At 43.2% G+C, this 61,942-nt stretch overlaps 1 protein-coding gene across 1 annotated transcript; it reads right to left on the bottom strand.

Annotated features, from left to right (window-relative positions):
- Window positions 1-2,289: 2,289 nt before the first annotated feature.
- Window positions 2,290-35,403, bottom strand: VPS29 (VPS29 retromer complex component). Its single transcript, XM_069214872.1, has 4 exons — window positions 35,254-35,403; window positions 22,639-22,830; window positions 19,747-19,982; window positions 2,290-2,797 (listed from the first exon to the last, which is right to left on the bottom strand). Exons 1-4 carry the CDS (start codon window positions 35,254-35,256, stop codon window positions 2,680-2,682), a joined length of 549 nt encoding a protein of 182 aa, XP_069070973.1. The 5' UTR covers window positions 35,257-35,403; the 3' UTR covers window positions 2,290-2,679.
- Window positions 35,404-61,942: the final 26,539 nt, after the last annotated feature.

Genomic DNA, 61,942 nt, shown 5'->3' with positions numbered 1-61,942 from the left:
GTCTGGCAGGCAAAAACATGCATTAAGTGAATGTTTCAATTCGCTTTGACTATCAGGGGGATTTGTTGGGAAGGCATTAGGGTTCAGCTGGCTGGTGGATGCCTGTACCACTAACCTCGCTGTGATGGGATGGTTAGGTTAAAAAAAATTAAAAAATCTGGGCTCCGGGAGCAGGTCTATGCTGCATTGCTACTTGCCTACTGACTGGTGAACAAGATCCTTGCTTTGCCCAGTTATCTACCAGCACATCAGTCAATGCCTCATTGAAGGACAGAACAGGTTCCAGACTTCTTTGTGCCATGTTCCGGACTTCTGGGATCACATTAGTTTTGACCTCATAAGATGAGGTCTAAGACTTCTGACCTCCTCTTAATCACTGTTGAGAATGAGGCAGAGCTTCTGTTGCCCTAGGCTGGTTAGGTGAAGACAGGCCAAAGTCTGGGTGGTATCTAGACCACTGGTGCCTTGTAGGTCTTCAAAAACGGTCACATCATCATGATAAGCATCACCCTGATCATCATTATTATCAGCATATGTTCAGGATCATAATGGGGTCCAGGGAAAGGATTAATTTCGGAGTCTAATGAAATGATTGGAACCCTGGCCAGTGTCAGTGAAGTCAGACCTGGCAGCATCTGTCTCAGCCTCAGCCTCTCATCTAGTGGTGTCAAAGGTAATATCACAGCTAGATCTGAAAGAGGGATCAGTGTCTGGTCGAGGTTGGATGGAGAGGTTAGAGGCAGGGACGGATCTGCCAGAGGGAACCCAACTGGCATCCATCTCGAATCCAAGGGCTTAAAGGCACCCCAGAGGGACCCGGTAAGGCACCAAAAATTGTCATGGCCAAGTGAACCTCGTAGACCTGTTGTGGTGTTGCTGACCATTGTGGATTGGACTGGGTCTGGACCAGCGTCATGTCAGTTCTGAACATGATACACTTGTTGGCCTGGAGGTGTATGGAGTGTTGCACACCTCCAAGTGGTGGGAGCAGTGAGATGAAGGGGACCCATGCTTGGATTTTTATTTATTTTTTCTTGTGGGATTTCCTGGCCTTACCAGAACCCCGCAGTCTTGACGATGACCACTCATGGGAAGATTGCATCTTTTACTTTTTGAGTTCAGTTTACCGACCTCCAAATGGCCTTCTTATTCATTTTAACACAGCGCGACTTCTAGTCCTGTTTGGTGCTAAGGAACATAAGATAGTCTTCGTGGGTGTCAGTGACTGACATCTGTAATTTACAGGCACAACACAATCTGAATCCTGCTGTTTTAAGGGGTGTCATGCTACACACTGTAAAGTTTTTGAGGGAAAAGATCAGTGGGGTATGGCAAGATGCTGAAGCTCTTTATACACGTCGGCAGCCATGGAAAGAAAGGGAACTGGTATAAGTGCACAGAGCTGGGGCATATTTAGGGGCTACAATGCCATATCCAGGGTGGGCCAGATCTGTCATGGAGCCACAAGATGCCACATACGGACACGCGAGAGATCTGCTACTAAAGATTCAGGATCCAATCTGACGTCTGAGCATATTCACAAGGTGAAGGATCTGCAGTCTGAAGACTTTATCAGAAATAAATGTGCTTGTTTCTTCATACTTTCAGTTGTGTACATTTTAATCTATCACTAAAGGGAGTGTCTTACCTTGTGTAAGAGCAAAACCTGAATTCAGGTGCAGTTTTAATTTATTCGATAGGAAAGGAGAGGGGTGTAATTCTCAGATTCAATCCATAATCTATAATATCTCTCTTATTAGTATCAAATCCCTGGCCAACGCATGTTGTGGGAATTATTTGCTTCTTCAAGGCCATACATTATTGCAAATCAACCACTTGTAAATCCAGTTACAACCCTGTGTGTATCAACTAACGTGGAGGCACTAAGCCTGATAACAGTAGTGCGAAACTACTAGCTAAAGAAGAGTCAACTAATTACCTGAGTAAAATGAATATTTCCACCTTAACGTATAAGTGACGAGTCTAGTGGCATTCAAAGATTTTTGCTCAACCTCGGAATCAGAAGAAATGGAGACCTGGAGCTGCAGAAAGCATGGCAGGCACAGTAGCGGGTATTCTGCCCTCTATCAGAAATACAAGGTAGTCTAGAAACATGTCTGAAAAATAAATTGCATTACTGCCGTAATGTTCCGAACTATCTTGACAAAAAAATGCATGTTGATTCTCTGAAGTTGAGTCTGGAATGTAGCTGAATTCATACCTTTTAACAGGTCTTCCTACCTGGATCTATGAAGAGTAGCTTGAAAGAAAATAACACGATAAACTAAGTGAGAAATTATGTATTTTATTGTGGCATGGAGGGTGTACTGGCGTATGCAGAAACAAGATAAGAGCCATCTGTTCATGCACACCTATTTCATTTTGTTAGTTACAAATGACAGAGGTAATATTTAAGATATTTACAGGACAGACATTTTATACATAGCCATCTTCGCTCTGTGGCACACCTTTTGGAAAGTTATTGTAAACTAATAAAACACTGCTATGTAGTTTACAGAAACATACATAATTATGTTTGCAAATGAGTTAGTTTACAATGGAATATGCTACCAGAAATGTTACAATTGTTCACAAACAATAAAAAGGTGAGTTTCCTTGATTTGAGTGGTAAAAGAAACGAGAAATAAAAACAGAAAAAAAAACACCAATAGGCTTGCTTTAGGACTTCTTATATTCGATTCTTTCTACTTTCACGTCATCTCCAATAAGTTGGTACACGTAAGTGACAACTGTGGATGCCTGGATGTCCATCAAAACGAAGGACGGTATAATGTTGCTAGAAAAGAAATAAAATGTGATCACTATAATACACATACATAATTAGGTAATCATATTAACTTGTATGCTCCACTAAATATTTCAATGAATATTATTTTTTCATACTTTCAGTATTTGCGGTGAACACACAAAACAAATCTTCAGCATTACGGAGCACTTAAGAGAAGAATGTTAACTGCTGCCCAAACATCCTAAACATGAAATTCTTTACATAGCACAATAAGGTAGTAGTACCGAGATTAACTATTGCAGCTGGAGATAATAGCATGCAAATAAGATGGTATTTTACATTACACAGGTTTCCAATTTGGAGGCACGTAGCAATGATGTCATATGCACAAAATGTGTTAAGTATCAAAGCTAGGATTAGAACCAGATTTCCACATTCTAAGGTCATCAACCTAGTTCCATGCAATATCTCCTCTCAATGGCAGTGGGTCAGTGAATCTGAAATTTTGATGTGAATTAAAGGGAAATAATTCACAAGAGAACTATCACATTTGTATCACGATTTGCAGAAATGTAAAATAAACAAGTTTCTGCCATTTGTGCATGGGCAGCATTATTCTATTTTTGACGAACATTTCAGATACCGAGCATGAAACACAGCTGCATGCTAGTGAACAAGACCTGTCCAAAAAAACGTGGGTCGAATTGAGGCACATACTGCCTGTATTTCCAGCCCCAGTGTTAAATCTTTTTAGGCAGCACCCACTAGCCCCAGCCAAGGATTATTAAAAATACAATAACCCATGTAATTCCTCGGGTCCCCTCTTAGCTTTAACGTTGTGTTGTCATAAGTAGGAATGTGCCATTAAACTTAAGAGTTCAACTTCAAAGTTAGACAGCGACGGCCTCCTACATGAGTTGGCTTCACAGGAGTGGGCATGCATTTCGGCAGCATATACTCTTTTAATGGAGAGCCAGGTAGGGAAGAGAAGGGAATGAATCGCCTTATGTTCTTGAATCCAGTGAATTAAAACGACAGGAATTTGACTTAAGCGAAACCGCAGGGCTATAAAATCCTACCATGCATCTAAAGCCCCAGGCCCAGATATGATCCCAAATGATCTGTATATGGCCCACTTGGAGGTTTGAGGTCTATATAGAAATGTAATCTCTAACGCAATCCTACAGGGAATGGAGCTTCCTCCTTCTTGGAAGTTGGCCGACATTATTCCAATATATAAAAAGGGGCAATGCAACGTTCCAGCCCATTACAGATCATTTAGTCCGACTGACGCATTGCAAAAAATCATTTGCAAGCAGGTACTGGTCCAGTTACACGACTGGATGCAAACTAATAGTGTCTTATCAGATCTGAAGGTCGGTTTTTGGAGTAATATTAGCACATCTGATCAAGTGTTTCGGTTCAATAGTATTTACTCAAACATATCAGTGATTGGCAGAGGCAAACTTTATGTTCCCTTTGTCGACTTCCGTGCTGCTTTTGACCTAGTACCAAGGGGTAAGCTGTGGAGGGTGCTCGAAGGGATGGGCATACGTGCAATCCTGTTGGATATTTTAATATAGCTGCACTCAGAAAACTGTGCCAGAGTCAGACTGGGGAAGCAAAGCTAGTTAACGGAACCCTTCAGGATAGACCATGGAGTCAGCCAGGGCTGTGCCTTTGCTCCAACTCTGTTCTCCTTGTACATTAAATGGGTAGACATGGGTGTGATTCACCAAAAGTGGATGGTTGCTGGGTGCCCGCCTTACTTTTAAGGACGACACACTTTTGTTATCAAAATCTCCCTGGGGGTTGCAGCAGCTGTGACTTTAATGCCTTCGGTGAAGAGCGAGGTGCTTGAAGTAAACAGTTTGAAGACTGAATTTATGGGAGTCAGACACACAGCACATAAGAAAATGAAGAAGGTACAAATGTCTGTAGAAAATAATGTAATTGAACAGGTGTCTAGTTTCGACTACTTGAGGAAAAGACTAATGCCTAATTTGAACTTGAATTTGCAACTTCAAAAAACACACTCACTATTAACTTACGAGACGGCAAACAGTCAATTTTTTTTTTTTAAAGGACCACTTTAATGAGGGATGCACCAGCCCTAGAAATATATATAATGTGAAGGCCTCAGGAGCTGCTATGTATGGCTCAGAAATCCGGGGAAGTGGGAACATTCAAATACTGTCAAAAGTCGAAAATAAGTTCTTAAGATCACTTTTGGGACTCCCTGAGAGTACTCTAATAGGGACGTTTTTTTGGACCTGGCCCAAAGGAGAATATTAGAGAAGGTAGAATGTAGAACTGTGACTTATTGGCATGGGCTATGGTCTTCTCCAGCCCATGAACCCTACAGAGTAGGATTAAGAGAAGGTTTTCTCTAGACGACCTATGCTCAGTCTCAAAAGCTGGTCTGAAGAGTGTCTACTGGGGATACTGTGGCAGTTCAACAATGTAACCAGATGCCATGGTACACTAACCAGTGAGGTTTTAGATTGTAAACCATTCCCCAGGAATGAGTCTACAATTGATGAAATAGTGCCCTCCCTTGCATGCAAATTGTACATCCAGTTTAGGTATAAATCATTACCGACAAAGGCTATTTGTAGTAAATGATCAGATTCAGCAGTAAGGGACGACTTATGCCCAGCTTGTGTGGGAGCACCAAAGTTGCTTACTCACATATTATTTGTTTGCCCTTCGTACGTTTCTCAAAGAGCTAAATGGATAGCTCCTCTTTGCAAGAATCTGGCAACTGTAAAGTAGTTGGAGGCATTTCGAATTCTTAGTACAGATACCAGCAGCGTGATGGTTTTTGCCATTTCGAAATATCTTATGTCTGTATGAATTTGGCGCTCCAAGTGCCTTCAAGACAAGGGATAGTTAAAGCATTTTTTACTATAAGGGAAGCGGTTCTGCCCCTCCTTTAGTTCCGTGGAAAATACTGGGGAACCAACCCCATAAATCATAAAGAATCTTTGTATTCTTACAAATGTAGGTTTGGTTTAACTTCTTAACTGATTTTTGCGAGTGTTATCACATGCTTTTTATTTGATTTGATATTTATATAGTAGTTTTATAACGTGCCTAATGGTACCGCGATCTGTGTCAGAGATGTTTTTTTAAGATGGATTTATTGAATAATCCAATTAGAAGTTTATAAAGTGATTTGAAGTGGTGAAACACTGACCGCTGCACCACATGTACAGTGCAAATGAATGTGTTGTCTAATACATTCTATTATGCTCTTTTATTACTTTGTTGTTGCATCCATGCCTTTTTAAAATGATGTTTTTATGATCCTGGAGATCGAAATCAAACTTTTACAAAGAAACAAACAAGTTGGCCTTGTCTCCTATAGTACTTCACCTACTGCTGGCAGCATTGATCCACTTCCGTACTTTCATTCTGCCAACACATAATAAATACACAGTTTTTTGGGGGAAATTAATTGGTGATAAAGTACGTTCAGCAGGTCACTCAGTTTTGCAATCTCTGTAAGCTGGGCATCTGAGCAACTCTGATGGACTCTGGGCTTTTCTTAGAAATCCAAACTGGGAGTTTTGGGACTAGCATCTTTCTCAAGTTGTGTTTGCTCAGAAACTTTCTACACCTGTCTTCTACCAAATGGTTGTAGCAATGAGTGTTTTAGTGACACTCCACATCTGATGGAAGCCATGGCTAGGAGGGTCCCAAAGAGACAGTCTATATTTGAGCAACAAGTGTCTGGGTGCCCTTTGAGTCCCCTCCATTGTCTACACCACCATATCGACGATTGTCTACCTGTAAAAAGGTGGTGTGGGGGGTCGGAGGTACAAGTAGACTGTGGAATCTCAGCTCTGCTTTGCAGTCCTTCAGTTTTTTTTTTCTCATAACATTTTATTGCATGTCCAACACCTTCCAGCCGAAGCCAGACAATAATAGCGCAGATTTACATTACCATGCAAAGGATTAACATTTCTAAACTTCCCCTGCCGACCCCATTCCCCCCCCCCACTTCTCCAGCGCATCTTGTACAGAAAAGTTTTTTTTTTATTTTTTTTTTTAACACATACATATGGTATATTTACTGCACAGCAACAGTCAGTAAGTACATCAGTGTCTGATAGAGGAGACCGTACGGGGGGTAAGAGAATGCCCTTATAGTCCACCCAATTTTGCCAAATCTTAGAATGATTGTATGGGCAGCCCATGCTGGATATATAGGTATCACTAGACCCATACAGTGGTCCAAGCCATGTTTCCAAACACTCAATACAGGGGGCAACACTGCTTTCCCTGCTCTTGCGATGTCCCTCTTTGCTGTGGTGAGGCCCAGCAGCAATAATGCATGCTGATATCTATTTCCCCAAACTCCCTCAGCCACGTGTAGAAGTACTAATTTGGGGTCAAGTGTAAGACTGTTCTAAGACATTCCATAACCCCTTCCCAGAATGATTTCAGTGTGGAGTACTCTCTCACGGAGTGTATAAATGTGCCTTCTGACCCTTGACACCGAAGGCATTGCGGTGAGGCTATCACACCCACGTGCCAAAGGCGCGGCCTTATTGAATATGCCCTATGGAGATATTTCAATTGTATCATGCCTAAGCATGCTGAAATAGCCATCTCACGGGCGACCGCACTGCCTCTGCCCAGTCATCATCATCCAAGATTATATTATCCTTTTACCAGGACTGTTTCTGAGCATCCACTGTGTGGGCTATTAATCAAAGAGTGATAAATCCTGGATGTATTGTGAGCTCCCATATCTCCCTGCAAGAGCTTGCGCTCCAAGGGTGGGAATTCAGGTAGCGTTGTCAAGGACCGGACATAAGGCAGTAGAGCATGTCTTAACTGCAGGTATTTATAAAACTGGGTGTGATGCAATTCTTGAAAGGATTTTAAATGGGTTCCATTTATTACGTCTCCTAATAATGTAACCCCCATCAGGTCCCATCTCCCGAAGCCTTCCAATTGGGCCACCTTCCAGAGAATTGTCCCATGCCAGAAAGGTGTAATTTCCGTAAGAGTACCCCACAGTCCCATACGCTGGTGGGCCTTACGCCAAAGTTTGATCCCTACCTGTGTCACCTTGGTTAGGTAATTGGGCCTCTGGTCAAGTATAACAAGCCAAGTAGGGAGGGTGGTCCTTCCATTTTTGATTTCCCACAACCTCGGTTTAGTGCTTACCAAGGGGAAGAATAAACATCAGGCTTCATCTTCACAAAAGAAGATTTACAAATTCATTAAGCCAACCCCAGCCCCGGATAGGCATTCTCAGGGATGAGGGTCACAGCCAAAAGACCCTGATACATTTCATACATCGATTCTGAAAGTCATCCAAGACTCAAGATTTACCTTGGAGGAAAACATTAGCAAACGCAGCGTTCTCTGCTTGACCAAGAACTGTGGAAAACTACGGATAAAGGTCAAGGAGGCCAAGAGAAGGACCATGGATATTGCAGACTCGTTGCACACTTGCCAAACCAAAATCACGTCTCATCAGAGGACTGCCGATCAACTTGAGGTTCATGCAGATGACGCTGCAGGGAGCTGAGGCAAAACAATCTCCGTTTTGTTGAGATTCTAAAGGGCTAGGAGGACTACAACCCAACTCTGTTCATCACAAATAAGCTAAAATCCTGGGTACCAGCAAAGGACATCTCTGCATGCTTTCTAATGGAAAGAGCCCATAGATTCTTAGTTTCCAGGCTACCGCCTGGGGGGCCCCACCCAGACAATTCACTGCTTACATATTCAATTCTGCTGACAGAGCATTCCTTAGAGCACCTGCATACTGGACACCTGGATGTACAGTCCTTTCGGAGTCATGGTGTTCCCCAACTTCTGGCTTGAAAAGGGAGGTGGGGGGGGGGGGGGGGGTAGGCATTTGGGATGACTTTTGCATGCTCATTCGGGGACTTTCATATCAATTGCCAATGGAGATGCAGTTCATGACTGCTATGGGTGTCGGCAGGAGAGGCTGGTGTTTCAGAGTCTGGATGCCAGCGGCTCCAGAATTCAGAGATTTTCTCCAGGAAGCCATAGATGCTTACTTCACCCCAAATGTAGATTTGGTCACCTCCCCAGGGACACTGTGGGAAGCTTTCAATACCACCCTTTAAGGTGGGATCATCAGTTGCTGTACAGGCTGAAACTGTAGATGCCAACAGGGGTCAAAGACTTAGAGGTGCGCATTTTGAATATAGTGGCAGTACCTCACATCTCACGATCCATCTCTTCTCTGTGACTTAATACAGTCACAATTGTTTTTTCAACAGGTCCCGCTGCATGAGGCATGAACCATGTGGCTCGCTAGTCAGAGACACGTTTACCAACGGGGGGGTGGTGGGGGGGGGGGGGGAACAAGGCTATCCTGGCTTTGCTCAACTCATGCAGCAATGGGCCAAGTCACTTATATTATAGGTGAAAACAGTGGTGCGGTTTGCAGGGATCTCCCTTTCGTTCATAGATTTGTGACATATTACACCAAACTGTGCACCCACTCCAATATCCTGAACTGGCTGACTTGATCTCCTTTTTGAACAACCTCGCTACCCATAATCTGAATGCTGAAGAGAAAGCTTTGCTTGAGGCTGAAGTCACGGTGGAGGAACTGGGTTAGGCTCTGGATCAATTTTAAATCTGTTGAACTCCCGGAACGAAACGGTTTTGCTGTGGAATTATTTTTTTTAAGGCCTCATGGTCACACCTTGGCGCATGAACTGCCCGTTTCCAAGGAGCCTGGGAGGTGGGACTATTCCCACCAGTTGTTCTCCCGAAGTCAGACCTTGGTGCGATTCCTACCAACCTATATCTCTTCTCAATGCAAATGTAAAGCTCTGGTTAAGGTCCTCGAGAACCGGCTGACGACAGTGGTAGGCTCTTTAGTTGACTGTGATCAATCAGGCTTTATGTCCCTGTGAGCCAACAGGCACAACATTCCGAAAGTACAAAATGCAAAAACTTTGGTGGACAGAATGCTTGGGGACCAGGTGCTGCTACTTGTTGACATAGGCAAACCTTATGACTTGGCAGGGGGGGGGCTAGTAGGGTGTTAGGAATGTCTGTTTGCCTTGCTGACTGGGATGAATCTGGGACCCTGGTACATTGTTTGTGTGCAACTGCTATACAAGACCTTATCTGCTCGGGTCCAGATAGGTGGAGCAGTATCTATGCACTTCCTGACAGAGAGGGTAACAGAGTAGAGATGCCTGCTAGCACCCCTGCTCTTCGCCCTAGCCAATGACCTGCTCGTGAAATGTTTGTGACCTGCTGCCTGTGTGAGAGGTCCCGGGGACGCAAAACAGTATTGTTCTGTATGCAGACGAGATCCTTATCTTCCTGGATGAACTACTGTGGTCTGGCCAGCGAGTCCTACAAACCCGGATTGTGTTTGGAAGTTTCTCTGCACTCTAGGTCAAAATATTAAAACCACTGATATACCAGTGGGAGGTGCCCCCCAGTACACCCTAGGCCAAAGACCTGCACATTGTCACCTATGGGTTTCGATACCTGGGTATATAGGTGATAGCACACTGAGAAAGAATACAGGACCGGAACCTGCTGCCACAACTCAACAGATTAATGAAAGACTTCAAGTTCTGTGCTTCTCTTCCTTTATTCTGTTTGAGCCGATTGGCTATCTTTAAGATGATGTCCCTCCCATGCCTGCTTTACCAACTTTAACCCTTTCAGTATCCAATCTCCAGAGCTTTCTTTGGCTGCTTCGATGCACTACTGTGGGCCTTTATCTAGAACAGTCTGCCCCCCCCCAGATTCCCGCTAGCTCAGGGGCCGATTAGGAGTTTGGCGGATGGGAACACCGGACTGCCAAACTCCCGACACAGTGGCCGCCTCCATACTGGCGACCTCCCCGTTAGCCCTATAACAACTTTCCCACTGGGCTGACGGGTGGGAACAAAAGTTCCCACCCATCAGCCCAGTGGGAAAGGTGCTGCAACATTGTCCCCGGCTCATAATAGAGCTGGCGGCAATGCTGTTGCACACAGGGGGCACCAGTGCCTGAAATGCACATGGTCTGCACAGCAGACAGCGTGCATTTTGAGGCTGCTGGGCAGGGGGGATGCCAGCACTTGTTCTCCGCCAGCCTTTTCATATCGGTAGAACAGCCTTTGAACAAGGTTGTAATCAGCAGGGTGGTGTGGATATCAGCGCCGCCCTGGCTGATTACAACCTGCACCACTGTCAGCCCATCAGGATCTGAGATCCTGGCAGAGATGGCGATATGTTGGTGGGGGTCTGCCCACCAACCTCATGATGTGGCAGTTAGACCGCCACAGTCACAGTTGTCCGACAGCCACTGCAAGTCTGGCAGTCCTAGGACCTCCATACTCTTAATTAGGCCCTAGATGTTTTAAATCTATGTTTGATGGGGTTTTGGCAACACCAGATATTAGGTCTTATTACAGTACGTCACACCTTTTAATCTTGAACAAGTGGTGGTGTGGTGACCTGTCATACACATCTGAGGGATGAGCGATGCATGAAGCTCAACTCTCCCACTTCATGTATAGGGGTACAATTTCACAGGAGCTCCCTCTGGCCACGAAAGTGGTCCTTAAGATTTGGGGCGACACACTTGGAACCTGGCCCCATCGTTTGACAAGGTACACCCCTCCTGTGTGCAGACACCTGGCTTCGGCAGTTGATCGATCTGCCTGGTTTTAGATGAACGGATTTATTGGTATTCTTTTTTATTGGTTTTAGACACAAAACAGAAACCAAAAGATAACAGCATGCATAATAAAAGCATGATGTCACAGTGTTCATAAAGTTGTGTTAATTAGACTAATAAACTAGGTGACCTCCCTCTTACGGCCGCTATGAATTTCTTCTCTAAATTAAACAGGGAATTTGATCTCCACTACAGTCAATGTAATCAATAATTGCAGTTTAGGCATGAGCTAACCCAAACATATCTGAACTGGAAGTACTCCCAAAATATAGTCCACTAGAGGCCAAGGTGTTAGTGAATAATCTTACAGATCATAAAATAGCTCTCACCTGTAAGTCACTGGTTATTCACACGCCGGATACATTTGACCACCTGAAGGAGACATGGGTTAGGGATCTAGGTTTACTCAATTAATATTATTGGCATTAGGCTCTGTGATCTGCCAGGGTGGCTGCCATGGGATCTCAATTTCAAGCTATTCAACTGAAATTTCTCCATCGAAATATCACAAGGATGAAGCTGTGTAAAACAATGGATATTCATGCCTTTGGTGCAACACCAATGAGGGAGATTTTTCACATATGCTCTGGAGCTACGCTGTACTTGGGCCCTTCTAGGCGGGGGTGGTGGAGATCCTGGGCTAGAGTCTCCCCAGAAATCCCAGGATTGCTCCATTACACACATAAGAGGATACAATTAGCAATAGGTATAAAAGAGCACTCTTGTGATTGGGAATCACTAAACGTAAAATGGAGGGGTGGGCCATACACAGGGAATTTAACTCAAACCCTGTAGAAGAGGAATCTGGCTGTTTGGCATGGATCTGTGCTCATTTGAGCCTAATGCTGCCTAGACAAAGAAAGAAGGGATTAGAAGGGGTGACCACAGCTGGGACTTGAGCACCATGTAAATATCTGTTTCACAAAAACTCGATCATTTCCATGACAAGTAGGCTGTGAACCGCTTTATAAAAAAAGTAAATTAAAAAATGTTTAAAAAAAGAATCTGCTGAAGTGGTGTGCAGAGCTCTTCCTACAGCCCATATGTTCAAAGTATATAATGCTTCTTGTCAAGGCCGTGCTGTCTCTGGCTAGGCAACGCATTTCTAGAACTATGATATCTGTAGAAAGATGTCTTCTGCTAAGAAGATTATCCAGGTTGACTGACCATCTTAGCAGCACCCTATCTCAGATGAGAAGTGGCTGCTCCAACTAAAATCATTCTTTATGAGCTGAAAACCAATAGCATCCTTAACTTTAACATACAAGATTAACTCTTTTTTTAATCCACTTCACTTCCCATTTCAAGATAGTGAACTTCAGACAGTATTCCGAAGTCATCAATGGTCAGTACAGAAGTCTGCATTGTTTGGAGGGATGAGTGGGAAAATGTATGCTCCCTTGTCTTTCCCACAAAAGCAGAAGTACAGTGATACATTTCTGATACACAATGTTCTCGTCTCTACATCTTCAAAACGGATGTGCAAGAACCAAAGGCTCTTCTCTGTTCAGGCTCCCCGTTAGCTGGAAGGCACTATCTATTGGGCTTCAGCAGTGACAATCCAAGTAATCTTTCCATAAACAATTCATGACAGTCAAGCAGTTTAGTGAGCTATTCAAATGCATTCATTTACAAGAAATATACCAAGCAAGGAAATGCGCTGAGATAAAACAACCAGCTGGTTGCTCATTTTTTTCATGGAAGTCCTTGGAGCGAAATTTGCAAGATGTTTCTTCCTTCATGATGCTTAACACCAGAAGGTGCCTACAACCATGCTCAAGGAGTATGAACTGCTAAAATTTCAGAAAGGAATTAAGGCCTGTATTTTTCCTGCAGCTGTTGCATATGGTAATGCAAAGCATGTTTATATCTTGGATTAATTATTCACTGAATGAAAACATATATGAATAAAAAAAAAAAGACCTATAATGAGATGCTCAGTAAAAACAAGGACACAAGGTATTCACTATATTGTGCCATCCTTCTTGCTGTAAATTTAAATTTTCATTAAGCCAAGTTCAATCCACCCTCTACACTGCAAATCAATAAGTAGAAAGCCAGCATGGGACACATGGATAATTATGAAGTCAAACAAACTTAACTGATAACATCAAATTATTATAAAAGGGTCTTTAAATTCCTCATAAGGCTAGTGAACATAGATTTTGACTTTCCACTTTGGAATTGTGGCCAACAGTCTGAACACTGCATCTCCTTATTTATGATACTTGATTTGCTTGGGAGTAATATTCTACAGCCCCACATAAATATAGTGAGGGCAAGACTATTCAAAGAGGGATGGGCAACATATCTTGCTAGAACTCCCTCTGAGCTAGGATCTAAGCCACAACCTAAAAATTTAGAGATAAAGTACCTCAAGAAGCGCTCTAATTACCTATGCTTGAGTGAATTTTATTTTTCCATAGCTCTACAGAAAGGAAAACCCTGTGAATCAGATCGCTTCAGCTTAAAACATATTTTGCAGTGATAGGGAATTAGAATAGCTACAATGAGTGAAGGACAGTTAAAAAAGAGCGCCTCTGATGTACTGAGTTTTTCATTCAAAACAGAAGCAACAGCACAGGATCAAGGTGTTCCAGAGCTTAGCAATATCCGAGGCTGGGACATGAATTAGCTTTGCAACTTTATGGAAGAGAGGAGTTCGTGCACGTAGGAATGCAGCAGAAGAGGCATGCAAGGATATATCGATATCCATCTCTTTAAGAGAATTACAGGGCTGGAATACGAGATAGTGTTGTAAAGCTAGCAATGAGATTTTAAGTCTATGTGATCTGGATGTAAATAAGTGCAGCCGCTATGCTGGAGCTGATCAATTTCAAGGGCCAGAAATATTACTACAGAAAAAAAACAAAAGAAAAAACGACAAAAAAAACAACAATTACTTCATTATCCTTAAATACTGAATATTTGCATGTTCTGCAGAACGAAGGTTATCACAGCAATCTGGACCAAGATATTATTTGAGAGAATCGACAAAACTTCTAAAATCAGAAGGCTGGGATATAAAATGGCCTAGTTCAACAAGAATAAGTACCAGCTTTATTACCAAAATTGTAACTAAGAACGAAAATGGGCAGCCTTTCCCATTTCACCAAGAGCCTCTGCCGGTCACAGGATAAACATGACATTGATATTTCTTAGTGGTTATAGATGGGCCAATCCAATGGGAAGTGCAAGGGGAAGGCAAAGTGTATTTGTAAGTGCTAGTCAAGAAGTAAGATATCCTCTTTGATAAGTCAATTTTTCCATCACATCTATGAACTGGGTGACTGAGATGCAACTTTTACCCTCCACCCAAGTCTCCCTGTCTTCCATTTCACAGCCCCCAACAGAAAGAAACAGTGCCATCTAAGATAACCTTGCTTGAAGTTCAGAACTCTGAAAACGGCAACGGAAATAGAACCAAATAACTGATGCCAGACAAATGCATTTTGAAATGAGAATTATCTGCAAACCATGGTAGGAAAGTCCAAGTACAGGAAACCACTCAATAGGTGTGTGTACTCAACTATATCTATGTGTGGGTGTTCTCATCCATGTGTAAGGCAACAGTGATTTACTTACCCACTCTACCTGTGAACCCCTGTCACGTACTGTAATATACTGTAGCAGTAACTTAGGGAGGGCACAAGTGTTCATGTTGCCAAAGGTTTAGAAACTACTAAGGGGAAGATCGATGGAGTAAGATCTCAAACACATGCTTGCTTCATCCAATATGCACTACCAGAAATGACCATTCCTCTGGAAACTGATTTTATTTTTCAAAGGATCGCTAGAAATTCACTTCCGTACTTAAAACACAAGTAAGTAACTTAGTAAAGCAGCTGCATGAGCACCAATCCAAAGCTGCTATTTTGGGACTAGTTTATAGAATTATGCTGCCATTTTTGTGGCTAGTTTGTATACTTATGCTGGCAAATGCCAGCCATGAAGTATGAAAGCAAAGTAATACAAATGAGTCCTGCTGGACCACTGTCTTGAATGATGAACTAAACTGAGGTGGACTAAAGACTTTCTAGGTCATTTCTCATTATTCCCCATCTCTAAACAGCAAACTGTTAGGCAATCAAGGGAACAAGTACAAGCACGGACCAAACCCAATGTTGTGCTTTTGGTAAGTAAAAAGATTCTCTTGCGCTTTATTAACCACCTGTGCAAAAGACGGCTCGTCTTCAGCCATGTGCCGACAGCTACAAGTCTTCCTCGCACATAGTCAGCAGAGGAATTTCCTTTTTTTTGGGCCTCGGGAGCTGAGGCTTTTTTTCCCCATTTTAATGACGATCAGTGCGTTTGGCGTGCTGACATCATTACATTGATAGTGAAATCAGTGGATCGGCTTCTTTCACTTTCACTGCTTTGGTGCTCTGTGGCACATCTCAGCCCCCGAGCTTCGAAGCACACGGGAAAAGTACAGTTGGAAAGGGAAGAAACTCCCAAGTACACTTTTTCTTGGGGATCGCCGAAGTGGGTGATCTCCAAGCAGGTATCCACTACACTATACACAAGGGATTTTTAAAAATATATGATGGGGGAGCGGCCCCTTCAGCAAGGGTTGCTCTCCATTATGGGGGCTTTATTATGGTAATTTTCTGCCCCCGGTTTAGATCAGCCATATTTTGAGGCCAATGTGACCCAAAGTGGGGGCAGAAAACCACTAAACACCATGCCCCCAAACCCATAAAAATAAGGAAACAGTCTTTTTGCGTCCTCCCCAGGGGCAGATGGGGGCAATTACCCATTTTGCCTCAGGATTGGGACGGGACAGAAAGCCCATTAGACACCAGGGATTACCTTTTGTTTTTTATTTGTAAGGGTAGGGGCTGTCTGGCATGGACCTACCCTCATCACCCAAAAAAGGGAAACAGTTCCCATCACTGGCAATAGGCCCATCCACACACGTTTGTGGATTCCTGCGGATTCTGGAAGTTTCCATCACAGAAATATAAGGAAAATGTTTGATTTCAGGCAAAGTTTGCAAGGGATTCTGGGTAACATGAACTGGTAAGAGCCACGCAGGTCACGCCATCCTGAAATCACCTAGGTGTTTTTCAAAAATGTACACAGGTGCCAAGTTTCCCAAGGTGCCGGCTGAGCTAGGGCCCAAAAACCACAGCTACCCACTTTCCAAAATACAGGTCACTTTTGCGTGGAAATATTTGATATATTAATTTTGCGTTTTGAGAATTTCCTGTTGCAGGCACTAGGCCTGGCCGATGTAATGGTATATAGCTTTTGTAAAACTGCCATTGTGATGAGAAGTTACAAAATAAAACATTGTCACATATGCTCATTTTTCCCTTCTAATTTAACATATTTTTAATTTCAACACTTAGGAGCCCGATTACGACTTTGGCGATGCCACCACGTGACCGCCAAAGTTACAGGAAGGATGCCACCACCATGGCAGTGAAACCCCCTCCCCCCTTCGAGCATATTACAATGTTCCCGCCCGACTGACCATCGGGAACATTGCAATACGCATTCCCGCCGGGCTGACCAATGGGAACAGTGCTAGGATATTGGCCTCAGTTCCTTTAAGGGAGGCGAGGCCAATATCCTAGCGCTACAGCCTCCTTAGAATGCACACTAGCTGCAAAGCAGACAGTGCTCATGCTGAAGGTGCTTGGTAGGGGGGCCCCTGCACTGCCCATGCCATGGGGCTGGGAAGTCGAGGACCCCCCACAGTCCCCGGCACGGGTCCTGGCCATGAAAAGGCTGGCCGAAAGTGGGGTTGTAATCAGCCAGGTGGGTCGGAGTTCAGCGCAGCCATTGCTGGATGCAAGCCCGACAGCTTTCACCCCGTTGGGATCTTGATCCTGCAGGGACGGCGATCTTTATGTGGGTCCACCTCGCCTAAGTTGTAATTGGGTGGTCAGGCTGACCTGAGTGAGGCAGTCCAACTATCAACGTGAATGTGGCAGTCCTTGGACCGCCACACTCATAATGAGACCCTTAGTTTGTTTGAGAAAACCTTAAAGGATCTACACAAATGACCCCTTGCTGAATTCAGAATTGTGTCTAGTTTTCAGATATGTATAGGTTTCTGGGATTCACCATTGGTTTCACACCTGTTTCCACAACAAACTGGAAGGAGGTTGAAAGCACCAAAACAATTTTAAAATGGGCTTTTCTGAATCACTTATGCCTGTTCCTGAAATCTGGAAAATTGTGATTTTAGCACTGCAAACATTTTGTTGATGACATTAGCCAGAAAAAAAAAAGACACTTTCTTCTGCAGTAATTTTGTCCCCCTCTCCAAAAAAAAAGGAAAAGAACACAAGCAAAATGTATCTATATTTTAGCTAATGTCTCAGTCTTCTTCAGGGGTAATCACAAACACTGGCTATCTTTAGAATCACCAGGATGTTGGGAAAAGAAGGATGCAGATTTGGTGTGTATAGCTAATGTGGACAAAGTTATGGAGGCCTAAGCCCGAACTACCCCCAAATAGCCAAAAAAAGGCATATTATTGGCAGGGGTGCGGATGGGGTGAGGGGCAGAATCGAAAGGGTTAAGCATGAGAACAGGCACAATATGGTCAAAAGCAGAGACAGACATACTCCCAAACACAAACACACACACACACCTAGTACAGTCAGAACCAGTGTAATTACTCTCAAACAAAATGTATCGGACAGCAGCAGCGCAAGCTTCATCAGTGCTTAATTTGTGCTGGTTGTTTCCAGTGCGGAGCACCAGCACTTATTTTTGAGGGCCAGCACTTATTTTTCTGCCTCAAGCATTTACTGCGAGCAAAAGAGACATAAAGGAAAGATGGAGGAAGAGAAAAGCGGAAAAGCGTCACAATGGTAGAAAGCAAAAAGCTGCAAAAGTGAGCTGAAGTGGCTTTCAATGGATTAAAGAGGCCCGAGATGGCTTCAGCATTACGCTGCCTTAGTATTCCATGTTCGCACATTTAATTGCAGCAGCCGCGTGTTTCCGAGGGGAGCTCTGGGCACTGGCACGTTTTTATTTACAAATTAAACACTGAGCTTCATACACCCATGTGTACGTGACAGATGCATCAAAGTAATAAAAGTGGAAGCCTGCATCACAGCGCTGGTAGAGAAGCTGAAAAGGGCATAAGAGGAGAATAAAAGCATGGGATCAAGAGGGTGAGACTAACAGACCTCGAGGGAAAGGGAAAGGATGAAACTAACGGTGGTAATAAAAGTTTGCTTAGGTTATAATTATTGTGGGGCAGAACGTCAGAGTCAAGACTTAAGAAGGAGTCATTGGAGTGTGTGTTGACGACCTGAAAATACAAACTTTGACTGATTAGGTGTGTGGGGTTAATGCCCATCAGGCTTGCTCAATATCCTTTCCTATAATACCCGTTATACACAAGGCATGGCCCAAACCTAAACTCATAGTCCCTGCTCTGCATGGTCGTGCTCAGCAATTACCAGTCACAAGGCCTAGGCAATACCCTTACCAAGTGTTATAAAAGGCGCCTGCTTGGAGGCAGGGATATTTTAAAGTGAAATAATATGCATGACTAATATAGTATCAATCAGACCCAATGTTACCAAAGGTGCAAACTTTCTCTTCTTAGACAAGTTCAAAATTGGGCTTATTTTGTCAGTTTCTGAAACATCAAAAGTCATAGGGATTCGTATTCACACGGATACAAATTGATACCGGGAGAGTAAAAACAATAACACCCCTGGACTCCACTAATATTTACCATGACATGTTCTGTAACGTTTCTATCTCAGGATTGCTACTGAAGGACTGAAAAGCAAATATATTTAAGCTGTGGGCTCCAGGGTGTCAGAGCACTCCTGTGCCAGATATTTTCATCATTTTTTTCACATACCTTCTACACACACTTTGAACAAACATTGGAGAGGCATTTGCCTTAACATTTGATCCTCGTTTCAAGAGCTCTATGTTATTGGGCGACTGGGTTAATTTTATAACAACATAGCTCCATCAATAGCAGTGGAAGTACTTTTAAAAAAATAAAAAAATAAAAGAGTATTATTTTATTTTGTTTTACACACTTCTAGGCAGTGTGAGAAACTTGCACTACTGCCTTCAGTCTTAAATCCAGCGCTCTTAATCGTGGCCCGTTATGAACACTGTTTATGACTGACCCAGAGTTCTGGGGTTGGGCCTAAGTGCATTCCTGATCGCCCCACCACTTCAAACAGGAACCAGCGGCCACTGGTCAATAGGTAGTTGAAGTTTAATCTAAAGCAAGTTTTAGTCACGGTGGTGCTGTAAAAGGACATGGTGAACATTTCCTCAACGTCTTTACGCACTGGACACACTGACAACTCACCTCTCCAACGCATTATAAGCACCTGTCGCTGATCCTGGGTTGATGTAAAACTTATTTTCATGCTCAAATGCTTCAAATTTCTGTGTATGGCCTGAAATAAGAATGTCCACATCCAGCTGTCTTTGTAACAATGCCAGGCTGGCCATATCGCCCCATGGAATAACTTGATGCCCATGAATCAAACCAATTTTAAACTGCCCGACAGTCACAACTTTCTGCTCTGGGTAATTCAGGTTCTAAAATAAAACGAAATGCACAGTAGGTTATTGTAGTTAAAGAAAAATAATAAAACATGCCTTTGCAGGAAAGCAAAAGAAGTGGGAAAAGAACATCAAACATGAGCTCAACAAAAATCCAAAATGTGTTATTTTCTTAGGGCCAGAAAACTGCACTTCTCCTGAAGAGTAATACATGCATGTGGACTTGCTTCTACATAAATCTGGAATAGAAACGAACATAATCACACAAAATGATCAGCGGTCTCTTTTTAACTATGTAAGCAGCACATCAAACTAATGTAATGTTATCATTTATAAATAGAAAGTGTATTTTAAAAAATGTTTAAGCTTTTAAACTTGTTGTACTATTTGGACAGATACAAAATCTACTGCACAGGCTATATAGCTGAAAGCAGTAAATGTTTGAGCCAGCACACATAATGCTACTACACATTTTTTTAAAGTTGTGTGCTTGCCAATTTACGCCTAAAGGACACAGGCATACTTTAGGTTTACTTCTGTAAAGAAGCCATGGTACACAAACTCCTTGTATGTTCAAACTACTTGCTAACATATATATTATATCTATAGCAGAAACAGCTATAAAGATTGACTAATCGATTTCTGTCATAAGGAAGGCAATGTACTCTACAAAAGCCGCAGCATGAAAGGTCGCCTTCTTATTCCTTGTGCGTTACTCTCCTTTTTTTTTTTTTTTTTTACATGTGCTCAGACAAAGGGTGAGGAGACTGTAGTAAAGCATTGCCCTCTGCATCCAATATAGTCAATAATAATTTATCACACCAGAACAATGAAAGAGCAATGACCAAGGATATGCCATGAGTCCCCGAACATTGTGGTCTTGAATAGGATGGAGATTTTGAAAGGAATGGCAAACGAGTATAATACATCTCAATTACATGTGGCTCTCATTTTATAATGATCTGTTCTAAAAATGAAATCTAGTACGAAAGACCAATTATGTATATCTGAATAATTTTGATGAGACAACATCTCAACAAGCAGTGGTGCACTTAAAACAAACTTACTCGCATACTATGTGTTCCCATGTTTAAGACACTCTAGGTGGGAGGTCCCTCAGCAGCCTTTTAGTTTTACTGTGCAGTTTTGCAGGATTTCTGAACCTTTTATTTTTGGTTTCATTGTTCAGTGGATATTCTTTTAGCCTTTTGGCATCCTGCAATTTGCACCCGATGTTGGCTTCCTGGTGCAAAGTGCTTTACAAGTGGTTCATCGTCATTAACATTATAGGATGTTCTTGTATACTTTCCATTCAGGACATGCTGTACAGATGTGGCACAAACATTAGGCAAATACATTTAAAAACAAAACAAAAAAAACACTACAGCCACAACTTTGCACCCCAACTAGTTTCTTCACAATTTACATTCGCGAATCAGGTTTCTTATAGACTGTATGAAAGCCACTGTTTGGTATATATGTTCCTAGAACACAGGCATTGCTCCACAATAGAGATTATTAGAGTTACGATTAAACTTGACCTGCCTAAATTTGAAGCAAGTGTGAATTTTTAGTTTATTGGGATATGCCTAACACAATAGATAGCTGTTTCTTCTTAAATGGAAAGGCTGGACTAGTTTCCCATGCACTTTGTGCCTTATTTTGCACTGCAAGGCTTAAACTACTTGACTGTGAATAATTAAACTATATGTCAACTACCTAAACTTGTGTGCACATAAGCCAACTATTGTTTACATTTTGAGGCTAATCCTTCTGATAAGGCACATGCCTGTATAAAATGGCGGTTTAGGTTATAGAAATTGAATCACATCCCTACTGTAGGACGTTGGTTTGACGTGGCAGAAGACAAACATACATCAAGCAAATACAAAGACTCTTAGGCAAATCATGTTTCCTTGTCAGATGTCATAATCTTCAATCACTGTAAGTGTTGGAATTATTTTGTTAAATTTAAAAAGATTACTACCTTAGGGTATTTGTACATTCAAGGGACCACTTACCTCAGTTAATTTTTTCTATTTAAAGCTTTCAATAACCAACCCAAACATTTTTTAAAGTTAGTTTATATTAGTTCATATGCTTTTGCATATGATTTTAAATAATGAATTATAATGCCCACACAAAAATGTACATCTGCGTAGTCAGTATGTCATACTGTCCCTAGGAAACTACACCTACATAACAGATCAACATATAGTATGGATATTAGTTGGCAGCAACACTTTGGCCCATGGAGCTATAACAAAAATAACGTTTCTTTGTATTTTGTCTGAAGAGCTTTGATTATAAAAAAAAAACGTCTGTTATTATCAAAAGGGGGTGCAGCAGATAAACTGATGGAATTGGTTGGTAAAAACAAAGGCATCTGGAGTAAGGAGAGGGAAAGTGATAAATGATGAAATAAAAGTAGTGTTAATTAAAACGGATATACGCCTACTGCAACAAGTCAACTAAGTAGAGGAAAAGGAGCAGTATGGATTATGTTCATTGACTGCATATACACAGGTAAATAAATAATTTAAAAATCACTGAATCTTTTACACAGACCTACTCATTGTTGGGTTACAATATATCGCATGGACTGAAAATAATCCAGAAGTTTCAAAATAAAATCAATGAATATGGTTTACTATTTAAATGAAAACAATTAATTTACAGTGAAAATAATCACCTCATCGAAATCCCCTCGAACGATATGAACATCGCCAGCCAGTGTTTTGAGGTAGTCATAGCTCTCCTTTGTGCAGAGATTGCCGGTGCACAGGATGTGCTGAATCTTGCCAGGTACCAGCAGTTTCTTAAACTTTGCTGGCAGGCTGTTGCATCGATGTGGGATGTGAAGGTCTCCTAGTACTAGCACCAACTTAGACACAGAAAAAGTATATTAGACAAATTAATCATGGGACAGCAACAAAAAACAAAAAAAAAAAAAAAAAGGCATACAGTATCCTAAAAACAGAGAACACACATACTGCCCAGAAGGATCATCTCAAGCTGCGCCGTTTAGAAACACAAATATTACTGGGTGAGTTTTAACACTGTTGAAAAGGTATAAGTTTACATTCAGTATAACAAAAAGTATACAAGTAAAATTATGAAAAAATATTGGATTGTATTAGCTAGTTTTTTTATACTACTTAATAATCATCTTAAAGAAAGTAATTGCATATTCTCAGTTTGGCAATTATCACAAAGAAATAGATAAAATGAATCAAAGATAACCAATTATGCACCCAAAATAAATTATTAGATTAATCACATAAATCCAGTCCCTTCATTCTTTTAGCTCCATTACTACTAAAAGAGAAAGCTTTCCTTTTCCAAGGAAGGCAAAATCTTACTTCTATAAAAAGAACATCCTACTTTGTACCTTGCTGTGATTATGAATGAGAAGTCTCACGTGAAGAAAAAAAAAAAAAAATTCGCCCTACCCACCCAATTACACTCAGACATTTGTCAAATGGCTTTACAGTTCGATGATGGAAAGATTAATTTCTGGAGTTAGTGGTGTAGTTGAGACAAATACCACACAACCACCGCGACTGGTCTCCTGAAGCATGTGGGCCAGTTAAGGTACTGCGCATGGGCGTGCAAGAAGAGAATGGCAACAAAAGTCGATGGTTAACTCAAGTAATTGGTGCTCAATGCACACAGACTGGAAAAAGAGAGAAAGAATAATTCCTGATCTGAAGGAAATCATTAGCCAATATCTTGAGCTCACCCAACAAAGGACTCCAACAAGGACAGCACTACTTGCACTAAGGCTGCAAAGGTCGAAACACTACCATCTTCAACAAAATCGGATTGTTCTATGTGATAAGAGTCCATGCTTTCAAGCATCCAATCTAGATTCCCCTCCACAAACTTCTAACATGTGATCTAGTGTTGCTTTCATAACTGAGATTTCTTCATGGTAAGTTAGATGAGGGGAACACTGGGCTTCTGCAAACATGAAAGGGAGATAGCAAATGCTCCTCTAAACAGGTAGGGAATATCACAGAGGTTTCAGTAACATCTACACTGGTATTGTTATCTTGACTTGGTCAAATTAACCAAAGTACTCCAAGCAAGGCTGCATCACCAAAGAAAGGGTTACAAGCACATCTGACCAAATCTCTGAATATCCGGGAGCCTGAAAATCAGGTGATATCCAATTAAGTTTCAAAAACAATATGAGAGTTTACTGAAAATAAAAGGTTGATGACAAGTTTTGAAATATATGGATCTATCTTCGTCAGTGATTTCAAATACCCTAGCTCAACAGCTAAGCCACACCCAGCTCAAAAACCCATTTAGAGGGGCCCTTATGATTACACTGGCTGACATTCGAAATGGACTTTCCCTGCACTCCGGCATCTCCTCATTCTCAAGTACAGCTCGGCAAAAGCCTTCCTCCATGGATCAGCAAATCCCTGGAAAAATTACTATACTCCATGGAAGCAGTAATTTGAGGCACTCATGATGTGTGGCAAGGGTGGAAATATTTTGCTTCCACTTCCCTTGTGAGCAGTTCAATATATGCCCTTCGCTCTTCTAACTCCCTTCCCATCCTTCAACTTTAAGGCTCGCCTTATAGCTTTCAAGAAAGAAGCAGCCTAATCTTAGATGTTACTTCATACATCCAAGTCTCCAAAGGTGCGAAGTGGAGATATAGTAGATAGATACGATCACCTAATCGGGAACCTGTGGAGGAGTACAAGACTAAAAAATGACATACATATTTCATGCTCTTCACAATAAAATAACTACAGCAACAAAACTCCACGTCTGGAAAGACCACAAAAAAAACTCTGTTCTGCACCACAGAAGAAACTTGCAGTACGTCCGATCCAGTCATCGGAGTTTCTTTAAGTTAGTGCAGATTGTCTTTACCAGCAAAGTGCAGTCCAGGGCAATCATACATAGAACTGAAACACTTTTTATTGGTTAAAAACAAAGAAATAACGCTTCACACTTCAGTGGATAGAAAGGAAAACTGTCTTGCTTTCTTGGAAGGCATGCAAGAGTGTTGGTGTGATTGCTGTTCCCTTACAAATGATCCAATAACTTTCTACAGATAACTCACACCATTGAAAAAAAACTGGAAACCTTTTTTTTTTTTTTAAGAGCCTTTTGGTTTGCAATCATGATTAGCAGCAATGTTGTTGAACACTGCAAAGTTGGAGATACACAACAATGTGGTGTCTTAGACAAACATTTAAATACTTAAATCTATTGTCCTCTCTCTGTAATTCCAGGAATACCAAAGGGGTTTGGGAGGTTGGTTACAACAAACGATCAGGGTAGACACTTGTAGGATACTGCTCATTGAAGCAGACATTCCATTGGGCCCATCAGGAATCTTGGGAGGTTCTATCATTAAAAATGTTTAAAGATGTTGGGCAAGTACTCTGTAGGAGAACACCTGGACGTGTATCAACATTATATTCAAAAGAGTCAGAACAAGAATCACTAATACGGATGCAGGATTTTCCTTGTTTCTTTTGTGGGTCCATTCCAGATCAAGCAGATCTACCTTTCCTAATTAAACCACTGGCCAGGTCTCGGAGGTTCTTGTCTACTGGACATAAACCTGGAATGGCGGGACTGCTTTCTGTGCTTCAATATCAATGAAGATCCCTGCGTTCTGCATCCTTGCTTTCCTATGCTACCCAAACCCTAAGAAGTGCAATTGTAAGGAGAAAATGGGTTTTAATTTTCTCGACTACTCCACCTCCGTTTTTTTAAAGCAGGAACTTCCCAGTTCCCAGGTTTCTAACTTTCTGCAGAGACATTATTAAACGCAATGCTCATTCACCTGACATTTGCCTACGTTTGGATTAAACTATACTCCAAGGGCTCAACACCCTTACATCCAGTTCCTTTTCAAACTTAGCCAGCATATCAACTGGGGCTTAGTGATGCTTTATATCACTTTGGCCTAGTACTTCTTGCACTCTCTGATCAGATTATCATCAAGTTACAAATGTGTAAGTATTAAGCTAATAAGGGCTTCTGGGTGGCACGTAAAGGTTGGCGCTGATTTACGCAATCCAAAGCGTACCCCTTTTCCCCCAGAGAATTTTAGCTGCTGCTCCTGTGGGATGTGCCTGTCGTGGGTCTGTACCGGCCACAAGCTTCTGCAGGCAGTAGGACTCTCGTCATGAGCCTTGGAAAGGTCAAGAAAAAAGAAAAACCTGATTTTGCAAGCTCTCTCAGGTCCCTCCTGGATAGCAAAGAATGCATTATCGTGTGCTAACTGGAATGGATGACTATGCCCAGGCCCATGATATATTAAGCTTCTCAAAGAGTAGCTACTTTCAGATTTGGAATCTGTAAAGAGCAAATCATTCAAAGAAAAGACTGAATTAAAAAGTAGCTCAAGAGAATTAGTAACCTTGCTTGAGCTCCTTTGTGACCGTAAAAAGCACCTCTGAAGGACAGAGGCAACAACTGAGAGTCGTCCTAATGGGGTTAATATTAGTAGAATAACAACAATAACAATAATGAGGTGGATTTGAGCCACAGAAAGTGCCAAACTTTAGTAAGAAAAAACACTGTCTACTCAGAAGCCTTTAGGCCACCAAATCAGCCATAGAAGCAGTCATGTAAAAAATACCAAGGTAATAAAGAGAATTTGATTGTAAAACACAGTTAGAATGGCAAAGGATGCAAACGAAACCATGCAAAAATAACTGCAAACATGTTGATACAGATTTTTGTTCTCATTCCAGAAACTCAAAGGACCACATGCAATATCAGAAAATGTTGAAAAAGAGGAGTAGCGACATGAGAAATTGAGTCTGTCTTCTTGTGTTGTGATTTTCACTTGGGCTGAGAGAAACTGGAACCATGGACAAGTATTAAGCTTAAGGACATCCAGAAAATCTAAAACAAAATGTCAATTGGTTACACACAGGATAGTCTGTTCACCGTTTAACTTATTTGCATGTAAATCTCTTACCCTGTTGAGATTCCTTACTTAGTGAATTTGTATAACAATTTAGAGTTTGGCGGATGGATTATTCCATCACAAAGTAACAGATATTCCATCGGCCTTATTACAAGTGTCATGGGAAATAATGCACTCATATCGGTCACGTTTCTGACACAGTAACTCGTCTGCACAACTCTAAATCTGGTGCTTTAAATTTTTAAATAGAAATGAGATTGAAGTTACCAGTTTAAAAATGATTTTTACTGTTCGAAATCCTAAACTGAAAAGGCTACCAATTGTTTAACGGATGAGTCTGAACACAATGCAGATGGTGAGGAAGCAGCTACATTTTTTTTTTAGTGTCCAGTATTTGTAATAACTAGCTGCCAGCGTATAGGTTCAGGTACAGATTCACTGTGTGCAGCATTCAACTGCAATTTTTTAAAATCAGACGGAGAAGCCCCTTAAAACACATAAACTGAGTTACTGTAGAGACTGTCATATTAACCATTTGTTCCTGCTAATTTCGACATTGGAAGTACTATGGTGTGATAATGCTTAAATTTAATGGCAATGGAGATTTTTTTCTGGATTGTAGTAGACCACAGTGCTTCATCTTGCTCTCTATACTTCTCAGCTACTCATCAGTGACACGGGAACAGCTGCTAAAACATCATTCCTATGAAACCAAAGCAATGTGACAGCGTCAAACTGCAAAACATGTGACCAGTGTACACCAATGGAGCTCTGTAGTGAAAAAAGGTCTGCGGTTGATGTAGAAAAGATGACAGCTGATATCTTAAGACAGTTTACAACATACATACATCCCACCTGGTGCCGCCTTCCGTAGCTAGCTTCAGACATCCACAAACAGCTCCAGAAGGGCACACACAACCAGTTCGCTTTCCACAGTCAGACAGAAGCATCACTCTTTCACTCAGGGATACTGTGGAAAATTGCTGTGGAATCAGCGGGAACACTAGATACATGACACAAAACAGAATATACAAACTATATGTAAAAGTTATCATAACAGCTAGATACTGCTCTGTTCCTTAACCACTTCAGCAGGGTGTCATCTCATGCACTCACTCCGTGGCAGTGTGGCATCAATTCAGGCTCAGGTGAGTGACTGTTATAGTCAATTCTCGTAGCACAACAGTGAATTCAGCATTATATGCACAAGCACCTCATACACTCCCGTCCTAAATAGGTCTCGCATCACTGGAGAACTCAGAGGTTTCTTTATGAGCACTGATGAGGCACAGACACTTTCCACGCAAGACTGCATTAAACATTTTAGCAAGTATTAACACTAAGTGGAAAAGATCTTACTTGTTTTCCTATACTGCAGGCTGATTGCTAAATTATCAATGGCAGATAACGCAAAATGCTTAAGACAAAGTTTATTGGATAGCAGGAAAGCTCTCTGCTTAGGTGACAGTTCACAATTTGCTCTATGGTAGCTTGTCAATTATCTTGCAAAGTTGCTTTATTTAATTGGCAGCGAATGAATTCGGCCAAAAGGCAGAATTTGGGGGTAGGTGGATTTTTTGTTTGCAACAAGCAGGAAGTTTGTCTCGAGAGTAGACAGGAAATCTCTCACTTTCTGGTAGCTAATCAAAACTGTATGGGACTGGCTTTCTCAGTCACTCTTTTGGCACCTTAAGTTTTGGCAACTATAAATCAGCACCCTGAATATATGGGGGGTCGGGGAGGCAAAAATCACATATGAAATGCCTTGTTAATACTCTACTAAAAAATAGATCTCAGGCTGAGGCAGTAAAGATGGTAAGCTGCCCTTGCTTGTAGATTGCTTTAAAAGGATTTGGTGATGCATCCACCCCACTAAGGGCTGGCTTCCATTCACATCCAGCTTCAGCCACAAAACAGCAGCACCTTCACGGACCACAGAGACTTCTCATTCCCCCGCATCATTCACTTCACTATCTCAGACATAAAACAGATCACACCTGGATTTAATAAATCTTTTGTTCAGGTAATTCTTATACATTTTATATCTAAAGTGGGAATTTCAATTGCTTGGACGGGATCTTGGAGTGTCAATGAGAACTCTGCAGAGCAACAGAAGTATGTCACCTGCAGACATGGTTACATGGTGCAGGCGGAGACATTCACAAAGCCAAGAAGAAGGCAGTACCAGCATATGGTTGGAGGGGGTGAGCGGAGGGTAGACAGGAGGACGATGGATCCTAAGTGACAAGTACGTCCTGTTTTGTATATCACAACTCAGCCTATAACTACTATTGAACGCAGTGGTGCAGAAGATGAAATAGGTCTATAAAGACCATGCAATTTCTCCTCTGGCAGCATTCTGAGTACTTTATTACTGGTATAATTAGAGCCCCGTTTTTGTCAGAAACCATTCTCAGGGACACCGGAATCCTGACAGCAATTCCCAATTCCACCTTCAGCTTGACAGGATTCCCATTGAATCTAGTTTTGCATTGAAAAATATATATCTGCAAGGCTAGCAGGTAGAGTTTAAAAAACTGCTAGTAGCTATGTCCTTCAGAACATGTTCTCTATCTTTATCTACTGAGGTTCGCCTTTTCTCATAACCCACACCTCATTCTCCTGTTGTTGGAGTTTTTAGTGGATGGATGGGCTGTAGGAAGGAACCTCACAGCTGTGCATGTTGGTTAACAGGTGTAGGGTGAACATACAGCCCAATTTCTGACACCTTTTGTAGGATTTAGAGCAGATAGCTGGGCTGCATTGTCATGACTCGTGGCAAGAGAATGTGGTCATGTTTAATTGTAGGGCTACACTCTAAAGAAGGAGAAGACCTGGAATGGCCTGGTATGGCCATTTTGTAAAAGGAGCATATGCTCAATAGCTTTCTAGGCAGCAGTAGAGGGCACAGTTATTGAATGGCCAGAGTGGAGATAAGATGTTTGGGCAATACATGAATCTAGTTGACAATCTCAGCATTAAATCAAGGCGGTAATAAAATGCTCCTTCAGAGAGACAGCAACTATGACCATGAAGATCATCTACATTCAACTTCAGTCTTAGTGCTCACAACTGAAGTGCTCATTCACTCAATACAGTTGAGATGCAGGAGCTCGAGTATACTTCAACACCCTTTTGGGCAGCAGAAGTTAGGCAAACAAAGCTAAACAGACAGGGAGCAGTGGAGAAGAGGTACCTGGAACAATGGGCCTCAGTGTGGACTGAAACCCAAGACCCCTTTGATAAACAAAGAGAGGCCTCTGTCAGAGATCGTCTTCCAAATTGCAAACCCACCCCCAACCTTGCAGATGACATGCAAGAGATCAGAGCACTGTTGCAGGATATAAACGATTTAAAGAGGAAGATTATGGCCCATTTGCTGTCTGAAAGGAAACGACCCTAAGAATAGGACATATCATGCTTATACAGCATGCCAGAGGAAATGCACGAATTTCACAGGACCGCTAACAAAAACGTTTGAGATTCTAAGACCTTACCAGACACAATCAACTACGAAATTCTAAGAAGTTGGGCATAGACAGCCTATTAACTGCTCTATCTGTGCCAACTGTCCATCTACAGCAATGGAAAGGGGAGCGAGTTATCAAGGTTGGTCCGATTTCGTAGAAATGACCTTATCCCTGCTTTCTCCAGTGGCACATTAGAGACCATTTGTGAAGGAAAAATGGAGGACATAAATGTGTTTACCACTCTGGGCATGCCTCGGGCTGTGATCAGGAAAGATGTTCCCCATGAAAAGATCTGGGAACTCTTCATGTGGTAGAGGTCACTCACATGTCATGCATACTTTTAAGGCTCTCAAAAGGTCTACACTGACAAAGACTAGCATCAAGATGCATATAAAGGTGCTCAATCACTGCTCTTCTCATTCTGGGAATGGGATGAGAGTCAAATACGAAGTAAAGCCTTAAAGGTACCAGCATTTTGAATTTGAGATGTAGTGGTAAACAAGTTCAACTGTCACAGTTTGTGCCAAGTAGCCAGTGACTGCCATGGAACCCCAGGAACCAAGTCTCACGAGTATTTTTATGCTTCAAAATCAGCACATCTTCCTATCTGCAGTCATAAGTCTTTGTTCCAAGACACTAGGGGCGACCTCCGACCACATTAACTCAAGATTTTCCAAATCTAGTGACACGATTCAAAACTTCAATACCTGCTATCAAACAGCCAGAAGTAAATGGAGTTTCGGTTGAGGAGTGTTCAGAACATTAACAAACTAGTTGGGGTCCTTTTCTAGTGTTTTTTGAACATCCAGACTCAACGTGTAACTTTCTGCATTCTTCAGTTAGATTCCAAAACCTCAACTCACGTGACAGATACTTTTGTGCACTATTTAATTTGCTAAATAAATAAAATGCGAGATCCAAATGTTTCTCTTAGGAGCCTTCTGCTGCTGCTACTGCTGTTAATTTCACCTCATGGGTCTTCCACCACCCCAAGCTTCCTTTTACTTCCACCCGGAAAGATTTTTTTTTTTCCAAGCCTGCTTTCTCACTTGGTCACTGTTTTCCTATAGTTCTCTTCATCCTCCTTTTTCCCCTTTCTGTTCAGGATCAAAGTCTGAAGATAAAAACTATGTCCTGTCCTCAAACCTGCAACCACTGGCACAAATGAAACTAGGAAACAGTTTTGCATGTTGCCGATTTGCAGTGGCACTGAGAGTCATCATTACGGTCTCGAGGCTGTCCAGGTGTTTGGTAAAGATAGCTATTTTTTGTTTGATGAGAGAGTCCATGAGTACGTTTCTCTATCATCCAAAGGTGGAGCTACAAATAAGTGCAGCTGGGAAGAGCCTGTAATCTAGTGATAGGGCTCTGTTAGTCGCCATCTCTACTCTACGCTAGGACTGAGCCTGGGTAAAGATCCTAAAGAACTAGCTGCAGTGACAGACCTGTGAGAAGGATTATCCTGAGAGCCTTGTATTAAACGGAAATACCACTTTGCTCAGGCTCATTTGTGTCAAAGTGTTGAAATCCAATTCCAGGGGTCATTGTAGCGAATATAACTTTAAATTCACAGTTGGTAGAGGAAGGAAAGTCACACAGATCTGTGTCTGTGCTCAGATCTGCTATTTTCCCCAAAGCATGAAGTAAACGCAGAAGTCGTAGCTAGTGAGCATCTTTTTGTTTCCGGGCTCTAATATGAATTAGACAAGTACTTGCCTAACTATTAACAAACTTGGGTTGTCCTTGTTTTGTCAGCTTATCTAAGAAAGCATGCTTGGGTAAGTTCTATGTTGCTCTGCTTAATTCAATGTACAAGTGTCTCTAACATTAAAGCTGTAGCATATCGTGAGTAGCCAAACATGTTACATCCATATTTTAGGGATGCGTCTTTAATAATGTTCCAAACCAAATACTATTTTTCTGTTATTTTGGACAACATGTAACTAAGCCCCCTCATAAACAGATCTTACCAAACCTCTCTTCTCCCCATCCATCTAAAATAATGTTTGGTCCAACTGTGCAGAGGACACAAATTGTAGGACTAAATTAGATACAAAGCTTATGTTTGGCTGTGCAGACAGGAAAATATCAAACCCATAAACTACGAGAGTGACATACACGTGGATTAGTTAACATAATTCACATATACAAATATATGGCTGCCACCTCCTGACCATCAGTCTCGTTTTTTTTTTTTTTTTAATCTAACTCCACTATTGGTGATGAAAGAAAAAATGTGCCCGGGTGATTTATTTTCTTTCTGAACTAATTTGGAATAAAACATGTTGTTGCATCAGAAATGTGATCGATTTACAATTAATTCAGGCTCCTGGGTTATAAAGCTTCTCTAAGCCTGAAAAACTGTTGCCCCTTGAAACAAATACAGTTACACTATTAAACATAAAACGTTCTTTGGATTGGTGCTGTACGGTTTGAGTATGTGTTTGTCAGTATTTTGAGAAGTGACAAATAACTAGGACAAGACTCGACAAATTATGCCGAAAATCAGCTTTCCAATCACCCGTGCTAACAGAAGCCAAGAGAAGCAACTTACTCTGTGCCCAGCCTTAGTGGAATGAAGGTGTTGATTGAAGACAGGGAAGGAAGGGGGTTGAAAACAGCGTGAAATGACCAGGGTTAAATAAAGAAAGCAACAGAAAAAAATTATACTTGAGCAAATGATTCTGAAAAAAATTAGTTAATGAATCCTAATGTTACAGACGGAAGTGTTAGGAAGTCATATACAAAAGTTTTAGGACGACAATGGGATAATATATTTGAAAAACAAATTAACAAGAATTCTAGAGTTTGTTATTACTCGGCAAAATCAGTTTGTGTTTTCTATGCATTACTACTTTCGACTGAATTATCAGTTTCAATGCATTTTCACATACATGAATGTCGCGTTTGGAAAAGCATATTAGAAGTCCTCTAAGATAACAAAACTATTTTATAGTACGATGCCATTGTTTCAAATGGTCGCCTCTCCATGAAAGATACAACTTGTCCTCTCTGACGAAAATTAATTAAATATCACTCATCAAAACCAAACAGGTTTAACGTTTGCCGTGAATGGCATGGCAAATCCTATATCAATTAACCTTGCACAATTTAATTTTGCATAGATAAAAAGCCACACACAGAAACTAAATTATTATTTTATGTGATATCAGAGGGCATTAAATGGCTTTGACAGATATTATAAAAGCAAACGTTTTAATCAGACTTGAGTTTATAGTTAGATATGAAAATTGCAACAACAAAAAAAAAAAAAAAAGATACTGTAAAGGTCTCAGCCACTGGCAATCACTAGGCCGCATTCCAGTACATTTTCATTTTGCCCACTGAGCCACTCCAGACATGAAGCAACCATTTAAAATCAACCTTTGCCCTTCTCCCATATGAAAAGTCCAGTTCGAATTGAGAGTTATTATCCTCGCTGGATGGGAACACAAAAAATCAAGGCCAGATACAGACTTGTTTATCCTCATCAGTCACTGCCTGAAATGGAAATATAAATATGCAGGTACTCGCTATAACAGAGTAACTGTTTAATGCTGAAAAACGCCAGAAACATTCCATTAAAAAGTACTGCACCCATGTTGAGAAGCAACAGTATTTTCCATTCTATACTGAAGTAGTTGGTGAACGTAACTGACAGGACCTGAATATTGAAAGCAGTGAGATGCAGCTTGGACCCTAAGGGACGCAAGCATAGTATCTACTTCACAGCGTACCCACTACACTTAGGAGCCCACTTAAATACATCAAAAAATGATGGGTCGCGTGGAATGCTTGCATAAAGTCTCAGCCAGTGGCAATCTTTTTAGTTCAGTGAGCTAATGTGGAAAATATCTCTTTGTCCGATTTGTGTTCCCCTCAAGAGGAGACAAGACCAGACAGTTTAGCTTGATTACTGCTATCACAGCAAGACCAACAACTTTGGGAGGGACTGTAAGAGCAAGGCTCATTTGTACATGGTCTGCTCCTATCCGCAGTGGTAGAGGGAGCGAAAATACCATGGACAGGAATGAGGAATATAGTAATCAGTAGTTGCTAAGATTAATTCAGCAATTCTGTCCAACACTTTTTTGTTCTTGTAGTTAGGTCTTAGTATTCTTACATGTAACTTAAATTTCATGTACGGCTAACATTCTACAATTGAATTTGAACAAACACGTTATTTAGTAAGAACATTCCTGGGCAGAACATTTACAAGTACTAGCTGGCAACAAATACACTATTCTTCTTTTGGCTCACTGCAGATATGTAAATGCTGATAATTAAGATGCCCTGCCACTGTTTAGAATTTCGTGACAAGGCCTCCCTGGTGCAACTATCCTGAAGGAGAAAAATGGCCTCTGTACTTTTGGAGCGGATCAGCATTGTTTGTGATTACATTGCAGTCAGTGTATGATGGATTGACAGCCAGTGATTCCTTGTATCCACCACATGCTCTACCACAAGCCAGTCAGTGGAATCTTGCACGCCGGTTACTGATCGTGTTTGCAGAGTAGAGCGTCTCATATGACAGTTAGTGCCTCTCTATACCTACTGCATTCTTTCCGATATGCCTGGAATTTGGAACACCTGCAGCAAACATACTACAGTTTGCGGGGAGGGTCAAAGTCAGACAATATAGGGAACAGACAGCGCCCTTTGGCACACACCTATCCTATGCTTCTCAGCAGGTCGAGCCCTTGCACAACTGGAATTTATTAAACTGTGATGCGATGACATGCATGCTCAGATCATGTGACAGACACTACATCTCCGCGCCCATGCTAGCCTTGCAGGCCAAGGCCTGACCAGTGAATCTCTGATGTATCTTTCGCTCTCCCAAGTCTCCCGGAAAGTCCACCAGGAGAAGGGGAGAAACTCTCCCTGGAGAAATCGCCTCCCTAGTGCACGGAACGGCTCCTACCATTCTGCCGCTGCTGCTCAGCTGATCTGTCTCTGCTGGGCTCACACAGGAAGCAGCAGCGCCCTCAGGAAGACCAGCACAGACGTCCAACAGCACCAATCAGAAGCAAGTGTCAGCGGAATAATACGTACGGCTCACGAGAAGGACAAAATACCTCAAACGAACAGCGTGGCTAAAGCTAGAAGACAGACGATTCAAGGCGGAAAAGAACGACTGCTAACACAAGTCAGCCATGTTGAAATGTACTACTTCAATCTACAAACAAGCGCTCAAGGATTATTTTATCGTTTGTGCAAACAGTTCGCTCTCCCACCATGAAGCAATCGTTAGCATTCATTATGAAGGGCCCGGATCATGCGGCTAGATTGCGATATAAATGACAGTCACGAACATGAGTGGCCCATTTTTTTTTTTTTTAAAGAAAGGCAGCTACACCAACAAAACAATAAAATGCAGTTTCCATTGAGAAATATGTTACTTTTAAATACACCATGAAGTGGAGAGTAAAAATAATAATTGAAAATATTTTCCATTAACGGTTTGCATCTTCACGTTGCACGACAATCGAACACGTAATAGGTTTTTGCAAAAGTAGCCCTCTGCTCCCATTTTCACTGTGAGTGTGCGGTGGAAAGTACCCTTGTTTCGTACTAACAACCTGGCACTCAGACGCTGACACACGCCATCACGAGTTTTTCTCTTTGGCTATCTCGTGAGCAGAATGGTTGAAGTCTCGCGGTTTCTGGTTCTCTTTCCCGCGCTTTCACGATTCTGTCAGTCTACAGCGACCTGTTGCATGTGCTTCTGCCTATTGAGGACGACGGCGGCACAGTCTCGCGAAAAACCCGAAAGGCTAGTTTACGGACTGGTTGTAGGAACTGGTTTAAAAATGAAATGTGTTATATCAGGCAGCCACTTAAAAGGTATATGAATTGTTATGCCATCCTTCGAATGTATTTCATTCGTTTTTTTTTTACAGAAATACATTAGATTAGAATACTAGTTTGGAGGTTCACATAATATGTGTTGAATTGTATCTGGAAATTTGGTAAAGGGTGTGTTAAGCCACCAATGGCACACTGCGAGATAAATTTACTCACAATTTGCTCTGTGTTTGTGTTATAAAAGTGACACAAACCAGCACAAAATTGTTTTTTTGTTATGTACTATCCAGCACAAAACTTGTTTTGCGCTGGAAATTTGCCTCAAAGCAAACGCAACGAAGCACAAATCACTGGTTTGCGTTACTTAGTGCTATGGTGCGTTCCATGGGTGGTACATGGGCATTCCCATGCAGGCACAAATGTTTTTTGATGCAAAACCCCACATACCAAAAAATGTGAGGTAGGGTTTTGCAAAATAAATAATGCCTTTTGAAACCAGACGTTAAAAGGAGAAATTATTTAATTGCTCCTTTCTTTTCTGACTTTGCTTGTGTGCTCCATTGTATAGCACACATACAAAGAAGGAAAAGTGTTATAAGTTGTCTAGGCATAGTATTTTATACTGAAACGGTACCCTTCCAGTACAAAATTTATGCTAGACTCATGGAGGCTGTCTTGCATTATATCGCAAAAGTTTGTGTGTGATGGTTGGTAGCAGAAATCTGCACCAGCGCTAGGGAGAGGGGAGGAGAGTACCATGTCTTTGTGGAATTGGCACTCTTCTGCTCTCTCCTCACGCAGTGCAGCATTTTTGACTGCTGTGCGAAAATTTGATAAATCTGGCTGTCAGTGTTATGTTTTCAAAATGTAAACTTTGTACAGTGCACTACTCACCTGTTAGGGTCTCAAGGCGCTGTACACATACCACTGTGGAACCCCTCCTGGCTTTACTCTGTGAGGTGCCCACTCCTGGGCAACCTCCAAGGTGAAGCCAGGCATCCCAGCACTGTTGGAGCTGTTGTGGAAATTAAGCAAGCTATTGCCCAGAGTTAGACCCATGAATTAGATCAGGCACCAATGTGAGAATTATCAGGTCCAAGGAAATTGAGCCCAAGACCCACTGAGGTGGGAATTGAACCCTGGTCCCTGCCTGATTTCTGCATCAGGGTCTGCCGCTCTAACCATTGAGCCACACTTCTCCACAGAGTTGCTACCTCTTTTGGAAAAAGGACCAGCTATTTATTTCCTTGTTGCTGTTTTGGAACAGCTAAGAGCTGGTAAGTGGGAAATAGTTTATTTAAAACTGTCCAGATTCTTTGCAATTATATTGTTCAAAGTATCAGAGGCACTGGTGTGAATCAATACGTTAATGTCCGTGTCTATTATGATAGGTCCAGTCTTCTTCTTGTCATAGAAATGTCCCAAATACACAATAGCCAACAGCTTTAATGCAATCTTCTTATTGTTTATTTGGAGATGTACCAAACAGCAATAGCCAAGAGTCAACAGCCAACACATGTTTCGTTGTGCGAAAAATTGTCGCAATGACTTCCTCAGGGCTGTAATTAATACAATTTTCCATATTTATAAGTTTAAAAGCAAATCAGATCCATCATTTAACAAGTTGATTACAATTTAACCCATCACCAACATCAAAGAATTGTTTGTCAATGTGAACATTTTGAAAGTATCACAATTTTAATGGTGACTGCTTCACAGAAAAGACATATATATCTTTTCATTGTGTTTATATGATACATGTGATGTGACTTCAATATTAATGAACTCTGACTGGAGAAAAGAGGCATACCCTAGAGGGAATTCCACCACCACACACTCGTGAAATAAGTGAAGTAATTAGAAAGAAAAAAATATTGGTAGGAAAACCGTAGACCCCAAGTATCACCAGAATAGCCAGAAAAATTATGTCTCTGTTAGGCCCAAGTTCAAAGTTTCAAGATGCATACCTTTAAGAACAACTCCATAGTCATAGAACTCCAAGCAAATTGTATGAACTTAGTCCAATCGCGGCATACAATCCAATTACGATTATATACAGAGTTTTAGAATACATTAGTTTAACCGACACGTTTATTATTGGGGCACGACTCATATAAGTCTAAAGTGACAAATCCTAAATATCACCTACCGTGAAGTAGAAGCAAACAGTAACAAGAATATCTGTCAGTACAGTAGTTTCTCTTTCACTCCCCCAAAGCGTGTACGCGAGGGCTGATTAATCCGAACCAATGTGGAGACCCGTGTTAAGATACGAAACCAAAGGAAATGCAATTATTCTTTTGTTTGCTCTAATAATAATTCTGAAATTATTAAGACAACTCCCAAATATCTTTTAACTGATTCCTTTATATATTCTTTGTATCTTTGCGGATTCAGATTTATGTTTCAGAAAGGAAAACATCTCTTTTGGACATTGTTAGAGCTGACAGCCTTAGGGTGGTCACCGCTAACTTTTTGTCTGGCTACCGCCACTTTTTAGATACTGTTTTAGCTGGTTTTAAGACACTGCACACTTTACCACTACCAACCAGTACTAAACTGCATATGCTCTCTCCCTTTAAACATGGTAACATTGGATCATACCCAATTGGATTATTTAATTTACTTATAAGTCCCTAGTAAAGTGCACTATATGTGCCCAGGGCCTGTAGATTAAATGTTACTAGTGGACCTGAAGCACCGATTGTGCCACCCACTTAAGTAGTTCCTTAACCTTGTCTCAGGCCTGCCATTGCAAAGCCTGTTTGTGCAGTTTCACTGCCAGTTCGACTTGGCATTTAAAAAGTACTTGCCAAGCCTAAAACCCCCCTTTTTCTACCTATAAGTCACCCCTAAGATATGCCCTAGGTAACCCATAGGGCAGGGTGCTGTGTAGGCAAAAGGCAGGACTTGTACCTGTGTAGTTTACATGTCCTGGTAGTGTAAAATACCTAAATTAGTTTTTACACTTCTGTGAGGCCTGCTCCCTTCATAGGCTAACATTGGAGCTACCCTCATATACTGTTTGAGTGGTAGCTGCTGATCTGAAAGGAATAGAAAGGTCATATTTAGTATGGTCAGAATGGTGATGCAAAATCCTGCTGACTGGTGAAGTTGGATTTAAAATTACTATTTTAGAAATGCCACTTATAGAAAGTGAGCATTTTTCTGCACTTAATTCCTTCTGTGCCTTACAAACCACATCTGGCTGGGTTTAGCTGACAGCTCCCTTGAGCATTCACTCAGACACACCCCAAACACAGGATACTCAGCCTCACCTGCATACATCTGCATTTTGAATGGGTCTTCCTGGGCTGGGAGGGTGGAGGGCCTGACACTTGCATGTCGAAGAACAGTAGCCTACCCTCATACAAAGGACTGCCACACCCCCTACTGGGACCATGGCAGACAGGATTGAACAGAAAGGGGACCTTGTGCACCTCTAATCCACTCTTTGAAGTCTCCCCCACTTCAAAGGCACATTTGGGTATTTAAACAGGGCCTCTGCCCCTATCAACTCAGACACTTCCTGAGAAGAGAACCAGAACCTGCATCTTGCCAAGAAGACCTGCCTGGATGCCCAAAGAACTCACCTGTCTGCTTTCTCTGAAGGGCTGCTGCCTTGATGTTGCCCTGCTGCCTTGCTGCTCTCTGGCCGTGGTGAGAAGTGCTCTCCAAGGGCTTGGATAGATCTTGCCTCCTGTTCCCTGAAGTCTCAGGACCAAAAAGACTTCATCTCTACAAGAAGGACTCCTTGTACAGCAAAAATCGTCGCAGAGCCTGCCAAAAACGCCGCACAGCCTGCACCGTGGTGAAAAATTCACTGCACGCTGAACCGGAACAACGCAGCCTGACTTCGCAACGAGAAGATCGACATAGCGCCAGCGTAGCGACCGGAAATTCAACGCACGGCCCACTGGATCAACGCACCTGCCTTGCGGTAGAAATTTCCATGCAACGCCCACCGGATCGACACAGCCCCTGTGACTTCGTCCTGTCAGCGCAGGAAATCCACGCATCATCCCCGGAGCGTTTGAAAACCCCGCAACCCGGAGAGGATCCACAACTAAGTGCCGGAAATCGACACACAGCCATCCCTGCGTGAAAATTAAGTGACGCATTGGCGTGTGCAGCCTGAGAAATTGACGCAAACCCCTTGTTTTTCCACGCATCTCCTTCTCTGTGGTTCTTTGTGGAGATTTTGAACGCAAACCAGGTACTTTGTGCTTGAAAGAGACATTTATTACTTTTAAAAGACTAAAGACACTTTATATAACTTTTCCGATGATATCTCAACATATACTTACTGCATTTTAATCGTTTTGACCCTGATCTTATTAGATAAATATTATATATTTTTCTGAACACTGTGTGGTGTATTTGTGTGGTGCTATACTGTGTTATTGCATGGTTTATTGCACAAATACTTTACACATTGCCTTCTAACTTAAGCCTAACTGTTTATTGTCAAGCTACCAGAGGGTGGGCACAGGATAATTTGGATTGTGTGTGACTTACCCGGACTAGAGTGAGGGTCCTTGCTTGGACAGGGGGTAACCTGACTGCCAACCAAAGACCCCATTTCAAACAGACATGGAATTGTGTTGTAGTAGATCCAATATATCTAGAAAAATGGACTTTATGTATTCCCATTCACATCATCTCACCTACACAGGTGACAACTCCAAATGAGACAACCTACCTTGATGTGCACCAGCTGTCCTGCTGAATACTCATGTTCTTTGGCCCTGTATAATGTGTGACACCCTGCTCACACACACTAGATGTCTGAAGGTTTGAAGTTTGATTATAATGACTCATTAAAAGCCAGCAACCCGTTTCAGATCACACCAATTTGGAAGTGGTTAGATGCCGACCGGTCACTTAATTTAAGGTGAGCTTGTAGGATGCCCTGCACTAACCTTCTAAGGCCCCTGTGTTTTTAACATTGTCTACCATAGCTGTTTTTAGTTTAAAAAGTGCTCTGTAGAGAGACCAGTCAGACACCCCTTCCATCTGTCCCCTTTTCAAATGGGATAGGAGAAGATCAGGCAGTACACATGTTGGTTTATTATACATGGCTACTAATATGTGTGCCACTCTGCATTTTGTGTGCTGTGTTGCACACTAAGGTGGGCATAGTGCTTTTAAAGGATGTTTTGAAAGTGCAACCAGCATTATACTTGTGCCAATTGATTAAGTCGGGAACATGAGTTAAGTCTATACAACACAATATAAAGATACTACTGTGGGAGCCAAACCATGATATTCTAATGCACCCCAAAATTTAGATTGCCCCATTTTTTGTTTGCCTCATGCGATTCAGCTCCGGTACCCTTGATCCTGTGATGGGAGTTCCTACAGTCCTTAACATCAGGACCAACAAAATTGGCGTTAGTAAAGTGAATAGCACCTGGACCACTCAATAACTCATTGCTAGTTTAAAGGAATGTTAAAAGGATTTATTACAAAATCTCAAGTGGTACAGAATAATTGTTGAATGTCATGAAGACATAAATACAGAAAACCAATCAGAAATCGGAGAAAACCCAAATCCGAAGAGAACAACAAAATCTTTTAGAGTCCTCTGAGGAACTCAGAAAGTCTTTGAACAAATGGATAGAACGTCTAAGGAAAGTGTTAGAAATTGGCGTCTTTAATTGGCAGGGTATGTGCCATGTCCAAATAGGAACCCTAATCCTAGTCAGGGTAAGTCAGTTACAATCCCTAAATTAACATTTGCTCACCCCCTGGTAGCTTGGCACAGAGCAGTTAGGCTTAACCTAGGAGGCAATGTGTAAAGTATATGTACAAAACTTAGTTCACAATAGCCCAGTGAGAAACACTACAAAAAGAGACTCGACACCATGGAAGAAAAATAAATAGTCTTTATCTTGATAAACTAAAACCAATACAACCATAATCCTATCACTTAGTAGTTATGCTATATAAGGTTGAGGGTTCATTATGAGGGGAAGTTTATTATAGTCCCCTCAGGGTGTCATAAAGGTGCTTACGGTTCTGTGGCGTCCAAGTTACCAGGTTAAGACAGGAGAAAAAGGGGCGTTCTCCAAGAGGTCCTTGAGCGATGTGGGGTTAACAGTCAGTTGCTGAGAAATTTGAGGGCGCTCCCTTTATGAGAGTTACGGTACCAGTTTCTGGAATAGCTAAGAGCTGGTATTTGGAAAATAGTTTGTTTAAAACTGTCAAGATTCTTTCCAATTATTCCTTTGTTTGCTCTAATAATCATTCTGAAATTATTAAGACAACTCCTAAACATCTTTTAACTGATTCCTTTATATGTTCTTTGTATGTTTGCTCTTTTAGGTTTATGTTTCAGAAGGGAAAAAAATCTCTTTTGGGCATTGAATCGTGTTGTAGTAGATCCAATATATCTAGAAAAATTGACTTTATGTTTTCCCAGTCACCACTACCGTCTAGAGAAGTGGTTCCCAATCTGTGGTCCAGGGTCCCCTGGGGGTCCGTGAAGTCTCTGCAGTTGGTCTGTGACTGCTTAGAAAAATAAATATTATTGACAGATAAGGTCCCAAGCTTTCAGTAATGGCTCGGTGGGGGTCCCCAGACTCCAATAATGATTCAGTGGGGGTCCCTGGTTCCGGTAATCATAAAGTGGGGGTCCATAGAAGTCAAAAGGTTGGGAACCACCAGTCTAGAGTGTTCTGTTTTAGTTCCTCACTGGGTGTGACATCATTTCACATACACATTTGACATCTCCAAATTACACTACCTACCTTGATGTGTACCAACTGTCCTGCTAAAAAACTCATGCTCTTTGCCCCTGTATGAGGTGTCACATCATGCTCACACACACACACTAGATTAAAAAAAAAAAAACTTTATTGGGTTTTCAACATAGCAAATACATACATACTTATTGGCATTGTGAGTGTGATAATCATTATTCATAGCGACACATTAATACACGAAAGAACAGCTGCAGTGGTAGAATACTACAAGTCATGTGCATGCCAAAAGTATTCACAGTAAAGACCAGAGCATCTCGCACGAGGGTGCTAGCTCCTCCATCATTTATTGCCACACTCATCCAACCATACTCTAACTCCCCAACCCTCCCTTTCCAACCTGTAGCCACATGTGTGTGAGATATCTGGTCCATCTTAGCTATTTCACTATATTGTCTGTTAGGGAATCATATTCATGGATTGTCCAAGGTCGCACCGCCCTTTTTGGGGCCTACACCTTCTGGTACGCCCAGAAGGCATCCTGGGGCCTGGGTTTTGGAACTGATCTACTAAGGCCTCTCAGGCCCTGGCCGCTTCCAGAGAGCCCCACCCTCTCCGGACAACTTGGAGTTGGATAGTGCCCTTAGAGGAAGCCCATCTAATGTGTTCTTTTAGCCATGTGAGTAAGTTAGGTCCACAAGTGCTTTTCCTGGCCAATTCTCTTTTCACTAAGACAAAGGCCAGGTCCAGAAACTTGCTAGTTATCTTAGTCTTGGCTATATGGGGAAACTTGTGTAACAGGCCTGTGATAGGGGCATAGAGGATTGTTCTTTCAGACACCTCGGCTAGTTTGCTAGTGATGGATTCCCAAAAGTCTGTCAGTTGTGGACAGCCCCTAAACATGTGGAAGAATCCCGCCCCCAAATAAGAGCAACAAGGACATTTTGCATCTGTAATGGTGAAGTATTTATTGACTCTGCTAGGTGTTAAGTATGCCCTGTGGAGAACATAAAAATTAACAAGTCTGAACCTGGCATTTCGTGTAATCTTACTCATGCATTACAGAATACGCTCCCACTCCTCATCTGGGAGGTAAGTATCTAAATTCTCCTCCCATTGGGCCTTCAGTCGTAGCACGGGTTGATCAATATCATGCCTCAATATACGGTACAGACAGGTCACTGCTTTGTAGGTGCATGCAGAGGTCACCGGATATTGACAGCTGGCAGATGTCCTTTGCTCCGTCATACATTGTTCCCATTGTTTCCGGATAGCCGCCGTGACCGCCTTATGAAAGAGAAGCAGACCTCGCTGAAGGTTATATTGTTGACTGAATTCCTCAACGGGAGGAGAATCTCACCCTCCAATAGATTCCCCATCATGGTCACTCCTGCCTCATTCCACTCCTCCAGTTCATGCCAGTTCCCGCCATGTTGCAATTCTCTGAGAAATCGTAACTGTAGGTCCAGAGAATACGGGACCAGGTCTGTATGATCAGTTGGCTCATGACCCAACAGCGATGCAGGGCCTGTGTCTCCCGGGTGTGTGGTGAAAGTAGGTAGATTTAACCACTGACTTTGTGTTTCACCACTGTGCATATTAGTTGTTCAATGTTCACCAGTTGCAGATTACATTTTGTATTCAGTTTAGCTGTCTATTGTCTTTATCGTGGCGTTAGACATTACATTTTGTATTCAGTTTAGCTGCCTATTGGCTTTATCGTGGCGTTAGACAATGCAGTTAAGACATTGCAGATGAGATGTGTTTTTCCACATGGTAAACTAAGCTTGTGTTTTTCGTATATTCTCTTACCGAACACGGTAGCATGATAAGGAAGTGCATATTTTGTGTTTTTCTTTAGTGCAGAGAAGAGTTTAACCTTGAAATGCGTGTCTTGGAACGATGGCCAGCTTTCAACACATTCCTGTCAAGGTTTACCTAAACAAGCCAGCATTTTTTAATAATTCCCATCTGAGAGGGAAGGGCCTTTCAGAAGGCTTTTTTCCATGATTATTCAAGATATAAAAGGTGTCCCTGGTTAGCAGCGAGGGGAATTTACGAGACTTCGGTCAGGATTGGAAGTCAAATTCCTGACACAGACACTTGTCCCGTGAGGGTGGAAAACTCTTTCTCGCAGTTGAACAGGGGTCATCAACTTGCTGGCATGAGAAAGATGAAGAGCATTGGCAGGCCCTATAGTGATGAATTTTGACTTTATTCTTTGCTTTGCAATTATGCTATAATATAATCACATATATTGCTGTGTACATTGCAGTTGAGAATCACTTTGATTTATTTTCCTTTCATTGCCGTGACTGTTTTTAAACGTTTGCCTCCAACCTACTAATCTCCTTTCTCAGGATCCTCGTGGTGAAGTAATAATAAATGTATTCTTTAAACTAAGAAGTGCATTCCAGAGATGTTTGTCAGCTCAGTCATTATTAAAAGCAAAACAGGGTGTCAGCGACCTCCCATTTGAAATCCGAAGCACCTGTCATGCCAGTCTACCAATGGACAGGGTCAAAGAGAGTACTTCCATGCCCTCAGTAAGCCTTCCAGCTATCCACCGGGGTAACCACTGTAGCTGCGCAGCCAGATAGTAAGACTTGAAGATTGGAACCGCAAGACCCCCTGCCCTGTCGGCATCTGGAGAGTTGTTAGTGCCACTCTGCAGCGGCCCGAGCCCCATAGGAATACCACGAGGATGGAATCTATGTCCATGAAATAGGGTTGGGATATCCACGCTGGCAGCATTCCAAAGAAGTAGAGCAGGTGAGGAAAGGCAAACATCTTTAGCAGTGCCACTCTGCCCGCCACTGATCTCACACATTCTAGATGAATGAAGGTTCCAAATACCCATTAAAAGCCAGCAGCTCATTTCAGATCACACCAATTTTGAAGTGGTTGGACGCTGACCAGTCACTCTTAATTTAAGGCGAACTTGAAGGATGCCCTGCACTTACTCCTAAGGCCCCTGTGTTTTCTACTAATACTACCTGTTTTTAACCTTGTCTACCATAACTGTTTTTGATTAGACATCTGTCCCCTTTTCAAATGGGAGAGGAGAACATCAGGCAATACGCATGTTGGTTTATTACACCTGGCTACTAATATGTGTGCCACTCTGCATTTTGTGTGCTGTGTTGTTCACTAAGGTGGGCATAATGCTTTTAAAGGATATTTTGAAAGTGCAACCAGCACTATGCTAGTGCTGGTTGATTAAGTGGGAACATGAGTTAATTCTACACAACAGAATATAAAGATGCTACAGTGGGAGCCAAATCTTGATATTCTAATCCACACCAACATTTAGATCACCCCAATTTTTTTTACCTCATGCGATTCAGCTCTAGCACTCTTGATCCGGTGATAAGAGTTACCACAGCCCTCAACATCAGGCCCAACAAAATCGGCATTAGCAAAGTGAATAGAACCTGGGACCATTCAAGAACTAATTTCTAGTCTAAAGGAAAGCTAAAAGGATTTATTACAAAATCTCAAAAATAAGTGGTACAGAATAATTTTTGAATGCCATGAAGACATAAATACAGAAAAACCAAAATCCCAAGAGAACAGCAAAATATTTTAGAGCAATGTATTGAGTCCCTGGAGAAACTCAGAAAGTCTCTGAACAAATGGATAGAACCTCAGAGGAGAAGTGTTAGAAACTGGGGTCTTTAGTTGGTAGGGTATGTGTCAAAACAGGAACCCCAATCCTAGTCAGGGTAAGTCAGTTACGCTCCCTAAATTAACCTGTGCTCATCTCCGGTAGCATGGCACAGAGCATTCAGGTTTAATCTAGGAGGCAATGTGTAAAGTATTTGTGCAACACTTAATCCACAGTAACCCAGTGAGAAACACTACAAAAAGAGATTCAACACCAAGGTAAAACAACAAATAGTTTTTATTTTGATAAATTAAAACCAATATGACAAAAATCCTATCACTTAGTAGTTATGCAATAGAGTGGGTTGCATGAGGGTTCAGTTACGATTTTTTTAGAGGAAGTTCATAATAGTCATCATCAGGATGTCATAAAGGTGCCGTGATGTCCGAATTACCAGATTAAGATTGGGGGAAAAACGGGTCCTACGAGGCGTTATCCAAGAGGTCCTGGAGCGATGTGAGGTGAACAGTCAGTTGCTGAGAAAGTTGAGGCGCTCCCTGTATGGCAGTTACGGTACCAGTTTCTGAGCAGATATTCCATTGTGTTTTGCTCTCCGCCCGGGCCATCCTTGGAAGCAAGGGCAGTGACTCCGGTCCTTGCAGCTGTGTCGGAGGGATAGGAAGGCTGCTTTCCACTTACTTGTTATACCCCCGGTGCAGGGTTGAGTTTTGCAGTAGTCTAGACATGGTGAGGAGGGGACGAAGAGAGGTCCTTGATGTCCCGGGGACCTTGTTGGAAAACCAGGGGCAAGCCAATAACTCGGAGTCTCTTAGTGGGGGTCAGGACAGTCCAGAGAGCCCAATCTCCTTCTGGAGGGCAGAAGAAGCAGGTAGCAGGCCAACACACAGGGTACCAGCAAAGTGGCAGTTCCTTCTACAGTCCTGCACACAGCAGCATTACGCTAACACAGCAATGTAGTGCAGCCTTGCAGTCCTTCCTGGCAGAGTGCCCTTGTCCCAGCACAGTGCTACCTTCATAGGGTTTGGGGTCCAGCATTTATATCCTGGTGCCCAAGTTGTAGAAGGTTGAAGAAACTTCCAGATCTCTCTTCGAAGTCCTCAGAGTCCCTCCCTTGCCCTCCCCATCTCCAGACACTATGCAGGGGGTATTCAGCCCTTTGTGTCAGGAAAAGCCCAGCCCTATTCAGACGCAAGTGTCAGCCTCTCCCTCCCACCTGGTCCAGGAAGGCACATCAGCTGGTGGTGGGTCAGCAATATGCTACCCCACACCCAAGCTCCCTTTGTTTGTGTGTGTCTACTCAGAATTCATAGAGCCCAACTGTCATCTTCCCTAGACGTGTATTCAGGTACAGGCAGGGTTTCAGGATGGTTAAAGTAAGAAAACGCCAACTTCCTAAAATGTGGCATTTTCAGACTTACAGTTTAAAATCCAACTTCACCATAAGTTGTGATTTTAAATTGTGAGTCCAAGGACACCAAACCCCATAGTTCTATTTTGTCCCATTTGGAAGTTAGCCCTAAAAGATGTTCTAAGGCAACCCCAATGCTATTCTATGTGAGAGATAAGCCTTGCAATAGTGAGAACCGGTTTTAACAGTTTTTCACTATCTGGGCATGTTAAATTTAAAAAGCACAAGCCCACCCTTTTATGTACAGTACACGCTGCCCTTGGGGGTAACCAGAGGCTACCTTAGGGGTGACTTACATGTAATTAAAAAGGAAGGTTTGGGCCTAGCAAGTGGGTGCACTTCCCTTCATGAATCTCTAGGCAAATACGTGGATAATTTTCTACAACCTATCGTACAAAATTGGCAATCATATATTCAGGACACCACTGATTTCCTGAACAGTTATCTCAACCTGAGTTCAGTAACACTGAAAACTGGTGGCTTTGTACAGTTAGCATAACTGCACTGTACACGTCCATTCCTCACAATGAGGGCATTGAAGCGGTTGAATAGGCATTACTGGAGCAAGAGGAGGTTTGAGCAAAAGTTTTGGAACTTCTTCATTTCTGTATGTTTCATAGTTACTTCCTATGGAAAGACACTTTTTATCTTCAGAAAAATAAGACTTTGCAGGCTTTTCCGGGGTTCCTAACTATGAGAATATCTTCATGCCCAAATTTGAGGACCAATTCGCCTTTTCCTCCAGGATCTGGCAGGAACATTTGGTAATGTATTGTCGATACATTGACAACATCCTTTTGATTTGGAAGGGTTTCAGGATGTTTTTCGAACAACAGATACTATGGGCCTCATTATGAGTTTGGAGGGTGGCTGCCGCCCACCAAACTCATAACAGCACTACACGGGCATTGCACGGTAAACCCTGCCGGCCCTATTTTGAGTTTCCGGCTGGGCCGTAACATTGCAGCCGACTCGTAATCGAGCCGGCTGCAAAGTGGTGGTGCAGCAGGTGCAGCAGCACCCGTCGCGCATTCCATTGCCTGTAATTCGGGCAGTGGAATGCCCAACAGGTGCTGCTGCATGGGGGCCTCTGCACTGGCCATCCGAAGTGCATGGGCTGTGCAGGGGCCCCCAGGGGCCCCCAGCACCCCCTTTGCGCCACCCTTTTTATGGCACTGTAAACCGCCATGGAAAGGCTGGCGGATGGGGACTCCTAATTCTCAGGGCACTGCTGCTTGCAGCGCTGCCCTTGCAGATTACAACCGCTGGGACCGCCAGGCTGCAGGCTGGCGGTTTCGGCAGTTGGACTGTGGCGGCTCCGCCACAGTTATAGGGCGGTCGGACCGCCCTGTCTGTGGCAGTCCGACCGCCATCGCGAGTGTGGCTGTCTTGAGACCACCACACTCATAATGAGGGCCTGTGTCTCAATCAAGATAATCCTCGGATCGCACTTACACATGTGATTGACAAGCGTAGCATTGCTTACTTGGATGTTTAGATATAATTGATCATGTTAGACTTGGTCATAAGTGTACCTAGGAAACCTACAGCCGGGAATAATTAATTGGTGTACAGCAACTTCCACCCTCCATCACTTAAACAACATCTTCCACTTTCTCAATTCATCCGCATCAGAAGGATAACCTCAGATAATGAAGTTTGCAAGCAAACATTGATGATGTATGCATCCAAGTTTAAACAATGGGGTTACCCAGATTATGTGATCGGTCAAGCGATGGGGAAAGTGTATACCATGGACCACCACACTCTGCTGCAGCAAAAAGCCACTAAGTCATTATCATAAAAGATGGGAGATACTGCAGTCCCAACTGGATTTTAAGAGATTTTTCGCCAACAAACCTATTTTTGCTCACACACATCCGAAACATTTGAAGGAGATATTGTCAACTACCAAACAGAAGTCCAACATCTCTTACAAAGGGATGAAGAAATGCTATAATTGTATTCATTGCAATAATGTGATTGATGGCAACACTATAGCTCATCACAAATCTGTGCACTGGTGAAACTACGCCACTCATCTGATTGCAGCACATTGAATGTCATTTACACCATCAAATGCCCCTGTGGCTGCCTTTACATAGGCAAAACAAAGCGAAAGATTAAGATTTGCATGACAGAACATAAGAGCATGATTAGAAATAAGACCAGAAACTCATGTCTAGTGGCTCATTGGCTTGACCATAATCATAGTATTGCCCAACTACGGTTTACCATTTTGGAGGTTGTGTTATTGAATCCTGAAAAAAAACACTCATAGACTGTTATCCCAACGTGAGACCGTCTGGATAAAACATCTAGATAGCCTTCTTCCACAAGGGTTAAATTACAAATTAGAACAGTTTTGTTTCCTTTAGAAGAGTTTTCATCAGCATGTATTCATCCCATTTTATATGGCATGGCTATGCACACATTTCAGCATGTGGAATGATATTCATTATGTTTTTTGTCATCACGTGTCTCATCCACCCGACACAGTGCATATTCCTTTTTATCAAGTATTTCCATTGTCTAGATTTATCAGTTCTATTCTGTTTTGTATTGCACCCTTAAAGTTATATTACACATTTGTAAGCACTATGGCGGTCATTCTGACTTCAGCCAAACGGGAACCGCCACTTGGCCGCTCCGCGGTCAAAAGACCGCAGAGACCATTCTGGCTTTCCCGCTGGGCCGGCGGGCGCCCGCCAAAGGAGCGCCCGCCAGCCCAGCGGGAAAGGCCCTGCAACATTGAAGCTGGCTCCGAATGGAGCCGGCGGTGTTGCAGGGGTGCGACGGGTGCAGTTGCACCTGTCGCGATTTTCACTGTCTGCTAAGCAGACAGTGAAAATCTTTCTGGGGCCCTGTTAGGGGGCCCCTGCACTGCCCATGCCCTTGGCATGGGCAGTGCAGGGGCCCCCAGGGGCCCCACGACACCCGTTCCCGCCATCCTGTTCCTGGTGGTAAAAACCGCCAGAAACAGAATGGCGGTAAGGGGGTCGGAATCTCCATGGCGGCGCTGCAAGCAGCACCGCCATGGAGATTCAGCCCAGCCAGGGGTAATCTGTCGGGAAACCGCCGGATCCCCTTTTCTGACCGCGGCTTTACCGCCGCGGTCAGAATGGGCACTGAAGCACCGCCAGCCTGTTGGCGGTGCTTCCGTGTCCCTCGGGTTGGAATGAGGGCCTATGTGTATTTACATTATGTTTGTTATAATTTGTCATATCCTACGACATGTTATTTGTCTTTTTTTTTTAACATGCTTGAGATCTACTTATTCATGGTTGCAATTTATCTCCATTGTATTGCACATATTGCTAGATGTACCAGTTGCAAAAGGGGTGGTTGCTTTGTTCTCTATTTCGCTGTTTGTTTATGTTTCTTTTGAAGGATGTGTGGGGCTTGTGTTGTTAATGTGCAAGGTGGGAGTGTGTTTGCGTTTGTTCAGAGTCTACATTGTTTCTCCACATGGGGATTTTTGCCAACTGTACCCTTGTTTGAAAGTTTGGGATACTTCAAACATACCTGCCTTTTGGGTTTCCACTTTCGCTTCCGCTCAGCACTAGTGGGTTCACGCTTTTACTCCAGTATTGGAACTTTCATAGATTCACATGCTTGAATAATTCCCCGTCGTCGAGATGGGAGCCCCCGTATAATTATGTAAGTAGTGTTGGAATAGATTAACACGAGGGCCCTAGGCCTCTTTAATTTAACAGTCTATCAGAGCCATTTTAAGAAAAGGGACCAAACTTGAGCATCCACCAATCAAATGACACCACCCTCTAGAACCCTCCTGAGAGAAGCTCTAGTACCTCAGATTTTCTACTGCACGTCGTGCTAGGGAGTCTCCTCAGAGCTCTGCTCTTTCTTTCTGGATTAGCTTTAAGCTATTTTTTCTCTGCTAAAACTTGTTTTGACTGATTGTAGGTAAGACCTACAACATGTCTGACAAGGAGAAGAAGGGTTTATTCAGAAATTACAAAATCTGTGGTAAAAAGAGACTACATTCTGAAGACCCTCATCAGGATTGCATATACAGCTTTATCCGGACCACTCAGCCAAGGACTGTAAGGTTTGTCGTACCTTTTCCTCTAAGACTCTTAAGGATAGAGAAGGCAGATTATTGATTTGGCTGCAGAAACTTAAGTACAGAGATATTCCAGTTTCAGATTCTGATAGTGATGACTCTTCAATATCCAAAAAGTAATAAAAAGGGCGAGATCAGATACAAGATCTCCTTCACAACAGTCAAGAAAAGCCACAAAAAGACTGCCTCAGGGTCTTACAAGGGCCGCAGCCCCTCTACTTCACCTCATAGATCTTCCAAGAAAAGGGAGAGAGGTCAAGAAAAGGCCCTTATCTACTGGGGCTAAGACTGTATCATCGACAAGAGCGTCGATGAGTGCTTTTTCACCGGCGACGACGACTTACACCTCTTCAGCGTCGACGGCTGTTGTGACGACGACATCGTCGACAACGAGTGTCCCAGCGTCGACGAGAGCAGGGTCGACGACGTTATCGTCGACGAGGATCTACACCTCATCATCATCGATGGCAGTAACAACTGTATCCGCATTGCCATCGTCGACGGCCTCGTCAACGGTAGACTCTTCAGTAAGGCTGTCGGCGATTAAGATCTCTAAGCGTTTATCGACTATATCTGCGCCGTCGACGAGGGAAAAACAGCAGAAAAGTCAAGAAAAACTTATCCCAAAGCATACCTCACCTACTAAGGTGACCCCTCTCATACCAGTGCACCTGGTGGAGGGGGATGGAGAGTCAGATGACAAGGGTCCATTTGGAACAGCCCATAGCCCCTCACTGTTAAACGTCAACTATCAAGAGGACGATGATGAATATGGTGAAACATATGACCCTCAGTACTATGGAGGAGATCAACAATATCAGGAAGGGGCATATATACCAACCTGTTTGCTCTCTGATCTCAGAGCAATGCTGGCTGACTACAGTAAGCGTTTTCCTCCTCAATGAGATCAACCTCCTCTGTCGCCCGTTTCAGGGGTTACCACTCCACATCAGGCCAACCCCTTTGCCACTAGCGAATGTGTCCACGCCAGATATGACTATACCACAGGACACTGATATGTCGGAAGGTGATCAGGAAGAAGGGGAGCTCATTGACACTCAGTCGGAGTGGGATGAATATTCCTGCTCCTCCTTCTCCTGCTCAGCCGAAGGTGGATTCCCCTCCAGATGACATTGTGGGATTTAATATTCTTCTGGAGAGAGCGGCTAAACGATTCGCTCTGCCAATGCCGTCCAAGCAAACAGATTGCTTCTTATATGATTTTAAAGAGCTGTTCCAGAAATCTGTTCACTCTATACCATTAGTCAACTACTTATGGGAAGAAGGGTTGAAGGTTATGCACAACCCTGCTACTGTCACGGCGGTGCTGTCCCGACTAGACAAAAAATACAAAGCACCGGAGGATGCCCCAGCATTTCTAACTGGTCACCCTCATCCAGACTCAGTGGTGGCTCAGGCGGCACAGAGAAGGTCCAAAAAACCCTCTGCTCCAACTTCCGCACCTCCAGACACAGAGGGTAGACGGTTGGACAATATTGGAAAGAGGTTCTCGTCAATGGCTAGCCTCGTTATAAGAGCTGCTAACTCCCTGGCGGTGTTAGCCAGATATGACAGACAGCTATGGGCAGACATCGCCCCACATATTGACCAGTTGCCGGAGGATATAAAATGGCGAAGAAGACGCTGCATGATGGAGTGCGTACATCAGCGGAACTGATAAACTGTTCTATGGACATAGCCATGACTGCATTTCGCCAGCTCACAGGTGCGGCTGTCCTTAGAAGGCAAGGCTGGCTAAGAGCTACATCATTCCGGCCTGAGGTCCAGAATACAATTTTGGACCTACCTTTCGATGCCCAAGCGTTGTTTGGTAAATATATTGATGAGGCCCTGCAATCTATAAAATCTGACTCGGATACAGTGAAAGCATTGGGAACTCTCCAATTTAGAAAGCCTTCCTTTCGAGCCAGAGGACAATAACTGCCTTCATATAGGGGGTGCTATCAGCAATACAGAAACTCAACCTATCCTTCCTCCTCCCAGCAGTTCCGTCAATACTACCCATAAAGACAACCGCCACAAGCGGCTTACGGCAGATCTGGATCTAGGGGACGCTCAACTCGCCCCGCTAAGGACTCGGCTCGCAGAGCCTGATACACCCAAGGCTCCGGCTGCATCCGAATCGCCTCCTCTGGTTTTAGGTGGAAAAATATCCCTGTTTTTCAAACAATGCAAATCATCACATCAGACAAGTGGGTCCTACAATTAGTGAAACAGGGCCACACTTTGGAGTTTGTCCAAATGCCTCCTCCCAATCCTCCTCGCAGAACTCCATCAAGATATCTGGAACAGCTCAAGAGAGAGATCAACAAGATGTTCCTCAAAGTAGCAATAGAGAAAGTACCTCTATCTCAGCGAGGAAGGGGGTTTTATTCCAGGTTCTTTCTCATTCGCAAAAAGTGGAAGGACTGGAGGCAGATCCTCGACCTCAGACAATTAAACGGCTACTCGAAAAAACTGTTGTTCCGTATGATAAGCCTACAGGATGTCCTTCTGCGACTGAACCAGAGAGATTTTGGGGGTTATTACAACTTTGGAGGAGGTGTTAATCCGTCCCAAAAGTGACGGTAAAGTGACGGATATACCACCAGCCGTATTACGAGTTCCATAGGATATAATGGACTCGTAATACGGCTGGTGGTATATCCGTCACTTTACCGTCACTTTTGGGACGGATTAACACCTCCTCCAAAGTTGTAACAACCCCCTTTATGTCTACACTAGACCTAAAGGATGCATATTTCTACATTCCCATTCATCCAACCCACGGACAGTACCTGAGATTCATGGTAGCCGGAAGGCATTTTAAATTTCGTGCCCTCCCTTTTGGCCTAAAGTCAGCCCCCAGGATATTTACCAAGTGCCTAGCGCCAATCGCAGCCTTCCTCAGGAGGAGAAAACATCAGATATTCCATATCTCGACGATTGGCTGATAAAGGCGAGCACCTACGCAGGAGTGTGCAGATCAACAAGAAAGTGCGTTTCCTCACTCAACAGCTTAGGCCTCACCATCAACTGGGAAAAGTCCAAACCCCTACCATCACGCAAAATCATCTTTTTGGGAGAAAATCTGGACACTCAATCCACCATGGCGTGTCCCACGATAGAGAGACAACAAAAGCTACTAACTCTAGCAAAATCAATACAGAGAAGAAACTACATTTCAGTTCGCCTTTTCAAATCTTTGTTGGGCATGACTTCATCAAGCATACCTCTGGTTCCTCTCTGCAGACTCAAGATGCTCCCACTACAGGAGCAGCTCAATCTTCAATGGCTCCAGATTTCAGGAAGCTTCAAAGATCGGATAAGCATAACCCCAGCAATAGTCGAAGCTCTGACATGGTGGTCTCAGAAGCATCATCTGTCTGTCAGCCTTTCATTTCTCCATCGTTCAGCTCCGTGGACTATCACCACAGATGCCTCTCTGGAAGGCTGGGGGGCCGTTTTGCAAGACTTTTGAGTAAGTAGCAAGTGGCCACTAGAGTTGAGAGCAATGCACATCAATCTGCTAGAGCTCAGAGCATTTTATCTCGCTTTACAGGCTTTTCTTCCAAAGATAGCTGGATCAGAGGTAATAATAAGAACAGACAACACCACTACGATGCACTACCTCAACAAACAAGGAGGCACGAGATCTCTTACTGTCTCCAAGGAGGCTCAAGAGATATCGAACTGGGCCTCGCAGCAAGGCATCAAGCTCACAGCGGTGCATCTGCCAGGGATAGAGAACAAGATAGCGGACTCGCTCAGCAGACAAAGATCGAGCTGCCATGAATGGGAGCTGGACCAGTCCCCAGTGGATCACATCTTTTCCCAGTGGGGAACACCAAAAATCGACCTTTTTGCCAGCAAGTGGAACGCCAAATGCCAATACTTCGCAAGCTGGCATCACCAAAAGGGATCATGGGGGAATGCGTTTTCCAAAGCTTGGTCAGGCATCTTTGCTTACGCCTTTCCTCCGATACCATTGATCCCAAGAGTCCTGACAAAGATGAAGAGAGAGCCGTGCACCCAGATATTAATAGCTCCGTACTGGCCTCGCCAACACTGGTTTGTAAAGCTTCTTCTTCTATCAGTGAAGCCTCACATCCCGCTGAAACCATCTCTGTGCTTACTAACAATGAACAAAGGACAGATATCGCATCCGGATCCTCAGTCGATGCGATTGTCAGCATGGCTCCTGAGCACGGGGACTTTGCATATTTGAATATTCTACAGGAGTGCAGAGACATTTTGCCCAAGGCTAGAGCAGATAGCAAGTGGAAAAGGTTTTGTTTCTGGTGTCACCAATAGCAAATTGATCCGCTTTCCTCACCACCAGAGCAAATATTGCCTTATTTATTAAAGTTAGCGCAATCAGGTCTCGCGCATTCCTCTATAAAGGTTCATGTGGCAGCAATAGCATCATACAGGCGTTCAGACTCTTCACCTTCGCTGTATTCCTCTAGATTAATCAAACGGTTTCTGAAAGGGCTTTTCAGAGTTTTTCCATTCAGACCTCCTCCTCCCTCGTGGAACCTGAATATCGTTCTAGCGCAACTAATGAAGCACCCGTTTGAACCGATTCATCGAGCTTCTCTGAAATTCCTCTCCTGGAAAGTTGCCTTACTGGTGGCCCTCACATCAGCCAGACGAGTCAGGAGAGAGCGGCTAAACGATTAGCTCTGCCAATGCCGTCCAAGCAAACAGATTGCTTCTTATATGATTTTAAAGAGCTGTTCCAGAAATCTGTTCACTCTATACCATTAGTTAACTACTTATGGGAAGAAGGGTTGAAGGTTATGCACAACCCTGCTACTGTCACGGCGGTGCTGTCCCGACTAGACAAAAAATACAAAGCACCGGAGGATGCCCCAGCATTTCTAACTGGTCACCCTCATCCAGACTCAGTGGTGGCTCAGGCGGCACAGAGAAGGTCCAAAAAACCCTCTGCTCCAACTTCCGCACCTCCGGACAAAGAGGGTAGACGGTTGGACAATATTGGAAAGAGGTTCTCGTCAATGGCTAGCCTCGTTATAAGAGCTGCTAACTCCCTGGCGGTGTTAGCCAGATATGACAGACAGCTATGGGCAGACATCGCCCCACATATTGACCAGTTGCCGGAGGATATAAAATGGCGAAGAAGACGCTGCATGATGGAGTGCGTACATCAGCGGAACTGATAAACTGTTCTATGGACATAGCCATGACTGCATTTCGCCAGCTCACAGGTGCGGCTGTCCTTAGAAGGCAAGGCTGGCTAAGAGCTACATCATTCCGGCCTGAGGTCCAGAATACAATTTTGGACCTACCTTTCGATGCCCAAGCGTTGTTTGGTAAATATATTGATGAGGCCCTGCAATCTATAAAATCTGACTCGGATACAGTGAAAGCATTGCGAACTCTCCAATTTAGAAAGCCTTCCTTTCGAGCCAGAGGACAATAACTGCCTTCATATAGGGGGTGCTATCAGCAATACAGAAACTCAACCTATCCTTCCTCCTCCCAGCAGTTCCGTCAATACTACTCATAAAGACAACCGCCACAAGCGGCTTACGGCAGATCTGGATCTAGGGGACGCTCAACTCGCCCCGCTAAGGACTCGGCTCGCAGAGCCTGATACACCCAAGGCTCCGGCTGCATCCGAATCGCCTCCTCTGGTTTTAGGTGGAAAAATATCCCTGTTTTTCAAACAATGCAAATCATCACATCAGACAAGTGGGTCCTACAATTAGTGAAACAGGGCCACACTTTGGAGTTTGTCCAAATGCCTCCTCCCAATCCTCCTCGCAGAACTCCATCAAGATATCTGGAACAGCTCAAGAGAGAGATCAACAAGATGTTCCTCAAAGTAGCAATAGAGAAAGTACCTCTATCTCAGCGAGGAAGGGGGTTTTATTCCAGGTTCTTTCTCATTCGCAAAAAGTGGAAGGACTGGAGGCAGATCCTCGACCTCAGACAATTAAACGGCTACTCGAAAAAACTGTTGTTCCGTATGATAAGCCTACAGGATGTCCTTCTGCGACTGAACCAGAGAGATTTTGGGGGTTATTACAACTTTGGAGGAGGTGTTAATCCGTCCCAAAAGTGACGGTAAAGTGACGGATATACCACCAGCCGTATTACGAGTTCCATAGGATATAATGGACTCGTAATACGGCTGGTGGTATATCCGTCACTTTACCGTCACTTTTGGGACGGATTAACACCTCCTCCAAAGTTGTAACAACCCCCTTTATCTGTACACTAGACCTAAAGGATGCATATTTCTACATTCCCATTCATCCAACCCACGGACAGTACCTGAGATTCATGGTAGCCTGAAGCCATTTTAAATTTCGTGCCCTCCCTTTTGGCCTAAAGTCAGCCCCCAGGATATTTACCAAGTGCCTAGCGCCAATCGCAGCCTTCCTCAGGAGGAGAAAACATCAGATATTCCATATCTCGACGATTGGCTGATAAAGGCGAGCACCTACGCAGGAGTGTGCAGATCAACAAGAAAGTGCGTTTCCTCACTCAACAGCTTAGGCCTCACCATCAACTGGGAAAAGTCCAAACCCCTACCATCACGCAAAATCATCTTTTTGGGAGAAAATCTGGACACTCAATCCACCATGGCGTGTCCCACGATAGAGAGACAACAAAAGCTACTAACTCTAGCAAAATCAATACAGAGAAGAAACTACATTTCAGTTTGCCTTTTCAAATCTTTGTTGGGCATGACTTCATCAAGCATACCTCTGGTTCCTCTCTGCAGACTCAAGATGCTCCCACTACAGGAGCAGCTCAATCTTCAATGGCTCCAGATTTCAGGAAGCTTCAAAGATCGGATAAGCATAACCCCAGCAATAGTCGAAGCTCTGACATGGTGGTCTGAGAAGCATCATCTGTCTGTCAGCCTTTCATTTCTCCATCGTTCAGCTCCGTGGACTATCACCACAGATGCCTCTCTGGAAGGCTGGGGGGCCGTTTTGCAAGACTTTTGAGTAAGTCGCAAGTGGCCACTAGAGTTGAGAGCAATGCACATCAATCTGCTAGAGCTCAGAGCATTTTATCTCGCTTTACAGGCTTTTCTTCCAAAGATAGCTGGATCAGAGGTAATAATAAGAACAGATAACACCACTACGATGCACTACCTCAACAAACAAGGAGGCACGAGATCTCTTACTGTCTCCAAGGAGGCTCAAGAGATATCGAACTGGGCCTCGCAGCAAGGCATCAAGCTCACAGCGGTGCATCTGCCAGGGATAGAGAACAAGATAGCGGACTCGCTCAGCAGACAAAGATCGAGCTGCCATGAATGGGAGCTGGACCAGTCCCCAGTGGATCACATCTTTTCCCAGTGGGGAACACCAAAAATCGACCTTTTTGCCAGCAAGTGGAACGCCAAATGCCAATACTTCGCAAGCTGGCATCACCAAAAGGGATCATGGGGGAATGCGTTTTCCATAGCTTGGTCAGGCATCTTTGCTTACGCCTTTCCTCCGATACCATTGATCGCAAGAGTCCTGACAAAGATGAAGAGAGAGCCGTGCACCCTGATATTAATAGCTCCGTACTGGCCTCGCCAACACTGGTTTGTAAAGCTTCTTCTTCTATCAGTGAAGCCTCACATCCCGCTGAAACCATCTCTGTGCTTACTAACAACGAACAAAGGGCAGATATCGCATCCGGATCCTCAGTCGATGCGATTGTCAGCATGGCTCCTGAGCACGGGGACTTTGCATATTTGAATATTCCACAGGAGTGCAGAGACATTTTGCCCAAGGCTAGAGCAGATAGCAAGTGGAAAAGGTTTTGTTTCTGGTGTCACCAATAGCAAATTGATCCGCTTTCCTCACCACCAGAGCAAATATTGCCTTATTTATTAAAGTTAGCGCAATCAGGTCTCGCGCATTCCTCTATAAAGGTTCATGTGGCAGCAATAGCATCATACAGGCGTTCAGACTCTTCACCTTCGCTGTATTCCTCTAGATTAATCAAACGGTTTCTGAAAGGGCTTTTCAGAGTTTTTCCATTCAGACCTCCTCCTCCCTCGTGGAACCTGAATATCGTTCTAGCGCAACTAATGAAGCACCCGTTTGAACCGATTCATCGAGCTTCTCTGAAACTCCTCTCCTGGAAAGTTGCCTTACTGGTGGCCCTCACATCAGCCAGACGAGTCAGTGAGACACAGGCTCTTTCCTTACAAGAGCCGTTCTTACAGATCAAACAAGACAGACTTCTACTATGCACTAACCAGCATTTCATCCCAAAGGTCCCTTCGGATTTTCATCTGGACGAGCCCTTAGTTTTTAAAACTTTTTTTCCACATCCATCGACTCCTGCAGAAAGAGCTTTACACTCTTTAGACATTAAAAGATGGGTTAAATTCTATCTGGACAGGACTAAGGGGGTCATTCTGACCCCGCCAGGGTCGGCGGGAGCACCGCCGACAGGCCGGCGGTGCCCCGCAGGGCATTCTGACCGCGGCGGTAAAGCCGCGGTCAGACCGGCAACACTGGCGGTCTCCCGCCAGTGTACCGCCGCCCTATTGATTCCTCCAAGGCGGCGCAGCTAGAGGGGATTCCGACCCACCCTACCGCCATCCAGTTCCCGGCGGTCCGCCCGCCGGGAACCGGATGGCGGTAGGGGGGGTCGCGGGGCCCCTGGGGGCCCCTGCAGTGCCCATGCCACTGGCATGGGCACTGCAGGGGCCCCCGTAAGAGGGCCCCTACAAGTATTTCACTGTCTGCTTGGCAGACAGTGAAATACGCGACGGGTGCAACAGCACACGTCGCACCTTCCCACTCCGCCGGCTCGATTACGAGCCGGCATCCTCGTGGGAAGGGAGTTTTTCCCTGGGCTGGCGGGCGGTCTTTTGGCGACCGCCCGCCAGCCCGGGGAAAAACTTAGAATACCCTCTGCGGTCTTTCGACCGCGGAGCGGTATTTCGGAGGGGGAAGTCTGGCGGGCGGCCTCCGCCGCCCGCCAGACTTAGAATGACCCCCTAAGTCCTTTCGCCGGTCCAATCAGCTGTTTGTTGCTTACAGTGCACCCAGACGAGGTCAACCACTCTCCAAGCAGAGTATAGCCAAATGGATCTCCTCAGCTATTCGATTCTGCCATCAGGCAGCGGGCAATTAGTTACTTACCTGTAACTGTAGTTCTCCAATATTGGAATCTTTCATAGATTCCCATGCGACCCACCCGCCTCTCCGGAGAAGCTCACTTTCAGCCCTCTCTCTCTCTCTTTTCTTTTGTTATTTATACATATTCCTTATGTGTATTTTTGTTTCGAACCTCAGTTCAGTAATCCAGATCGCTCATTCTGTTTATATATATAGTTTTTCTTCTTTTCTTTTTAAATTCAGCACATTCCGTTTTGGTTGTCCCTTGTCTGCATGTTTCATAAATTCATCAAACGTTTTAGTCATGTTTTTAATGTGCACTCTATATTCATAAGTAGCTTCCATATTATGTCTGTATCTTTGTAAATATATTTAGGATATTTTTTCTATCATATTTCAGCCCTGAAGAAGTCCTTTGTTAAGCTCGAAAAGCGTTGGCTGATGTGTTTTTATGTGCAAGGAAAACTAAATAAAAAGAAGATGATCATTTGACGTTATGGACTAACTGGACTTTATTGTTCTATTTCAAGTGGTGCACTATCAAAATATCTATGATCGTATCTCTCTTGAGTTAGTACCTTGGCGGCAGGTGCTGTGATTTGTGCACACATTGATTCATAAATACTTGCTTCTGGTTTCTTTACAAGGCCTATATCTAAGTAGGGGATAGGGATAGGTGCATTTTCATTTTGAACCCGCTGCCAATCCTATCAATAGTTTCCTTTTCAGGGTTTTTGTTTGCACTATCCCACCATATATAACACTTCTACTTTTCCAATATGTCACATTTCAAGGATAGACGTGAGGAAATGGCAAGGGACCTTTTTTCCAATCAGGTTCCACAAGATGGAACCAATACTAGTTCAAT

Source organism: Pleurodeles waltl, chromosome 11 (genome assembly GCF_031143425.1).
Source record: "Pleurodeles waltl isolate 20211129_DDA chromosome 11, aPleWal1.hap1.20221129, whole genome shotgun sequence".
In the NCBI taxonomy this organism is placed as follows: Eukaryota; Metazoa; Chordata; class Amphibia; order Caudata; family Salamandridae; genus Pleurodeles; species Pleurodeles waltl.
Note: the sequence above shows the minus strand (reverse complement) of the source record. Positions and strands in the feature narration are given on the sequence as shown.

Excerpts from the sequence above, each read along its gene's own strand:
- VPS29 (XM_069214872.1), bottom strand. Across the intron at positions 19,983-22,638 it reads TTCGAGGGGATTTCGATGAG|AACCTGAATTACCCAGAGCA; the intron begins GTGATTATTTTC and ends GTTTTATTTTAG. Across the intron at positions 2,798-19,746 it reads GCTTATAATGCGTTGGAGAG|CAACATTATACCGTCCTTCG; the intron begins GTGAGTTGTCAG and ends TTTCTTTTCTAG.